The 72,089-nt window shown below is 38.8% G+C and overlaps 1 protein-coding gene across 5 annotated transcripts; it reads right to left on the bottom strand.

Moving 5' to 3' along the window:
* Positions 1–23,943: 23,943 nt before the first annotated feature.
* Positions 23,944–43,359, bottom strand: MANEA (mannosidase endo-alpha). 5 transcript variants are annotated; one of them, XR_014028569.1, is made up of 7 exons: positions 43,187–43,329; positions 42,563–42,704; positions 37,102–37,685; positions 35,371–35,480; positions 33,145–33,221; positions 27,715–32,703; positions 23,944–27,574 (listed from the first exon to the last, which is right to left on the bottom strand). XR_014028569.1 is itself a non-coding variant. In XM_081344605.1 (6 exons), the coding sequence occupies exons 3-6, from the start codon at positions 37,643–37,645 to the stop codon at positions 32,067–32,069; spliced, it is 1,368 nt and encodes a 455-aa protein (XP_081200731.1). In that variant the 5' UTR covers positions 37,646–37,685; positions 42,563–42,704; positions 43,187–43,329; the 3' UTR covers positions 23,944–32,066. The 5 variants fall into 5 exon arrangements, 3 of the variants coding, with proteins under 3 accessions (XP_081200731.1, XP_081200732.1, XP_081200733.1); XR_014028570.1 differs by having other exon boundaries at positions 27,722–32,703; XM_081344605.1 differs by having other exon boundaries at positions 23,944–32,703.
* Positions 43,360–72,089: the final 28,730 nt, after the last annotated feature.

The raw sequence follows: 72,089 nt of genomic DNA, 5'->3' as shown, positions 1-72,089 counted from the left end.
GTCCAAACGCTCAATACATATAGCCATGCCTTGAAATGCAGATAAGATGTCTGCCCTTATTTCTGTTAGTTTCTCTGTGATCTTTTCATCCATAACCTCAGCTAGTTTTTCTGTTAACTTCTCATCCAGCTTTTCATCCATTATCTCAGCTAATTGTTGCAATTGCTTTTCCATAACCTCTTGCATCACATTCTGCAAATCTTTAACTGTAAGGGCTGGTGCAGGTGCAGGTGCAGGGGGCAATAAAGCTTGCAACAAAGACTGCTGCACCGGAAAAGCCACCGCACTTCTAAGAACTTTAAAAGATGTAGCCGCCATTTTCACCCACTATTGTCTGCTACGCACTTTCACTTTCAAACTCGGCAAAATCCATTGAGTTAAAGATCAAAAGTCCACTTTCACCTGAATCTCCTGTATCGCTCTGCCTGCATCCTAGTTCTCCAAAGTTCTTTCTTGCTGGCAGGGATGGTTGCAGACGCCCTGTTCTGCTCCAAAAAGCCCGGAGCAGAAGCGCCTCGCAGTCCGGACCATACCCAGGCTTCGGGGGGGCTCAATCCTTCAGCCGTCAAAACTTTAAGTTCTGGCGGCCCTGGAGAGCTCTACCCCTACCTGGGCGCTCACCCCCTCCTCTTCTCCTGAGGAGGGGGCTTCCGAGCCACCGAAACAGCTGATCGGCACTGTTTTCGGCGGCTGTATGGAGCCGCGGGGCTGACAGCCTAAGAATGGCTGCCTTCGGCGACGCCTTGCCATCGGAAGTCCAATCTGGCTATTCTTTAAAAAGGCCCAGAAGCATGGATATTATAAAGATACAGGCAGCCAGGCCAACCTTCCTTCCTTCCTTCCTTCCTTCCTTCCTTCCTTCCTTCCTTCCTTGTACAAACCATACCTTACAGCTTATGAACTTTATGCGTTCTGTAAGCAACTCTATCCTACTCACATTTTTTTTAGATAAATGTTTGTGTTGTAGAAAATGGGAAAATTTCTCTTGAAAGACACATGAATAACATTGGCAGAAAGCAAACTGAGAATATATTGCTTGCTTGGCACAGTATCTCCACTGTGTAGGTTTCATACTGAGGGAGAAAAGATGAAAGGGAGAAAGTCCACAAAGGGTACCATTGATGCTGCTACTTACTACAGACTATTCTGCAATGTCATGATCAATAGAATGAGGCTCAAAGCTGAAATCCCCTAGAAACAAACCAGAAAATAAACTATGACTAATATATAAAGTCACATTTCCTTTTTTTTTTTACTTTGAAGCTTTAATATTATTTTTGGAGTGAAATTTCACCGTGTTATATGTCTTTGAAGGAAAGTAGCAGAAAGGAGAAAGATGATAAACTTTTATTACTAATAAGTTTTAAGGATAACTGAATTTTCAGGAGGTATATTTTGTCATTACCATTTCTGTATACAACTTTAATGGAAGAAATGTTTGTATTCCAGCTGCTGACACTATGAAAAAATACATATGCTGTTGGCTTCTTTATGGATTTTGGCTGCTTTTACCTTTTATGTTTAATGATCTCCACCTCTTTCACCTCCCAACTGTGAGGAGGGGCATAAAATTACATTTTAATACTGTTAATAGAAATTGACCTACCTTTCCTTCTCTCCTCTTTCTTTCTAATATATCTTCCTTTCCCTAGCATTTTTTTAAAAAACATTTCTCTCTTGTAAGAATGAGCAAGATGGATTAGCCCAAGGCCAATCTATTGCCCCCATTTTGTTTTCTTCTTATAGTAGTCACCTAAATATTTTTAGGGTTCTCATGTATGATGGAATATCCCTTTTTTGTCTTTCTTCACATAAAATTGGTTTTTTAAAATATGCTGTTTCTGGTCTAGAGGCAGCACAGAGTGTTTGTGCTGAATTTGCAAACAGATAGATGTGGCAGACTTATCCATGAATTTATCAATTCCTCTTTAAGGTTATCCAAATTGGTGATTATTACCATGGCTTGTGGTAAAGAATTACATAGGTTATTTCCTGTATAGAGAATTGTTTCCTTTTATCCATTTTAAAACTCTCCATGGTTTTCTGATGACTCCTGGCACTAATGCTTTTTAGAACATCGATTTTCTCCCTGAGATCACCAATCACACATTTCCAAATGAAAAGATCCCAAACATTTTGCTCAGTTGTATATCACATTCCAAATACATAAATTAAACTGAGTTATCATCCAATTTCAAGCGATTCCCCTGGAGCTCTTCACAATGTTTTTTTAACCACCCTAAATAGTTTAGCATCATTCAGAAGCATTCAGGTCAATGGTTAATCCCAAATCAAGATAATTTATAAACAGATTAAAAGACACTGATCTTAACACAAATCCTCGAAAGATTAATTTTCACCATTGCCTACTTACCCCTATTTTTTGCTCTCTGTTTTTAACCTGTTGGAAACCTAAGAAAGAATAGGCCTTCTCATCATATGACTGCTAAATTTATGCCAGATGCTTTGATGTGGAATTCTGACAAAGTCTTTTTAAAAATTCAAATATACAGGGTTGATAGAATCATCTCCATCCATGTATTTCTTCACACTCGTTTTAAAAGTTTGGTGAGGCCAGCTTTACTTATGCAGAACCTATGCTAATTTATTCTCTGCAAGGCTTGTGCATGTTTATTTTTCACCTTGATTATAATGTCTAACAATCTGCATGGAATAGACTGATCAAGAACTTCCTGGATTTCCTTGGAGTCCCTTTGGCACAAACCCTGATTTGTGGCTAAAGCATCCTTCTACCAGAATGAAAGAATTTATCCACTTTCTCTGCAAATTTTCCATCTCTTCCTTAAGCATCCTTTTTGCTTCTTTGACACCTAATTTCCCTATGTTTTCTCATGTCAATTGTCAGGGACACATGTATTTATTTCATATTCATTTTATATTGATATAACTCAAGATGATATAGAACATGATCCTACTTCCTATTTTCTTCACCATAGAATTGTGTGTCGAAGATTGGACTGAGAAAACAAAGGATTGGACCAAAGTCTCTCAGCTGGCTGTCATGCCTAAAGGAGCACCAGAACTGATGGTCTTCTCTTTCTTAGTCCAACACTTTAACTATTAAATCAAACTATTTTTTTAAAGAAGCTGGTATTGCTTTCATTAATGTTCTTTATCCAACATAATTTTTTTTGCATTTGTTATTATCTTACACTTTTTAAAGGCAGAATTTCTTTTCCTTTGTGTGCTCTTCTCTAGAATAGGCTTCCTTTCCTAAAGGAAACCTTTTTAATATTTACAGCTTTATGGGCATTACAAGTAGTCTTCACTTCACAACTGGTTGCTTAGCAACCATTCAAAGTTATGACAGTCCTCCCCAAACTTCCAACAACTACATTCAAGCAAAATGGGCTGGTTTAACAAATACCACATTCAGTTAAATACTGTAGCATTCGCTTAACAACCTAGGTGTTTGCCACAAAATAGGTTGTAGAATTGACTTACCACCATGACTTACTACCATAATTCCAGACTCAATTATGGTCATAAGTTGAGGAGTACCTATAATAGAAAATAGAAAGATATTTTCCAGATATTAGGAAGACATTTTGTTTTCTCAATTGCTCTTCATTCCTTTTTTCCCCCACCAGTCTCCTCCTTTCTTGGAAGTTTACCCTTCGTAACCAAATGTCAGAGTATGGGGTTCTCTTTGCATATATTCTAAACATAATGAATTGACCTCTTTCCTGCTAATTTCACAACATGTTTGTCTTTCATCAGATAAGATCACCATTTAGGATTAAATTTAGTGTTGCCTGCCATTTAATTGTTCTCCTTACCTCTCCCACTCACCTCCCACCTTAGTCAGATAAATGTAATTATGATGGTTAATTATTAATTCCTGCTGAAATCCTTGGAGTTGAATCAACTTGGGTATTTGATTTCGGAGGGAATTTAGCAAAGAAAGTTTCTCTTATGCCGATATGAATATTCTACTCAAGGTTAAGATGTGAATTTATAACAAAGATTATAAAACACAGGATTAAAAATTATAGGGCTTGAAATAGAACCCTCCAAATATAGTGTCTCAGCTGAGGGGAATTCAAAAGCTAATGGACATGGAGTATCTCTTGCACCACCCCACAAATGCATTTTAGGTCCTCCTTAATCACCAAACTTCTATTCTGGAAAATGACATTTAAAGAAAAATGTTTGGAGCCAACCCACCTGAAGGCAACCTGATTTTGCAATATAAAGGAAGAATAGAGCAGTGTATTTAAATAGATGTAGGGCAGTGTCATTAGCAATAGAATCACCTGGTGGTTTTATGCTTCCCCAGAGTGATTGATGCTGACAGAATACGGTAGTTCAATTGGGATGCCCGAGGCAAGATTTTCTCTAGGACTTCCTGCCAGATTCTGCCTTCATACCTTTGGAAGTGCACGGGTCTGATGTTGTCCTACTCTCTTCTACTAAAGGCAAGCTTGTGTTGTACAGTGACTCTTTGTTGTTGTGCTAAATTTAGAGCAATGTTTTGCAACCTTAGCAATTTTAAGATGTGTGGACTCCAACTCCAACATGCTGGCTGAGGAATTTTAGGAACTGGAATCCATACATCTTAAAGTTGCTGTGACTGAGAAACTCTAAAGTAGAGCTAAGGTTCGGTGTGAATTGGTTCCTGAGACAGCTTTGGAATACTAGATACCTTAAAAACTGTATTTGAAACAACCTCTAGCTCAGAAAAGACCCAAGTGGCGCAGTGGATTGTTTTGGAGTATATGTTCACACACACACACACACACACATATATATGAGAGAGAGAGAGAGAGAGAGAGAGAGAGAGAGAGAGAGAGAGAGAGAGAGAGAGATTGAGAGATTGAGAGAGAGAGAGAGAGAGAGAGAGAGAGAGAGAGAGAGAGAGAGAGAGAGAGATATTCTGTAGATATAGATGATAGAATAAAAATAAATGCTTATGAAAAGTAGATCTCAACTAGCCATATTATAGTTGAACTGAATGTCCTAAACAGCTTATTTGAATCTGTCCTAGAATACATTTACTACATGCCATGATTTTTTTTATCCAAAGAAGGCTAATTGCATTCATTGGAATTATTCCCAAACCCAACTGAATATAAGCATTGGAATACAGCTGCAATTTAAAGCAGCTATGTATACTGTTGGTGAGATTCTATGTAAGCCTAATTCTGATCCCAAACTTTTGAGAGGGATTTTTTTGCTTGCTTTTTAAAAAGCTCCGTTCAGTTGGTTTAAGGTTTACACTGCAGTTTGCACTACAAATTACAAGCTGAGGGGTCCTTGGTGCTCTCTGAGCTTGCTTGTTTCCTTGCAGATGTTTCATTAACCTAACTAGGTAACATCATCAGTGCATTGATGACGTTACCTAGTTAGGATATTGAAATGTCTGCAAGAAAACAAGCAAGCTCAGAGAGCACCAAGAACCCCTCGTTTCAACCCTGAGCTACAACTATTCTCCTTCATTGGTACATTACAAGCTGTAGTGACTGGGCAGAGCTCCCTTGATTACATGAAAGGAATTGAAAGTCGAGGCTAATCTAAACATGTGTACTGATGTGTGGAAATAACAAAACAGGCAAAATAATCATCTCAACATATTCATTTCTAAAGCACATTATTTTCTATAGCTCATTCTCACAATGAAGCATCAGTGACAGTCAGGTCATTTAAACTGATTCCATAGAGAAAACAAAAGGATCAGCTTTGTCAGTATGACATTGGATGACAGGACATTGTGCGTGTGTTTTAAACAATAGCATTCAGTAATGAACAAATCCTTTAAATATGCCAAATCCCAGCTGGAAAGTGCAGAATTATAAAATCGCAACACTAATTATTGTCAGCAGGCCCAACATCTGTAGTCTGCCATGCTGCAATAAAAAAACCCCTCATGAACAACAGATGCTCTGTGCATACAGCATGAGCAGGACCTTCATGAATTGTCATATTATAGTGTAAAGGCCATGGAAAGAATTTCAAAGAGGGACTTGATAGGGATATTACCTGACAGAGAGGAATAAGCCTCTCTGATGTATTAAAGCAGCCATGTTCTTTCTGAGGCTTTAAGACCACAGCTGGGTTTAAACTGCTAGGACAACCAATAAAGTAAAGCAGTTGCATTTACTTAAAAATATCCTAGGACACATTTCAAAACTGTGGTGTGAGTCATCCAAAGGAGGGAGTTTATTTTAAGGAGGAGTTCTTTATTCATGCTAACCTGCTTTAGGAAGTGCTTTCAAATGTTTTCCATAGCCCTACATAGCATACCAAAACCTTCCCATTGCTCAGTGAGTATTTTTTTAAAAAAATTCTGTGAAATGATTGACAACGTATTGAAATATGTTGAAAGGAGGTTATTAGGAGCCAATAAAATTTACATGTGAAGCTTTCTCTTGTTTTGCTTCAGTGAGTAACCATACTAGAAGTAGAAAAACTGTACTGGGAACATAAATGACCTCATATTAGCCAATGATTTTCAGCTGTGGCGAAAAATATAGATATGTACATATAGGCATATACAAGCATTGGAAGGAAATTCAGAAAATGTTTGTGAATTTAAGGGAAAAAAAGTTTGTGGTCTATCTTGTTTTCTAGATGAATTGTGTTTAAAGACCCATTTTAACGGATGAGCCAACAGAAGCTAGATTTTGCAAGTTACCATTTAGCACATGGAACTAGTATTTGAAGTATAATTCAAACAGAGGTTGCCACATTGTCTACTTAATTTAACAAATGGACCAAAGAGAGAATTTAGAGAGACTCTTTATAAGTGAGGCACCTACAGAAAGAGCATCAAGATGAATGTCTGTGCACGAAGCAGTTGAATATGGCACATCTGACCTTTTCATCTGCTGTACTTGGTATACAGAGACTATTTTTAGCTGATTTAAGACAAATTTGTATTCAGGTTATGTTGTGTCTGAAGCTTGGGATCCAAATTCCTGTTTATCTTCTCATTTGGGGAGATGAATGCTTCTTTAAAAATGCTTTTTATAATTTAAAGTCAGATTTCATGTTAAGTTTTTTTAAAAAAAGGTTGATTCTTCTGAGATAATCATATAAGACTTTAACTTGGATTGAAACCCTGAATAAAAAAAATCCACCAGATTTAAACCATCATTTGAATAGAATAGAACTGGAAGGGACCTTGGAGGTCTTCTAGTTCAGCCCCCTGCTCAAGCAGGAGAACCTATACCATCTCAGACAAGTGACTGTCTAGCCTCTTCTTAAAAATCTTCAGTGATGGAGCACCCACGATTTCTGGATATAAAAAGAGTTTGAAAATAATTTCCTCTGGCACCGAATGGGAGCCTCTTGTGTGACTTGACATTTGTGGACACAACTGGAGGAGAAGTAATTTTATACCTCCGAATATGTTTAGTGATTAAAATTGATCATTTATATACTGAAATAAAAATAACTTATAATGGAGCACGAGTCCTACGAAAACATCCTAAGAAAGATGCTTCTTCTCTCAGAGCCACTATTTGAAGGCTATTGTATTTAAATAGATAGGTAGATAGATAGATAGATAGATAGATAGATAGATAGATAGATAGATAGATAGATAGATAGACAGACAGACAGACAGACAGACAGACAGACAGACAGACAGACAGATAACCTTTATTGTCATTTTTTACTGTGGGCACAATGGCACACATTAAAAATGAAATTTTGTTGCTTGCTTTCAAAGTGTACACATACATAACACACATTTTAATGTACTATATACAACATATGTATAGACTTTCACCCTTACATATAAGTGACATATAAATATTAATCACTGTCCATCTTGAATACATAACAGAAGGAGGACGCTTGAGAGTTCACAAGGTTAATACTGTATGGAACAAAACTGTGACTGATGTTCTGCTTTAGATACCATGAAGCCTCCTTCCACAGGGTAACAAAGAAAACAGGTCATGGTTTAGATATACAGTTCATCAGAATTCCTGTATCTCTGTGTTATGCTGGCTTTTCCACATAGATTTGCCAGACTAGGCTACAAAGAGCAGAACTATCATAGAAATAAACTTCGTCATATGTTATTATGCAATAGATTCAGTGGTGGGATTCAGCCAGTTCGCGCCACTTCAGCAGAGCCGATAGCTAATTTTTTGTTGCCCAAGCCCAGAATGGACTTCCAGAAGTGGCATCCACACAGAGAACTGGTTGTTCACATATTTGAATCCCACACTGAATAGATTGATTTCTATATCTATTTTAGAGAAATCTAGAAAGACAAATATAATCTGCTAAAGTGAGACAATTAAACTGTACGCTACTGTTCCAGAAATGGAATTACCCCATATAGATCAGCTTTCTTTTTATCATTTACTGCTGAACATAATGATCAATAGAAATGAGAAATCTGCAGCTGATGGGAAAATAAATATTTGCAAGGTACACAGTGACCTTTGGTAGCCAAATTCCAGGTCAACTGAATACAAATGGGGCCTTAGACTGAACTGAATCTGATGATTAGTAGATAAATATCATCTGTCTTCAAAAAAACCTGCAAGTTGAAGTGTTCATTGAGCATACAAGAAGCAGAGGTTGTTATGGCCTTTCACAATATGTTAACTAGTAATAGATATGTCTTAAACAATATTTTAAGTGGAACAAAAGAAATTAAACAACATGTTAAGTTGTAACAAAAGCCATATCCTTCAAAAAAATCTTAGAGGACTAGCTCTGTTAATCTTTTGTAAGAAAAACGGTATACGTTTTAAAGGCAACACCTTACTCAGAGACATAGAATATAGGTAGCCCTCAGGTTACCACCCCAGTTGAGCCCAAAATTTATGTTGCTAAATGAAACATTTGTTAAGTGAGTTTGCCTCATTTTAGAACTTTTCTTGCCACAGTTGTTAAGTGAATTATTGCATTTGTTAAGTTAGAAATATGGTTGTTAAGGGACTCTGGATTTCCCATTGATTTTGACTGTCAGAAGGTCCTAAAAGCTGATCACATGACCCTAGGACACTGCAGCCATGAACCAGTTGCCAAGCATCTGAATGTTTATCATGTGACGATGGGGATGCTGCACCGGTTGTGAGTGTGAAAAATGGTCATAAGTCATTTTTTTCAGTGCCATTGTAACTTTGAATAGTCACTAAAGGAACTGTTGTGAGTCAAGGACTTTCTGTATCCTCCTAAATTACAAGCCCATAATTACTACAAGTTTCAGAGAAGGAATTGTGATGTAAAAATGCATGAAGTTTCATTTCTGCATTTCTTTTTTCTCTCACCAGACTTTTTATAATTCCTATTTCTTCTCTTCTCTTGCTACGAATTTACACTGAGAACCATTTTGGTATAGTTGAAGCACCAGGCTACGAATAAGGAGACTGTGAGTTCCACCTTAGGCACAAAGCCAACTGAATGACTTTGGACCAGTCACTGTATTTCAGCTCTAAAAAGAAAACAACTGCAACCATTTTTGAAATCCTGACAAGAAAACTGCATGGACTTGTCCAGGTAATCAACAGAAGTCCACAGGCACCCAATCAAATCACTCAGAATGATAATTTATATTAGAGGTCTCCAACCTTTTTGGGCTTGTGGCCTGGCGGGAAAGAGAGAAGCTTCAAAACTGGTGCATGCGTGCACGCAAACGGGGCCACGTGCAGTGGTGCAGCACTAGCAGCCCCGTTCATGCATGTGGCATGCGCTGGCACTGTGTGCATGCATGGTCACGCACCCCCCATGGTGGCTAGCGGCCTCATTCATGCATGCACAAACAGGCCACGCACACCCACCTGCCACTACCGGCTCCATTTGCACCTGCACGCATGCGCAAACAGGGCTGTGGACATAAGTGCGAGTGGGCCGGAATGCTCACGCACGCTTGCATGCATCGACCAGCCATTTATGCGGTCCGCTGGCCAAGAGCCTTGAGCCCGGTCCCAGGCCGCAGCCCATAGTTGGGGACCCCTGATTTATGCATTTGAGAAAGTGGACCAATGCAAGACAGCACCACTGCTATATAGGGTTACATTTGATGAACTGGGTATCATGGAAATTTGTTTTTTAAAATCTTTCATGGATCTTCAAGAAAGATCCCACTGAAATCTTCCCTTTGAAATCCAACATGGTAGCAGAAAAAAGGAGTTGAACTTAGAGTTGCAGGTGCCTCTGAAAAGCCTTCAGAGACCTCCAGAAGTTTATACCAAATGGTATACAGTTTGTTAATGTGACAAATAGTCAATGGTCAAAATATTTGATGAGCAAGAAAAAAACCAACTATTTTAACTATGATTAATTTTCATGACATTTACTATAAAATCTTAAGTTAAAGTTGACTAAAGTTGGTAGAATCCAAACACGCACAATTTCTGACAACTTAAGAGCCAGATTTGACTTTGCATGATATATAGGGGGCTACAACATACTTAGCTGAATTTGGAAGTGGACTTAGTCGAATGATTTTCTTAAACTTTTGCCAGATCCAAGGCAACCATTCTGCTATTGATCCCCAGGCTATTCCAGATAAAAAAAATGTAGAGGCAGGCAGGTCATTTTGAATTGAACGAGTGGGGCTGGCAATTACATAGAACCGATAGGACTGTAATTTGGGGCGCTGTCAGTTTAATTTCACCTTGCTGCCTGTCCAATCTTGAACATCTGCTTACCATTTATTAATTTAAAATAGTATCAGAACCTTTGGTCAAACAATTGTCCAAAGGCTTACATAGTAATACATACATAGTGTGTATAATGTTATAAAAAAAGTCTGTATATATAATGTGTCATAATTCTGAGCTGTTCCTGAAAGTTAGCTTGATTATAATGGGTACATGAAACCATATCCTTTAAAAAAAAAAGGCAAAGAACTTTTCTCCTCAAGTGAATGGTGCTGATTCACTTTCTTCAGTCACTCTGATTCTCTTTCAAGATGGCACGCTTTCTTCTTTTCATCTACCTTTTATGCTTTCTGGAGGTGTTTTGAGAACAACTTAATATTCTAAGAACAGAAGAGAACCAAATCATTGAGAAAGTTCATAGAGATTATCCTGAGTTCTAACAGAATAGTGATTATGCAAATAAAGCATCCATAATCAGAATATAATAGGAAAAAGAAGAAGACTAAGTCACGCATGGATAACTACATGGTTTTTCTGCAACTGATTGGTTCAGTTTCAGCTCCCATCTCACAGAACTAAATGGTACTTTAATAATACATTCAAGAAACCATAATGTTGTACGTGGTATGTTTGAAGAGTTTTCCCCCCTCTTTCCACATTTTAATAATCTGCAGTAGTGTACTCGTTTGTCTTTTTCCTGTGTTTGCTTAGACATGATGGTCTCTTATTATTTCATTATTGTATGACTTCTTTTCCTGAATCTGAATGTAATAATGTAATAAAATACATACGTTTTAGATCCCCTGGAGGTATTCTGCAGAACCACACGTCTTCTAAGGAAATTTTATTATAGGGTCCCCTTAATGAAGAAATGGCAGCAAAATTGTTTGCAAAGTAGTTTGTTTTTAAATAATAGAGAAACTACTGGGTTCTGAATCAATATAAATATTCCAAATTAAGGAGGAGGGGAGGTTTTTTTTTTAGAAAAGGATAAAAGCCTACATTTAATCTCAGGGGATAATCAAGCTGTCTGTCTGTCTGTCTGTCTATCATCTATCTATCTATCTATCTATCTATCTATCTATCTATCTATCTATCTATCTATCTATCTATCTATCATCTATCTATCTATCTATCTATCTATCATCTATCTATCTATCTATCTATCTATCTATCTATCTTCTCTCTTTATATATAGCTTTCTCACTCTGTATCTCAGCATAATAGGGAGGAAATCTGTAGCAAGTAGAAGAAGCTTACAATCAATATAAAAAGCTACCTTTGTTCTGTAGATTCCATCTGTTCTTGTACTAGAATGGCATCTTATGTTTATTTTTGAAAAGGAGTCCCCAACCTATGGTCCATGGACCGGCATCAGGCCACAGCATGCCAGAAACTGGGGCACACAAACAAGCAAAGCCCAATCTGTGGGATGCAGGCAGCACACAAAACCACACCCCCTCTGGTCCGCAGAAAAACCACTCTCCATGGAAATGGACCCTGATGCCCAAAAGGTTGGGGGGGCACTGTTTTAGAGTACAGTATCTGATTTCGGTGCAAAAACCTAGACAACCATTGGATGGCAACAATGAGAAATAAAGAATGGTAATTCTGCTGTCACTCAGAAGTCATCCAGATGTTTACAGTCTATATCCAGTAGCCTTTTTTGGGAGGGGGAGTCAGTATGGTCTATATCATACCTTTTATGAACAGCGGTCAACATCAGTCTTTTATAAATTGTGGAAATTGTTTTGGGGCTTTTGTGTTTAGCAGTAGCTAATGACATGGAAAATACAGTGTAAGTAGAAGGAACAAATAGAGTACCATATTCTAGAAAACAATCAGAAGTGATCCAAAACAGACCTCCAAGTCAACCATGAATTGATTACAGGAAAGAAAATAGAATGTTTATTGACCAAATAAACACTGGTTTATTTTTAGAATACATACACATTTATAGAATGATGTTGTGCTTAACTTTTAATATGGAGAAATTTGATCAGCTTCTGTTCACATCAGGGTTCACTGAAACATCCAGTGTGAAAACGGACACATAATTTTAATATGTAATTGTAAGCTGGCACTGAAAAAAGTACCTATGACCAATCCATGCCCTTATGACCATCGCAGCATCCCCATAGTGACATAATCAAAATTTGGGTGCTTGGGAATTGGCATGCATTTAGGACAGCCGCAGCCTCCCGGGGTCATGTGACCACCATTTTTGACCTTCCCAATTGGCTTCCAACAACCAAACTCAATGGGGTGGGGGAAGTGGTGTTGCTCAATGATTGCGTGGTCATTTAACAACTGCACTGATTTGCTTAACAACCATGGCAAATAAAGGTCATAACGTCATGTGCCACTCGCTTAGCAATCACCTTTCTTAGCAATGGAAATTCTGGTCCTAATTGTAGCCATAATTTGAGGACTACCAGGTAGTCAGAGATGCTTACAAGTTGCCATGCTTTTTGTTGAAATGACAAAACAAGGCAGGGACCATTGCAGCACACTTTCCGTCTCTCTTGGGTATACTTACAATGCCATGATGCACATATAAAATAAACACAGCTTGCCACACAAGGGCTCCATGCTTGTTTTGTCCTCTCCTTCCTTGGGTCCCTTGCAGATGCTTCTGCTTCTGCATTAGCCCTCTGTAGGACTTCCAGTGTCAACCGCCAATTGCGGCCCTATCTAGACTGGGATGCCCTGCATACGGTCACTCATGCGCTCGTGACCTCTCGTTTAGACTACTGCAACGCTCTCTACATGGGGCTGCCCTTGAGGACCACTCGGAGGCTCCAACTGGTACAGAATGCAGCCGTGAGAGTTGTGTTGGGAGTCTCCCGATACTCCCATGTTACACCTCTGCTCCGTGAGCTGCATTGGCTCCCAGTTGTCTTCCGAGTGAGATTCAAGGTTCTGGTAATGGTTTTCAAGGCCCTACATGGCATGGGTCCGGAGTACCTTAGGGATCACCTGCTGCCGGCATCAACTTCCCTCCGCCCTGTGCGTTCCCACAGAGAGGGCCTCCTCAGGGTTCCGCCGTTCAGAGAATGCCGTCTGGTGGCCCCCAGGGGGAGGTCCTTCTCTGTGGGCACCCCGGATTTATGGAATCGGTTGCTGGTTGAGCTCCGGATGGCGCCCGACCTTCGCTCCTTCCGACGCGATCTGAAGACTTATTTGTTCGAACAAGCCGGCCTGGCCTGATGGGGGATGGGTTGGGATTTTATTGTTGTTTTTAATATATTTATTTATTGTTTTAGCTTGGGCATTGTGTTTAATTCTTTTTTAACTTTTGTATCTTTGTACTTTTATATGTTTGCCCTGTTCACCACCCTGAGTCCTTCGGGAGAAGGGCGGTATACAAATAAAATTATTATTATTATTATTATTATTATTATTAATATTATTATTATTATTATTATTATTATTATTATTATTATTATTATTATTATTATTATTATTATTAACACTGCAACAAACTGAACTGAAACCATTTTCACTTCGTTTTCGGTTGCCACATATTTAGAAAAGAAGGAGGGAGGGGGGTATAATTCCAAGTTAGCCAAAACATTTCTCATGTATGGGAACCAAGGTCATTAATGGTAAGATTTTGGCAGGCTAGAGAACTGGGAGGAGTGCCTGCGTTTGCTAACAATTGGTGAATGTGATTTATGACACCTAATTGGGGTGGGAATTGCAATTTGTATCTTTGTAACCAAGCGGAGGGGGATTTAGTCTTGGGTTCACCTTTGTATGTGCCATTATTTTGTAGCCAAATAAAAATTTTCTTTGAGGAACAATTCCTTGCCTTGAAGTTCTTTTAATTGGTCTCATCTTCCAGAACCATGACATTCAGTCAGCATGTGCTCCCAGTTAATCTGGAAGACAGTGAGTTAGGGAAGGCCAATGATAGCAGTAACAACAGGATTTTATATATCCTCCCAATAGTGCTTTATACCACTCTTTAAGTGGTTTACAGAGTCAGCATATTGCCCTCCCCAACAATCTGGATCCTCATTTTACCGACTTCAGAAGGATGGAAGGCTGAGTCAACCTTGAGCCCCATCAGGATTGAACTCCAGGCAGAGTTTGGGCAGTATAACTACTGTAGTAAAACCACCATAGCTCACTGAAATCAACCTGTATCTATTATTATATACTTTCACATTCAGTAAATTGAATTGGATTTCTGAACACCATAGAAGGGTACTTGTTCCAGATTTAATCCTGAGGGACCTGCATGCCTGCAAAACTAGGAGCTTTATAAACTCTACATTTATCCAGAGAATCAGAGTGTTTGCTTTCTGAAATATCCCTGTTGGCAGGCTGGCTATGCCTGTATCAACAGATCTGGTCCAAGTTTTTGAAAAAAGAAAAAAAAAAGAACTCCCTGCCATAGCTATTTTATTAGTATCAAATCTTCCATTTGGACTTTCCCGGCTGAGACCTATTAATGCTCACAATAGGACAGTGTTTTAATTTCTCTCCTAATTTCCCCTGGAGTAAGTATGCCTTGATTTGTCTGCCTGTTAATTTTATTTTCTGAATCATCTCCTCCTGTATGAAGCAACCAGAGATTTAAGCTGCCACGCTGTGTTTCCATAGCAATGGCTTGAGTCTGCAGCGTGGCTCTGAAAGCCATCTTACTCAGCCACGCAGCACACATTTCCACATAGATATGTATCAAAACAAAAATGTATTCCACAACAAAGCTCTCCAGAAACGACTTGTGATGAATAGAACTGAGCTTGAAATACTGAATTCTAAAAAGGTAAAGGTAAAGGGTCCCCACACATGCGTGCTAGTCGTTTCCAACTCTAGGGGCCGGTGCTCATCTCCATTTCAAAGCCGAAGAGCCAGCGCTTGTCCGAGGATGTCTCTGTGGTCATGTGGCCAACATGACTAGATGCCAAAGGCGCACGGAACGCTGTTACCTTCCCACCGTAGTGGTCCCTATTTTTCTACTTGCATTTTTATGTGCTTTCAAACTGCTAGGTTGGCAGAAGCTGGGACAAGTAACAGGCACTCACTCTGTTACGTCGCACTTGGGATTTGACCCGCTAAACTGCCGACCTTCTGAACGACAAGCTCAGCGTCGTAACCCACTGAGCCACCACGTCCCTTCCCTAAAGGAAACAGATTCATTTTGAATTAGAGGGAGAAGGTAATTTGAAAGTTTGTCAGGTTTAGACCTGACCCACAGTTCATTTCTGCATTATGAGACTGACTTGAGCTTATAGCTGATATGTAGTATCATCAGTTGCCTGAATGGCTTATGGACTCTCTGAAACCCCCATTAGAAGCCAGGTTTGCATCATGACATCATCAAAGAAATTATAGGAATTATGCCTGTTGCATTATGATGTCATACCCAAGTCTAACTCTTTTGAAATGGAATCCCTGTGGGAATGCAAAATTTGGACTTGACATTCAGTAGCCTTGCAGCGCGCAGTGCTTAAGATTATAAGCCACCCAGAGTTATTCCGGGTGGCCAATAAATTTTTCAAACAAACAAACGTGCAAGCATATAAAACAGGAGTACATAAGTATGACCATACATAAGATGCTTATAGCCCATCCCCCAAAGTAGGTGACTGCATATATATAAATATATATTTTGGGAATTTGAGATGTTTGTAAAGAGCAAATACCCTCCCTCCCTCCCTCCCTCCCTCCCTCCCTCCCTCCCTCCCTCCCTCCCTTCCTTAGAATATGTACCTTTGTTGTCAGTGTGATGCCCCTGCACTTAGCATATTGCCTAGAACGGGCTAGATGTGTCAGTCCGCGGGCTAGATGCGTCATGCCAAAACCACGCCCACCCCATTGCCGGCAATGGGAAAAAAGTTGCAATACATCACGTGACATCGTGAGTTTGCTACCTGTGGCCTAGAATATCAAAGACTTTTTACAAATAGCAGCCATCTTCTCTGAATTTTTGAGCATAGGAAGATATATCAGCTCTCCATCTATTTGCATTTGCATTGTTTATATAATCATATTTTTTTAAAAAAAATATTAACAGACCACCTTTTATATTCTTTCATTTTCACCAAGAGACTTCTTAAGTCTACGTTGCTTCATGGTTTCAGCAGCATAAACTGCAACTGGTATTTTTCTGAGTAATTTTAATTTCAATTACTTCTAGTTCAGCATTTATCATTATATATTGTGCAAATGACTTTTCTTCATATATGGCCAAATCAACAGCAAGATAACTTTTCAGTGTTAATGCAGCCACATCATATCTATCAGTAATACTTTTACCTTATACTGCAATGATATTAGGAGCCCTTATCATTCTGTATGTTGGCATTGTCTTAGCTGTGAATGCTAGTTTAATTTTCTTACCAAAATATTAGAGTAGGTCACCATTTCTTTCTCAAGTGGATAAAATTTGGTCTTTTGTATATCTTAGATGTAATACACGTTCCTTGGGGAAATGTAAATGGATATCCCTTCATTGCTACAATGAAATAATTTATGGTATAATTACATTCAGTTATCACAGAGCTCCAAGAAGCTGGTTGTTGTCATTCCATCCTGAATCTTCAGCTGAAAATCTAGGAGACACCATTGGTATAGGAATTCTGTTCCAAAAGTTAAAATAGGTAAATCTGGATTAGATGGCTCTATTTTGCTTGCCATATAATTTTATGTAGGACTTGCATGCTTCAAAAATGACTTGGAAGAAGTGTTTCAGAATGTGTGTTAGCAGGAACAGATGTACTAGGTGGAAGAACAAACAGGAGGCAATTTAATTGTCTTATTACCTTGAACATAAGTCAGTTGATAGAGATAAGATCATATTAATGGGTCATAAATTAGACAGAGTCTCTTACCTATAGTTTGTAGCTGTTGGCTGAAAACAGCCAAGAAAAGCAGGACTATTGTTCAAGTATTTTAATAGTTCAGAGCCATGAAGTCCACAAGGGGAAATGTCCTGGAAATAAACTCTCTCTCATTTCGGCTACAACACATCTCATTAAAATAATCACACTTTTTTTTTCCAGATTTCTCCAGAAAAAAAGAATATAGGTTTGCTTGAATGGACAGAAGAGGTACTGGCCTTTTGCAAGATCTGAAGAACTTATTCTGAACATTTTTTTTAAAGCATGCACAGTTTTAATCTCATATGTAGAGAGGTTAAGGTGAGAGATGATGATGGTTTTTCCTTGTCAGAATGATTAAGCATGATTTGCAGTTAAAGCACAATTGATCACATTTGTCTAATATACCACACTATAAATCAAAAGCAAAGGAAAAACATAATTATTTACCTCTTGTGTAAATTAGATCACTGACAACTAATTTCCTTAACATTTTTTGATTAAAAGACAATAGTTTACATATATTCTTGTAGTAAAGTTGATTTTGTATTAAAAGGATGAAATCATGGTACAACTCCTTCATGGATTACTGCCTTGTTGTGGCGAATGGGCTTGCATAATTCAATGAAGCTATGAGCTATGCCATGCAGGGCCACCCAAGATGGACAGGTCATAGTAGAGAGTTCTGACAAAACATGATCCACTGAAGAAGGAAATGGCAACCCACTCCAGTATCTTTCCCACGAAAACCCCATGGACAGTACCAAAAGGCAAAAAGATATGATGCTGGAAGATGAGCCTCTCAGGTCAGAAGGTGTCCAATATGCTACTGGGGAAGAGCAGAGGGCTAGTACTAGTAATGCCAGAAAGAATGAAGCGACTGGGCCAAAGCCGAAAGGACACTCAGCTGTGGATGTGTCTGGTGGTGAAAGGAAAGTCTGATGCTGTAAAGATTTATTCTCCATAGGAACCTGGAATGTAAGATCCATGAATCAAGGAAAGCTGGATGTGGTCAAAGAAGAGATGACAAGACTGAACATCGACATCTTAGGAATCAGCGAACTAAAATAGATAGGAATGGGTGAATTTAATTCAGAGGACCATGAGGTATACTACTGTGGGCAAGAATCCCTCAGAAGAAATGGAGTAGCCTTCATAGTCAATAAAAGAGTAGGAAAAACAATACTGGGATAAAATCCCCAAAATGATCTCAGTTCGAATCCAAGGCAAACCATTCAAGTCTATGCCCCAACCAACAGTGCTGAAGAGATGAAATTGACCGGTTCTATGAAGCCCTACAGCACCTTATAGAACTAACACCAAAAAATGATGTCCTTATCATCATAGGGGATTGGAATGCTAAATTAGGAAGCCAAAAGATAACCAGAATAACAGGCAAGTTTGGCCTTGGAGTACAAAATGAAGCAGGGCACAGTCTGACAGAATTTTGTCAAGAGAATACGATGGTCATAGCAAACACTCTTTTTCAGCAACCCAAGAGACGGCTCTACACATGGACATAACTAGATGGTCAACACAGAAATCAGATTGACTATGTGCTCTGCAGCCAAAGATGGAGAAGCTCTATATAGTCAGTAAAAACAAGACCAGGAGCTCACTGTGGCTCAGACCATGAGCTTCTCGTTACAAAATTTAGGCTTAAACTGAAGAAAGTAGGGAAAAGCACTAGGCCACTCACGTATGAACTAAATCATATCCCTGATGAATATACAGTAGTGGTGACAAATAGATTTAAGGAATTAGATCTGATAGACAGAGTGCCTGAATAACTATGGACAGAGGTTCGCAACATTGTACAAGAGGTAGCAACCAAAACCATCCCAAAGAAAAAGAAATGCAAGAAAGCAAAATGGCTGTCTGAGGAAGCTTTGCAAATAGCTGAGGAAAGGAGGGAAGCGAAAGGCAAGGGAGAAAAAGAAAGATACACCGAATTAAATGCAGAATTCCAGAGAATAGCTAGAAGAGATAAGAATGCCTTCTTAAATGAACAGTGCAAAGAAATAAAAAAATAATAGAATAGGGAGGACCAGAGATCTCTTCAAGAAAACTGGAGAGATGAAGGGAATGTTTCATGCAAAAATGGGCATGATAAAGAACCAAAATGGCAGGGACCTAACAGAGGCAGAAGAGATTAAAAAGAGGTGGCAAAATTAAACAGAAGAACTATACAAGAACAAACTTAACATCCCTGATAACCATGATGAGAAGGTCACTGACCCCGAGCCAGACATCCTAGAATGTGAAGTGAAGTGGGCCTTAGGAAATCTGAGCAACAACAAAGCTAATGGAGGTGACAGTATTCCAGCTGAGCTATTCAAAATCTTAAAAGACGATGCAGTAAAAGTGCTACACTCAATTTGCCAGCAAATTTAGAAAACTCAGCAGTGGCCACAGGATTGGAAATGATCAGTTTACATTCCAATTCCAAAGAAAGGCAGTGCCAAAGAATGTTCAAACTATCGCACCATTGCACTCATTCCACATGCTAATAAAGTTATGCTTAAAATCCTACAAGCTAGACTCCAGCAGTACGTGGATCAAGAACTACCAGAAGTACAGGCAGGATTTCAAAGAGGCAGAGGAACTAGAGATCAAATTGCCAACATATGCTGGATCATGGAGAAAGCTAGGAAGTTCAAAAAAACCCCAAAACATCTACTTCTGCTTCATTGACTATGCTAAAGCCTTTGATTGTGTGGATCACAACAAACTGTGGCAAGTTCTTAAAGAGATGGGAGTACCAGACCATCTTATTTGTCTCTTGAGAAACCTATATGTGGGTCAAGAAGCAACAGTGAGAACTGGACATGGAACCACTGATTGGTTCAAAATTGGGAAAGGAGTCTGGCAAGGCTGTATACTGTCACCCTGATGAGAAAGGCAAGGCTAGATGAATCAAAAGTTGGAATTAAGATTGACGGGAGAAATATTAACAACCTAAGATATGCAGATGATACCACTCTAAAGGCAGAAAGTGAAGAGGAACTAAAGAGCCTCTTGTTGCGGGTGCAGAAGGAGAGTGCAAAAGTTGGGTTGAAACTTAACATTAAGAAAACCAAGATCATGGCATCTGACCCTCTCAATTCCTGGCAAATAGATGGGGAAGAAATGGAGGTAGTGACAGATTTTATTTTCCTGGGCTCCAAGATCACTGCAGATGGGGACTGTAGCCAAGAAATTAAAAGACATTTGCTCCTGGAGAGGAAAGCCACGGCAAATCTAGACAGCCAACAAAAGTGCATATAGTCAAGGCTATGGTCTTCCCAGTTGCAATGTATGGCTGTGAAAGTTGGACCATAAGAAAGGCTGATCACCAAAGAATTGAGGCCTTTGAACTATGGTTCTGGAGAAGACTCCTGCGAGTCCCTTGGACTGCAAGATTTTCAAACCAGTCAGTCCTAGAGGAGATCAACCCTGACTGCTCTTTAGAAGGCCAGATCCTGATGTTGAACCTCAAATACTTTGGCCACCTAATGAGAAGGACTCACTGGAGAAGAGCCTAATGCTGGAAAAGATTGAGGGCAATAGAAGAAGTGGATGACAGAGAATGAGGTGGTTGGCTGGAGTCACTGAAACAGTAGGCGTGAACTTAAATGGACTCCAGAAGATGGTAGAGGACAGGAAGGCCTGGAGGAACATTGTCCATAGGGTCGCGATGGGTCGGACATGACTTCACAACTAACAACATCATGGTACAAACAAGAGACTTGCTTCCTCCTGTTGACAGCTGTGGTAGTTTTGAGTAATGTATCAACCCAGTGACAAGTAGAATTCAGCTGAGGGACTACAAACTAGATCTTTTCTAGCCTAGTGCGGCATTCTAAATCCCTCTAAAAGCATATTTTGCGAATTAATCATAAAAAGAATTTTTTTAAAAAATAATTCAGTGAACTATTTTAAGGGTTTCCCTTGCCTGTTATTGGATGTTTCAAACCATAAACTGCTTACACCTGATCAATATAGTGGAATCAATACCTACAGCAAATTGTTGTCAGTACTATTGAATCTAAAAATTGCACTGTTCTCTTTAGCATGCTAAAGCAGGTTTCTTCTCTTACCTTTCAATTTCATTCAACTTTCAGATTTCAAACCTGAACCTTATCTCTTGGGAAATTATTTTGTATAAGAACAGTGTTATCTGTCTGGAAACTTTTTCTGACATTTCAGACATTTTCCTTTCAATTTATTAGACCAAAATATACTATTTACTATTGTGGAACAACTCATTGTCATGTTAATATGTTTTGCTATATGCCGAATAACACTATCCATACATAGTTAAACTCATATACGCTTATTGTGTTAACCTGCAACTTCTAGGTATTTTGTTGCTCTAGCCTTCATTATTTTCCACTAATGAACTCAGCTGCTGTAACAGTGAACTACTTCATTTAAATAATTCAACAACTTACATAAATAGTCAACAACTTTGCTCACATTCCATGGTGAATTCTGGGGAGTTTTTTTCCTAGTGTCCTCCTAATCCTCTTTCCGTTTCTTCAAATGATTTTTTATAAATACTATTTTAAGTACATGTAATTTATGCTATTCAGAATGAAATGCTATTTACCATTATTTTAATACAATTTATGCCTAGTTTATGCAATAAGCTACCCCATTTATTTATCTTGGAGAAAACTTGATGTTGTGGCACATAATCAATAGCTTACATTTTAAAAACATGCATAAATAGTAGGTATGTAGTGGCTGGAAAACTGCTTGAATTGGATTGAATTAGAGCAGGGGTGGGCAATGAACTTCTCCAAGGGGCCACATGAGAAACTGGGACTGTTGTGGAGGGCCACCACAGCCCCGACGTGGCTGCCGCTGCAGCACTTCTGTGGCCCACCCGCTGGCCCCCTCTATGACCCTCTCAGCCCCCTTCCCCCACTACAGGCTGGACAGGGACAGTCAAAGGACTGGACATTGCCCAGAGTCTTTAAAATGCCCAGGTGTGAATTAGAGGCTTCTCAGTTTGGCTGGATGTCTGATTCAAGGAAAGATTGAGGCCTTTGATTAGGCAGGGCAGAAGAAATTCAAACTTTTATTTTAAAAAAAATGATGCTAAACACAATAGGATAAAGTTGTAGAGATGAAGTAATGAGAAAAAGAAGGGTGCCCAGGTTTGAAGATACATACAGGAATTTGGAAGTATGGTGCTATCAATTTTGACTTTGTAAACAGAATGCAGTGATATTTACTGGTCCATTAGTTAAACGATAGATACTCAATCACTAATAAAATAAAATAAAAATTGCTCTATGTAAAATTCACCTTTAACTTCAGAAATGAGTTAACCTGCAACTCTGTCTACATTCCAAGATCACAATGCCCAAATCTGGAAACACAATGGCAACTAACCTGAATGAATGAACTAAAATGATGAATCAGGACCTACTGCAATATTTCTGCTTATTTCAAATGCTACATGCAGCGATGCTTGAGCTGAGGAATGGAACAGTCAGGGGATGTATAACAATTGTTTTCAACTCCTGACTTGGTGTCAAGTCTTCCAGGACAACATATAATGATGGCTTACCCAGCCTGTGGTGCTTCCTGTAATGTTTCTCTCCCCCCACCCACTTGATTTTATTGTTACAAGGCTCCACATGGAAGCAGTGGTGCTCAAGTAATCCTGCCTATATATATGAATAATTTGAATTCAAGAATCCTGAAGTGTTTCTTGATATCTGCATGCAGTTGTGTAGTATTACTTTTAGAAGAAGTGAAGACAACTTGAAAGCATTTTTGTAATAGAATCTTACGTATGTTAACTCGAAACTGATTTTTTTAATCTGATTTGTTCCTAAAATAAAGTGTGTTGGATATTAGTCTTTAATTGTGTTAATAATAATTAAAGTTTGGGTACAGTTGATTTTTAAGAGATACAGATATATAAAATGACATCTAATTGATCATACATATTTAGTTGAAATATTTGAGATTAAAATTCTATCAGCTTCAAAAATGTGTGGTTTTTTTTAAAAAAAATACAGCTTTTTGGAGAGAGAGAGAGAGAGAGAGAGAGAGAGAGAGAGAGAGAGAGAGAGAGAGAGAGAGAGAGAGAGAGAGAGAGAGAGAGAGAGAGAGAGAGAGAGAGAGAGAGAGAGAGATATGCTGGATTTTCCAAATAAGAAAAGAACCTGCACAGAAAATAGTTCAGCTGCAATGGTCAGAATTCCAGTTATTTTCCACTAATATAAGGAGTGATTAGTATGAAAATGATTCAAGTGCTGAGAAACAGCAACAAAGAAACAATCTGGAAATTGAACATTAGAGACAAGACATCGAAAATATTTAAAACTCTGATTACTTCCTAAAATACCTAAGAGTCAATTACCTAATATTTACTTTTGCCTGCATTTTGAACAGAAACCATTTAAAGCAGTTCTCCAATAAATATAATCATAATGCCCCTGCCCCCCACGCCCCCATTTTGGCTTAATATAACAAGAATACAAACAACAACAGAAATAATAGAAACAAGTTTTCTTTATTAAACGTAACTGTGGAAACTGTAGCTCAAGTGTTAATTATACTGCAAATTATTTAGCTGGATTTTATGATTTTTGATGTATGTTGTTTGAAAATTGTATTTCATGAACAGTACAGTATATTTCAGTTTTCTACATACTGAACGCAAATTAGGTACATCAAAACATTATGCAACGTGAGTGGTAGATACATGTAAAGGTGCAAAAAATGAGGTATTGTACAATAAATACATTATCATGCAATATGCCATTAAAATAAAGTCTCCAATATTTGTAAACTAATATTCTTTTAAATAATTTTTATTCTAGAATGGTTTCACATTTCCTCCCCCCCCCCATCCTGTAGGATTTCAGATGAGTCTGAACAGTGGTCATACCACATGTATTAAAAATATCCGGGAGACACTTATAAATCTAATGGTTTTGTTTCTATAAATTGATGTGATGATTACCTCAGCTCCACATGAAACTTCAAAATTTGCTAAGGGAAGTCTCATTTTCCTGAAACTGAACAGAATGTACATGCTGTGGAAGGGCAGCAGGGTGATTTAAGAGGAAGATTGTTGTTTATTTCATTAGCTCCTGAAGCAGCACTGTTATAGGAACCTATAAAGCTTCATAGCTAAATATTTTAGTAAATTATGTTTCTTTAAAGCTTTCTCAAAAGCTCACTAAACAAATAAGTCATTCCAGATGTACTGTAGGGCAAATATCCCTATAATATGCTCGCAAAATGTTAAACACATTGAAACACCAATACAGGTATTTCAAATACATTGAAACTGTTTCTATGTGCAAAACCATTACCCATTGGGTGTAATATTCATTCATGGGCCAGTGTTATGGGTTTATTTGTGCATCTTTTGCAAAGAACCCACAGCTCTGCAGTGCTTCAGTACTAGGCAGAGGATAACAGGACACCTTCAAATAATTTCTGTTGAATGGTTGTAAAAACATCCTGTTAAGGTTTATATTCTACTCCTAAATCCAACCACAGCTTCATAGTTTTTAGATCTTCCTGCGCAATTCCTTTAAAAGAGATGTTTCACAATGCAGATGAGCTTATACTACACAACTCTTGCTCCTCCTGTGTCTTTGAAGTGTCTCTTTCAAAGGATTTGCAAAGCCCTCCGGCTTCCTGCAGAAATTAGAAGTCCGCAACCTGAAATGGATTTTTCCGTTTTTTTCTACCACCTCTCTATTTCTATTTATTTCAAAAGTTTTTTTCCCACAGCCAAACAAACAAGTGACTTTTCACAAATCACGTTTTACTCTCCAATACACTATTCCTGCTTCTGATAGCAAACTTTTTCTTACAGCTTGGGACAAAACACTGGGGAATTTTTGTAGTATGCCAGAGTAAAAATGTTAATATTTTAAAACTAAAGCATTTATATACATTACATGTAATATATATTACAGTGAAATACATTATTTTCCAGTGGATTTTCAGAAATATATCCATGAATAATTTTTCAACTAACCTCTGGTGTTTTAGTTGAACAAGACATGGTAAAAGAATGCCAATATAAATATTGACTATTAAGCATGTCAATAAAGCAAGTCACACAGTTTATTTAATAACCAGTGACACAGCTTATCATGTTTTTCATAATCAGGCTTGGGCATCCAAATAAAAAAGCTAAGCCTGCCACACCAGTGATAAACAGAAGCAAGAGTCCAAGTGTCCTCTGACTTCTATATCAGGGGAATTACAACATTTGTAATTGTTGTAAAATAACCAAGCATATTTTTCCATTAAAAAAAATCAACGATTAGCAACATATAAGGTTAATATTTAGTAAAAAGAGGTAAATGAGCTTTAATAGGGAACCTACTTTTATTTATACACAAAGTGCTGCTTTTAAAGGCTAACGTATTCAAAGAATTAACCATGAGTCAAATTATTTATTTGATAAAGAGAGAAAATTCACGTTAAGCAGTTCATGAAAAAAAATTATGTGGTGGAATTTCATCACTGGAGACTGCTGGTTTTAAATCAAACCTGAATTACATTACTACACTAACTGTTCAAACTAAATATCTAGTTGTCCTGGATCTTTAGGTAGAACTTCAATTAAGTAACTAATGGTAATTTTGACTGATCTAGCTTTTGCCTGCAACCACCATAGTAAATTTCACAGACACAAATCAGCATATTGACTTCAGTGGGCTGTAGAAAGTTTGCTATCAGCTTTGTAAATGAATGACTCAAATGTAGATTCAAATCAAGCAATAAATATATACAAGTAGATAAAGAGTAATAAAGAGTGGCAGAATAAAGAACTATCAGCCAAGCATGCAATAATGCGTGTCTCATTTGGAATATTCAGGTTCTTTTCCATATGGCAGACTTCAGCCCAACTGACAAGAAAGTCAGTTCTTGATAGCTGACAGGTTCTGTTTCTGTTGCCATTAAATCCAAAAATTATTAATGTCATCCAGTTTTACTGCCATCTAGCATGGTATTTCACAAAATTTCAACTACTTAACGATTCCATGGAGGTTTAGTATTCAACAATTCCCCAAAAATAAACAACAACTACGTTTTAACTTCAACCTATGTGAAAATGTATGTTGTCCAAAGCTAATTTATCTTCTATTGCAGATATCACAGATATGTAACAAGAAAATTTTTGAAATCAGAGATCAATGCCTAACTAACTTATTTTGATGACTAAGTCTAATATGGACAAAAAGTATAGAGATTCTGAGTAAGAATGAATGTACAAATGTTGAAAGAAATATACCAAAATGGACTTTTCTTTTGGTCAATATCATGGATTCTGTGAAAGCTTAGACCTTTGGAGGTTAACCATCCCTATCAGGAGGCGCTATTTTTCCAGTTTTCTTGAAAATGACCTTTTCTGATTCATGACCATATGAAGAGAAATATTCAAAACTTTCTCCTTAACTATATATCTATAGGGACCCTAGTTCGGAAATACACTGTTATTGAAGATCAAAACAGATACGAAATAACAACCCTCACAAAATTATTCACACTGCATTGTTCATTTAAACCTGGTAAAAAAAGGATATGCATTTCCTTTCCTGGGATTATCGTTTTCCATTCTGAATACGTTGGGAGAAAAATTGCCTGGGTGCATCAACTCTTCATAGTATTTGGTTTTCTGAGCAAATTGCAGTAATAAAATAATTTCTTCCTTATAAACATAGCTCTTGAACAGGAATAAATTGCTTAAATTAATCAAAGGAATAGACTATGTGCCTATTGATGAGCTTTAGCAGATTTTTTGAGGTTACAAAAATCTCAATGTAATTAGTTAAGAGCAAGATTAACCAAATATATATTTATTTACAAACTGTTTTTTTACAGATTTCCATTTCATTTCTCCAAGAAGAAATGGCAAGTCACTTTAACTATATCTATAGTTATTTTGCTATAAATACAAGAAAAACAATCCACATATTTCACTAAAATGCTTTCAAAAAGCAATTTTAATAACACTAATACTCGTAAACATTTCATAAAATGGTCATCTGTTTATTAAGACATTTCAATTTGTTTTTTTTAAGGGAGCATCATCATCACTTTTATTAGTTCTATGACTCCTATAGAACCAAATAGAGCATATCATGGCAGAGTGAAGAGTAAATATACATTTACAGGAGTCTTCAAACTTGGCCCTTTTATGACTTGTGGACTTCAACTCCCAGAATTCCTCAGCCAGGCGCGCTAGCTGAGGAATTCTGGGAGTTGAAGTCCACAAGTCATAAAAGGGCCAAGTTTGAAGACCCCTGATTTACAACAACAATCTACAATCTATATACTTGATAAGTCAGTGTTACATTTGCTACCTGCTGTTCTTGACCTATTCTATGTGCCCAAACAATACATTAAGAGAAAGGAGTAAAGTCTAGCTGGATTCTCCAAATTATGCTTAGAACATTTATGTATTTTCTATTGATATTTGTGGGGTTCATTTTCTGTCAAACACTAGCTGATGAGCAGATTATGCTAATGAGACTGAACAAGTATACTTTATCCATGTGCAAAAGCCATGTTGTGCATGTATAATACCTAAGTAGGGCCTAAACCCATGAAAAATATGAATGAGGGCAGTTTGTATTGTTAAATGAAGGAATCTTATTAAAATTAGATCAGAACAGTCAATGTAATGGCTAAGCAGCTGCAATAACACTAAAAACTGAACATGAAAGTAATCCCTCCCTTGTAATATTACAAAACTGCTTTCTTTCAAGATTTCAAACATCGAAAGAAACAACGCTGCTATAAATTATCCTAGCTGACAGAACCATTGTGCACAACTCTTCAAACTCTAGATATCCAATGAAGTGGAGCAAGCAATATTCTATGTGAAGGAGTGGGGAGGAGGAGAAAAGCCCATTATTTAGCTGGCAGTATGTTTGAAATCTCAGCTGCAGCTGTCAACTCTGTTGAAAAACGGGCTGGCCTCTTGAGTGTCTAGAACAGACATGTCAAACTTGTGATGTCACATGACATTGCGTAACGTATTGGGACGGTTTTGCCATTGCCGGCAATGGGGTAGGCACGGCTTCCACGTGATGGGTCTGGCCTGGTCTAGAAGCTCCAACTATGCATGGGGTTTCCTCTTTTCTATCCATATACCTACTGTATGGCAGATCATAGTATTTCCAAGTGAGCAAATGGAAGTAAGAAGTAAATGACACAGAATCTTAATTAACCGACTTGATTATTCAAAGTGCCTAAGGAAATAGCTACATTGTTTTCAGAGCTTGATTGTTCCTAAATTCCTACCTATGAATTGAGTGTGACAAGTCAAGTAAAAATTCACAAGTCAAGTAAAAACTTCTGACAACGGCTTTCCCTTTCTCTGGCATTAAGAGTAGACCAATAAAGTAATTAAGAATCTGCTTCTCCTTTCATAACATCCTTAAGCTTCTTCATTCTGTCAATATGACATCTGGCCTTGTTTGAAGTGTTATTTATTTTAAAAATACTGTAAACACTCTACATGAAGTGTCACATTTTCTGAGACGTCTTTAAGATGTCAGTAATACAATTCCAGGCATGCTTACTCTGACCAGTCAACACACTGTTCAACATGTGATGACATAGTGATGTCATTAAAAGTGGATGGATGAAATATTTCAGCATATTTTTTTCACTCTGGGAAGTTCAGGGAATTAAAGGAAGTATATGTGTTCATTTCCATCCTTAAAATTGTACCTACGCCAAAGGGGCATATGAATCAGCCCTTTCGCAACTAAACTCACTATAATCTTGCTCCATAAAGCTCTCTGCCATTGGCAGACTCCCTATCCCTTCTTGCAAGGGACAATTCATAAAACATTTGTAGTAATTAATAAGCGATATAATAAATAAACAACCACTTAGTTTTCTGTTGGCAAAAAAATCAGCATTAATAAAGCTCATTCCTGGCATCTATGAAAATTGAGTTGTATAACAAATTTAAACCATAACATAGTGGCACAGTGGTTAGAATGCAGTACTACAGGCTAAGTCTGTGGACTGCTGGCTGTCAGTAGTTCGGCAGTTTGATTCTCACCGACTCATGGTTGAGTCGAGGACCCAAATTGTTGGGGGCAATATGCTGACACTGTAAACTGCTTAGAGGGCTGTAAAGCATAGTGAAGTGGTATATAAGTGTAAGTGCTATTGCTATTATTATCTATGGTTGTATAGTGTGGCTTGTATGCATTAGCTATAATCTATGATTAGGTAGGAAAGATAAAATTCAGCTCACAATTTGCTGAATTAAAAAAAATGCACTTTATAATATATCTACTGTTCTTTAGTGCAGGGTCCCAACCCCCGGTCCAGTTTGTGGCCTGTTGGCAACTGGTCCGCACAAGCGGGGCGCAAGCTTGGGATTAGGTTGAACATGCAAAATCATCCCCTCCCCCCCCCCCGATCCACAGAGCCAGAAAGATGGGTGACTGCTGTTTCAGTGCAGAGATATCCATTCTGTATCTATTACAGAGATATATACTAAAATGCAATGGGCCATTTACTTTTGTAGAAATAGTTATAAAACTGGCAAAGAGCAATGTCTTTTATCGCAGCTAATCGCTTCAAATTGCATGTCTTTTTAAAAAGTGCTCGCATTATTTCCAGTGGTACGTAACTAAAGCTAGATCTTTTGTGGGGGGGAGAATAATAACAAAATGTGATTACATTTCTATTATTAGTATGCCTAGAAAACCTGAACCTCATCAGACTCAGCTCCTTGAACATTTATCATTTGCTAAAAAGCAAAGAGAGAAGTAGTGAAAAAAATGGGCTGAGGACATGGCTTCCCTCTCACCTTCTTTTGCCCATTTGACAGCAGATGACAATATTATATTAGTGATGGGATTTCAAGAGATGCACCTGCATTATTCTTTAACTAAAACCACAGGGTATGGTTTAGTGTAGATGTTTCTTTGCAAAGTTCTCAGGCACCTGGAAAAACATATTTCTCAGCAGAAATAGCTTCCACTGCAGCAGACATTTTTGTGGCCAGGAAAATAAGGCAAATGAAAAAGGAGCAGCAGTTAGAATGCTGCAGTAAAAAAAATGTCTGGGGTCATTCTGAGCTTGTTCTGAGAACTAAGCTATTTTGTTAGACCATTTTCTTAAAAAAAAAAAACCAAAAACCCCATAACAAAACATTCTGATGGTTGAGATAGAACTAAACATGGCTTTTAAGCTCTTCCTATTAGGAATAGCTTTTTCCATTATTTATTTATTTATTTATTTATTTATGGGATTTATATCCCGCCCTATCTCCCGAAGGACTCAGGGCGGCTAACAACAAAACATATAATAAGTACAGAAATCAAGATAAAAATAAAATTGAAATCATCTGTGCAATAAATTAAAATTAAAGAATTAAAAAATAAATTAAAAATTCCAAATATAAATTAATTAAAATGCCTGTCAGTCCAGGTCAGCCTGGTGGAACAGGAGTGTTTTGAGGCCGCGGCGAAAGGATTGGAGGTTTTGGGCCATCCGAAGCTCAGGGGGGAGCTGATTCCATAGGGCTGGCGCTCCCACAGAGAAGGCCCTCCCCCTGGGGGTCGCCAGCCGACATTGCCTAGCTGACGGTACCCTGAGGAGGCCTTCTCTGTGTGAGCGTACTGGACGATGGGAATTTGTGTGGGAACGGCCAGAATTTGGTCTCCCAAGAATTAAAGTCCAGGTCAGACTATCCTATAAATAAATTAAATGACACTTTAGAATTTCCCAGTGTTTCAATTTTAGTTGGTAATTGCTTTAATTCCCCCTTTCCTCATTATTTCTTTTTTTGGGGGGGGGGATTTAAAGTTGTTCCCTAATTTTACTTGTAGTGATTCACATAAAAAGTGCGTGGCAATTTACCACTTTTTAGAAATAGCTAAACTGAAACTATTACTGCCTAGGAATATTATGAAAATTTCATATCCTTCACTAATTTTAATAAAGTAAAAGCAAATAAAAGGTTTTTCATTTCTGAAAAGCACACCAAATATAATAACAGGGAATTTATTACCAGTTCCAGCTATTCACATGGAGATTAAACAAGAACTGCACAGGATCCCAACATTGTGCTCTTACATAGCACTAATTAATTTTAAGTGGTTCTTGAACTAAAAAAAGTTACCAGAGAATTCCTTTCTTTACAGTATCACGCATCATATACAAATTAATCTTCAATAGACTTGGATAAATATCTTTGTACATGGTTGTTGCAAGCTTCTGATCCAAGGACCAGGTGTGAGTACCACCTTTGCTTGAAGTTATTTCTCAACTTTCAAATTGTATTTGAAATGGGTTCTAAACTTGCTTTGCTTTGAGAGAGCAAATCAGCTGCATGCAAGTATCTTAGGTAACTATTTTAATTGCAGCCAGTTCTGAATTTAGCTCTTTAACAGTCTATTTGTACCACCACTCAAATACTCTGGAAACAGTGCTTCTAATACAGAATAATATATACAGTATTAAGCATGGCCAACACAGTCTTCATATAGTAAAGTAACCGAAGGGATAATATTGCTTGTTGTTACCTTTGTTCCTTAAAGTGAAAACTTTCTAGTAGAAATAGTCTGACTGCTTCCTCATAACATCTTCTCAAACTAGCAGATAGATTCAACGTAGAATTCTCAACCACAATAGCAACTCAGGTGAGCCACTGTTCCTTTTCTTTGCTATATTTTTCAGACCACTTGTGAGTAAGTTCCAGATAGATGTTTGGTTTATGAGGCTGATAATCCAGATAAGTTGCCCCATCAGTCTTTTTAGGAATGGCCTTTTCAATTTGAGTCCCTTCGTGCCATTCATTGAAAGAGGTGATGGAAATGATTTCAGGTCGTACTAGAAGCGCAGCACTGAATGCTGTCTCGTAATATTTCCCGTTGACACGATTGCGGGTGTTGTGATTGTTCCATGGTCGGATGCTGGTATCTATGTACCCGGGGCCCACACTTGGAATAAACATTAAGTTTTTTATGTCACAGAAAGCTTTCAAACTGGGCCAATTATGATGGCTTGAACCATAAGAGAAGCCATTTGTGGCAAAATAGGTGTAAATCCCATCAAAGCCACTTCGATGAATTTCATGTTTATGTTTTTCTTCTACAAGAAGGGCAATGAATAAGCTGTCATAGGGTGTATTACGTATACTTTGAGATCCTGATACCGTGAGCAGATTTGCCCACATTTCTGGGATTGTGATGTAAGAATCATAAACATAGAACATGGGAAGAGTTCTACCTGTACTGACTTTATGTCTGTAAAAAGCTGGATGGCCTCCATATCTAAAAGCAAACAAGCAAAAAAAAAAGAAAGTGAATGTTCCATATATACTTCTAATAATTTTAAAAATTACTCTTCCTGCCTCTCAAGTATATTTCATTTCAAATGTCATTACTAGCATTACGTAGGTCTTTAAACACAATTAACTGCAACTCAGCAAAACAAATTTAATCAATGTAGCCTTATTAGGAAGATAAAATTACTAAATTGCTCTGCTTGCAATCCCCTATTTGTTTGCTGCATGACACAGTAACAAAAATGACAACAATGATAAAAAAATAGTGTGAATTTGAACAAAAAGAATGGGAGTTCAGGTTATATTAATGAGAACTGTGTTTACTGACAAGGAGTCAATGTTCAAATTGATAAACCACCATGAAACATATAGATGAGACAGAGTAAAATTATCATACTGATATTCAAATATTGCACCAAGTTCTTACTTGTCTATAATATACTTGACATTGCTGTACATGCTACGATCATCTCTGTCTTTATATGGCTCAATATGGAAAGTGACCTGAAACATAAAAAGGATTTTTTTTTGTTAAAAAAATGGAATGTCTCAAAAGAGCAAAGAATCTTGAAGTCAGTAGTCTGTATCCTCCCTTCTATTTCTGAAGAATAGAAATTTTATTTGATATTTGCATGTAGTAGAAAAAGAAGGGAAAAGAAGGGGGGAAAACTAAAGGGAGAGAAACTTTTAGTTCTTTACATGGGAACGGAGTTTGTCCTGTTCTCACCCAGCACAGATTGATTAGAAAATGGAAAGCACAGCCATTTGATACAAACACAGAATAAAATATCAATTAATTTTTTGCTTTATATTTTGCAGCCATTATTAACTAAACCAGGACAAAACAGCTGGCAGATGACACCCAACAGAAAGTTAATAGCTCTTTAGTATTAAAATTATGTTTTCCTCTGCTGAAAAATCACCTAAAGACAATGCTATAATGTTTTAAATTTGCCCACAGAAAGAGAAAATATAAGCGCATTGCCAACTCCAATCTGAACAACAAATTTAAATGTGCCAACAGTGAAAAGGGAAATGTGGCTGGAATTTCAAATGATCAAGAATCTCACTGTCATTGCCATTTATGATTCATTCTTCAGGCATAACTGCCCAATAGCTTCAAAGCCTTGTGCAAAACTGTTGCGGCACTGAGTCACCTAATATTAAATTCACTAGATGATTATTTTATCAGAGAAACAGCAATTCAAGAAGATAATGTGTCCAGGAAAAAAATGAATTGATTTGCAAGAAATGCTTAAATTATTACATGTTCAGTTTTAATTAGTGTTGGGATCAATTTTAGAGTTTGGGCAGTTCAAATTATTAAATTTTCCAGTTCAGCAATTTATACCTGAGTATGTAATTGGATTTACCTTATTAGCAAATAATTTCCCCCAACACATTTGCCCTGCCTCACTAATCAACCTTATCCTTGAAAGGAAGAGATACTTGGCAATAATGACAACTCACTACTAAAGAAGCTATGTTAACTATTTCTTCACACAATTTCTAGCCATCAAACATGTAATTTATCTTTTACTCAGAATCTGGGACAGAACAGTTTCGTCTCCAATTCTGGGTTGAGAAAAAAAAATTAAATAACATTTAAATAATATTTTAATAATCTAATTATGCTTAGATTTAAGGAATCTTAAGATTCCTCAAACAAATGCAAACATGTTTTAATTTTTGCATTTTTTTAAAGGCAGTCATTATTTTAGTTTTGCTTGAGGACAATTCTTTTATTTTCAAAAGAATTAGAAGGCACTGTTCCTAAGGCCAAATTTTGGGATGGAAAAAGTTTATGTATTTTAATTTTATTTTATAATATGGATTAGAAAATAGAAATCTGTCTCACACCAAGCCAGGTCATTGGCTTACCTAACACAATACACTCTGGGGTGAATGGTAGCAAATCTTCAGGATATACTGGGGATGTTTGATTCAAAATATGTATCACAAGCCCAATTTCAATAGGAAATTATAACATAATATTTTTAGAATATTTATAGAAAGTATAATAAACTATACTTTTATGTAACAAGGCACAAAAAATGTGTGTTCAGTTTGTAGCATACCACTGGAATCTTGTGTATATATTATTCGTTTATGAAAGTTACAGATTGCCCCAATCTGTACAAGAATAAAACAAAGATGCAGATATAAACCAAAAACAAATCTGGAGAAAAAGAGCAGTCATTTAAGTAATCAAACCAAAGGGTTATAAGTTGCACCTCAACTCAAAAACAAGTTAAGTGTACATCTGTATTTATCTGAGGATGTTTGCTTTAAATTAAAGGTGGGGGTTAATTCTGAGAAGAACACTTACAACTGCTTCAAGTAGCTTTCTAACTAGACTGGAACAAAACTAAAATTCATTTAATAGATAGGACTGTCTCACAATCAGTCTGAAAATATTTAATTTACGGAAGGTAACAACATCGCATTTGGCCAACAGTCCTTTGCTGAAGTAAATTATTGATATATGATAATAGTAATAAAAATATGACTACTGAGAACTAGTCCAATTGAGTTCAATAGAATTTACTCTGAGAGAAATGAATATATCAACACATTTTGTTTCTATAACAATGCTATTTTATTCAACTTATTAAAACTAGTTTCTACAAATCTGAAATTTCAAATACTATACCTTTAATTTATACTTGTGTGCAATATCCAAAATTATAGGCACAAGGCCATCAGTGGGCTCTCCATTTTCATCAGCCATAACAGGTGGGTACCAGGAAAGAGCCAATACCCCTAAAAAATAAAACATTTATTATTATTATTATTATTATTATTATTATTATTATTATTATTATTATTATTATTATTATTAAAATTTTATTCATTAAACATGAACCTCACTCAACTGAACATTTAAACTGACTGACACTAATGGTTGACACGGGTTGCTGCCAGCATCCTAGGTATCAACCAGGTATCTCCTTAAAATGTAAGATGTTCCAAGTAGCGCAGTTGTTGTTCTTCTTGTTGTTGTTACTATTATTAATTTGAATTGAAACCCTCTGAATATTTTTTAAATCTCACACAATGAATAGTTTGCACTTACGACTGGCCCCCAAAGTTTGCACCACTGCGGCATCCAATGGTTACGATTTATGATTTTTCCTATCGTCCTTCTGCAAGCCCTGTCAATGGGGAAGCTTCCACCGGAAGTCAGAAGTCACAGTCATGTGAAGCCCCCATTTTATGACCAACAGTGATTTGCTTCATAATGGTAATTGGGGGACTATTGGAACTGCTCTTGCTAACTATCAAATGATGTTTTACTTTATGACTGCATAATTTAGCAAAAAAAAAATCCGGACCCAATTAATGTTATTAAATGAGAATTACCAATACTAAAACAAGTGAAATACAATAATAAAGAGCAAAATAAATAAATAAATGAATACACAAAAAGATGGTAAGACCGAGACATTGGACAGTAAAGTAGTGAAGGGGTTTCACTCTATTTTGTTAAACCCTGAGTGAAGAACCAGGTCTTCAAGGCTGTTCAAAACACCAGCATTGAGTGGAGGACCTCTGGATCTTGGGCGAACATCACTCTAGAAGGAAGACACTGGTGCAGAAAGCATGCTTCCTGGGTCCTAACCGATGGCATTGTTTAACTGAAGGAGCCTGGAGCAGATCAATCCTGGTGAAACTAGCCAGGTAGATTCTATGGGAGGCAGGCAGTCCCTCAAGAAATCAAATTCTACACCAGGGGTTGCCAACCTCCAATCCATGGGCCGGGCCACGCAAACAAGCGAAGCCCCATCCACAGGATGTAGGCAGCACACAAAACAACACCCCACTGGCTCATGGAAAAAACTCTCTCCATGGAACTGGTTCCTGGTGCCCAAAAGTTGGGAGCCACTGCTCTACGCCAGGGGCCCCCAACCTTGGCAACTTTAAGACTTGTGGACTTAATTCCCAGAATTCCCCAGCCAGCTATGAAGTCCACAGGTCTTAAAGTTGCCAAGGTTGGGGACCCTTGCTCTACGCCATGTAGTGAAGTTACCAGCAACTTGAATGCAAGCTCACAATCCATAGCAGCTCACAAAGCAGAGGTGATACTGAGGTATTATTCACAAAGCTGAAGTGTTACTGAGGTATGTCCATTATTGCTCCCACCACTGCATAAAACAAGCAAGCAAGCTTTAGGGGAGTTTCTGAGAATGAAGAAGGGAAATGAAAAAAGCTGCAGAAGGTGACTAAATTGGTCAGAAGGTGACTAAACTCCCTGGAAGGATGAGGTGGAGACTGCAAGGCTGCGAGAGGAGGTTGAAAGCAAGCAAGCAAAAAGGAAGCAAAGACAGACATGAGGTTTTTTTTTGGGGGGGTGAGGGTAGGGGAAAAGAGATGGAATACTTACCAATGGATGCTAATCTCATTTGCTTCATGTGAGCTTCTATGACAGACGGATCTCTAGAGCTATAAGGTCCAAGTTCTGGGTAGAAGCTTGACCCAATGTCTTCTGGAGGATTGTGCCTGCCTTTTGGATAACCACTTGCAATTTTTGGATCCCAATGAGTCAGTAATGGGTGGTTCCAATGAATATATTTTCCATCAAATTGTGGAGTCCCATACCAGCTGTAGTAAAATACATGGAAGTTATAATTTGGAGGAGGTAGCTCTTCCATTTTTCTTATAGAAGTTGTAGATGTTTTGAGATTCACCGGTAGAGGGTGAACACTTTTGGTCCGCGTGAAGCTGTCTTCTTTTGATCCCTTATGCAGACTGAACTTCTTTTTTAAATGTGTGCTCTGTTGCTGAAAATCTGGTAACAGGCCAAGACCAAATGGATCTCCAAACCCAACTCTTTCTGGTCTCAGAGTTTTCAGTGCCATCATTATGGAGCAAATAAATAAAATAAAAAGCAGCAAAATGATGCATGTTCTCCTGCGAAATCTTGCCATGATATCATGGTAATTCAGGACACCGGTAGGAAGCGTCCAGCTGCTTGTAAACAAGAACAAAACATGACCATAGAGCTTTAAATTTTGCAACCAACTAAAACAAATTCACAGAAACATGGTAGAATTATTTAATATTTATATATGACCTAAAATTTCCTAAGCTCTGAATTACATCTTAACATAGGAAAAATTGAACTGATTTATTTTGAGCCTAAGGTCATCTAGATCAATACTATCAGTATTGATCACAGCACTCCAGTTCACTTTTTCATGTTATGATCCATTAATTCCATCAAAAAAAAAATCAGTCTTCCCCAACCCCATGATAGAAGAAAAAATAATACTTTTTGTTAGGAAGACATTAATATTACAGATGCAGCATATTGAGTTTAATTATCTAATTATTCCTTCCAACTCTGTTTTATAATTTGGGGATATTAAGAAATTGCTACGTGGGATATTTTTACTGTTGACTTTAAAACATAAACTAAAATAATAATTCCATTAGAAGTGGAAAGGCAAAGCAAAAAGAAGTTAAGGAGGAGCTGACCTAGGGAGATATTTGTTGTTTTGCCAAAAAAAAAAAGCATTAAGGATGGATAACAACAAGACAAGTGGTGCTTCTAGCTGTTGCTTGCAAAGAAGCTAATAATACAGAAAGAACACAATAGGGGCTTAGGGTTGCAAATAGAAAGATTGAGGTAGTGATGTTCAGACAACAGCAGAGGAGCAATGGAGTAAAGCTCTTCCTCACTTTATCAGTCTCCATCCCTGGTCAGTCAGTCAGTCTTTCCTTGTTTCTTGCAGCTGCTTGCAAAGCAGTTCTAACAACTGTTCAAATGAGCATGTGAAAGGAACTGGAAGCTGTCACCTGAAATTGGAATAGCTCAAAGCCCTTCTCAAGCCTGAATAATTGGGAAATGCTTCCCACTGTTGAGAGGTCTATGCACTATCTCATCTACTTAAAACAGTATCCCAGGGTACCTGAAAATGTCTCAAGACTGATCTGCTAGGATGGGGTAATGAGGAGATCAGAGGCAAGGAAGTGCAGAAGTACAAAATTCAGTGTTGTGCATTTTCAGTGCAAGCCCCGCTCCCTTTGTTTATGTGTCATGAAAGCCAGTGATCTTGTGGCACAATGCAACAATGTTTCTTTCATTAGGATGTTCTGCACATAAAGCGGCTGTTGTAATATTGAGACAAGGAACCCTTTATTTTTAAAAGATAAAACAGTCCCAACCTAGGACAATGTCTAACAGGTTGAAAGAAAAAGAAAAAGAGAATAAGAAAAGAACACAAAAGTGAAAACAGGCACGGTTCTTCATTGGCTAATGAAAGAAGAAAGCAGGGTTGTCTTCTGTTTGCCATGTTCTCAATTCCTGGCAAATAGATGGGGAAGAAATGGAGGTAGTGACAGATTTTATTTTCCTGGGCTCCAAGATCACCGCAGACGGGGACTGCAGCCAAGAAATTAAAAGACGCTTGCTCCTGGGGACGAAAGCCATGGCAAATCTAGACAGCACACTAAAAAGCAGAGACATCACCCTGCCAACAAAACTGTGTATAGTCAAGGCTATGGTCTTCCCAGTTGCAATGTATGGCTGTGAAAGCTGGATCATAAGAAAGGCTGAGCGCCAAAGAATTGAGGCCAATGAACTATGGTGCCGGAGAAGACTCCTTGGGCTGCAAGGCGATCAGTCCTAGAGGAGATCAACCCTGACTGCTCTTTAGAAAGCCAAATCCTGAAGTTGAAACTCAAATACTTTGGCCACCTAATGAGAAGGAAGGACTCACTGGAGAAGAGCCTAACGCTGGGAAAGATTGAAGGTAATAGAAAAAGGGGACGACAGAGAATGAGGTGGCTGAAGCAGTAGGCGTGAGCTTAAAGGGACCCCAGAAGATGGTAGAGGACAGGAAGGCCTGGAGGAACGTTGTCCATGGGGTCGCGAGGGGTTGGACACGACTTCTGTACTACACTTTTGGAACTTAATAAAGCACAAGTTATAGGCAGATTTGCTGACTTCTAGCCTTCCTGAAACTGAATGGTAGATCACTAGGGATTGATCATTAAATGTTTATGTTTTGAACATCCATCACCTGTCTCCAGTTATTTCTCTTCATCCCATAAGATCCAACAGAGTGGGCATGGTTTGGGTGCACTGTATGAAAACGTGCCATCTAAGAGGACCCAGAAGGTATATGTCTGGCCCTGCAAGCCTTTCATAAAGCTTTGAAAAACTGGCTTGTCCTCCAGGCCTTAGGCCAGGGTCTTAGATGAGCTCATTCTTTAAAGGTTAAGAGAATGATCGATCGTGGTTGGCTTAGGCATGTTATGTTTTGCATTTGATTTCTGGGGTTTTATTGTGGTTTTCATTTGTTTGCTTGTTTGTAACTCGTTAGGCATCCAGAGTTGGAATTACTGGTTGGGTAGCAATATAAACTGGGTGGATAGACAACTGTATGGAAATTCTTCATAGCAACCCTGTGTTTTTGACTGAGAGAGGGCCTGGCTCATGCCTTTCATGCTAAAGCAGGACTAGAGCTCACTCTCACTTGATTTCTAGGCCAACAGCTTAACCACTACATCAAACTGATTTTCAAGGGTAGTTTTATATATGTTGCAATAGTGCAAATGGGAGGTGATGAAGGCATGAAGGCTTACGAGCAGGCAGTCCTGATTAAGGGAAGTTAAGGAACTGGCACACAAACTGGATTTGGTCAAATGCCCTCATGGCTATGGCCATGTACTCTTCCAACAGGAGCTGAGACTCCAAGAGAAACCCCAAATTATGCACTAATTCTGTCCTGGAGAGTGATAATATATACAGACTTTTAAGGACAATTTCTTCAGTTGGTTTACTTCTGTAAATCAACATTGTTCAGAATTCTGATTTTTGTTTAAATGTAACACTATAATGATTGTTTACAGTATTAAAACTTATTCAACTGTAAAATAATTTGATCATTAAGCAACATAAATCAAAGTTTCAAATCTGTTGTTTCTTTTTTTTCCTTCCAAATTACTATTTCACTGAGATTCAATGTTTTATGTATTTTTATGATAGTTACATTATTTTAAAGGTGTAATAAATAGTGTGGAAAAATATAAAACATAATGGACTGAATGTTGAGAAAAAAGACAATAACGTATTCTCCACACAGAATAAGCAACATCAGTGATGTTAGATTTACATCTAAATATAATCTATTATCATGGAGAACATGAAATATTTGTCACAAAGGTACATACCCCACAAAGAAAGGCAGGACATAACTCATTTATCTTTGACAATTTTACCTCTGCTAAAAGCCAGGAGAAATTAGATTAGATAAAGAGAAGTTGAATGTTTTCTGTTTGTACCTTCTAAGCTAGTAAAAACACAGGAGGATGGAGAAATAAGAGTTGTTATGGATGCTCAAAGCATAAACATTTAATGATCAATCCCTAGTGGTCTACCATTCAGTTTCAGGAAGGCTAGAAGTCAGCAAATCTGCCTATAACTTGTGCTTTATTAAGTTCCAAAAGTATGTAGTACAGTAGTCACAGTGACAAAATTGAAGCTAATATTGGGCCTCATTAACAGAATATCAGGTTTTCTTCATTTAATGCATTTATTCTCCATGTTCATCCAAAGCAGGTTTACAATATGTTACAAGGATCGCAATATAAGGTCTTACTTTCGAGATGATTACAGATCTCCCAATTCCCAGGCAACATAGACAACAAAAATGTAACTAAGGAAGTGAATGCAATACGTATGTAGAACATTAAAAAATGATAAATTTGAATATGTAGAAAAACAAGATTAACTCTTGAGATCTTCCACTAACATTATAGCTTTCATCAGCAGAAAATGAAAGATAATTCTTCTGCTTCAAAGGATTGAGGGAAGCAATGTTATGCACAAGAAAAATACTGGAAGAGTAACTTTATGCAATAATACAAATTCAAACAGATATTTTAGATACATCAAATTTATGTATCGTATATATAAATGTTGGATCCTGCAACATTTTAGATATGATATAAAATGTTATTTTATCAGGTAAGCCTCGCTAGTGATATATTAAACTCATCTAAGATATTATACCTCAATGACCTTCTGCAACATGTATAATGTAATACCTAGCTAGCATAATGAACATCTCTAAAATTTATGAACAGAAGTAAAATCTCATATTGCTCTTAGCTGGCATGGCAACTGCAAGAAATAAAATGAATTAAACATTTCCTATCTTCCCACAGCCCCTGAGCTTGGCCTACCAATGTCTTAGCCAGGTGGGTATTCTGGAATAAGAACGGTGAAATCTTGATTGCTCCAGAATGAATACAAGATCCCAAGATTATAGTGCCTTGCAATTAGCTAATGGTTAAGGAATAAATTCTTTACCAAGAATGCCTACATTTTATTCATTGGTGTGATTAATTAAAATGATAATCTTCATTAGAATCGTATAGCATTTTGGATTCCAAGGCAAAATAGTGCTTTGAAGCTCAGAGGAGTATTCTCTACCACTTCTTAAAGCAGTTGTGTGTTGCGCTGAGGTCATGAGGCTGCAGCTGCCCCACAAATCCATGAAAATATGCCTGACATAAAGACTTGCAGATTGATGCTATTGTAAGCGAAGAACCTGTTAGGGTGGCAAAAAATAAAGAAGTACTACAATATAAAATGTGCTAGAGAAGGTGCGTATCAGACTGATTCTATATGAATGTCCCTGTCTTTTCTGAAGCACCTTTTTGTCTTGAAATCTAAAATGTTGCATAGCCCTAATCTCTACCACACTTTCCCCATGTTCACGTTCACCAGACACATATCAAGTCTTTAAAAGGCCAGGAGATCTTTTGATACAAGGCTAGACATAATCACGGTTGGGTGCCAACAATGAATCGCGCTCTCATGTTGGGAAATTGACCTTGGCTGATCTTGAAAAGCACTCCTTCAAGTTCAGCTGCCTTTGGAAATTAGTCTGATGCGTTGCTCCTTATTAGCCGGTGAAAGGGAGACCACTAAGAAATCCCAGGCTATAGGAGAGAACTGGAAGTCCAGAAGAATACCTAGGAAGAAGGTAAGGGCAAGAAAAGCCTTTCTTATGGAGAAATTCAGGAAGTCATCAAGAACAGAGCAGGATCTGAGAGACTTGATCTTCCCTCTCCAGATAACTCTGGCCCCGACACACACACACACACACACCACTGATATTCATGTAATCGCCCAAGCTGAGTAACCGATACCTGGCCTAATTATTTCTCGACACAGCCAACCCAAGGGCGCCTGTTTGCTGCTTTTAATAGCTCTGCACCTGACCGAGGAGCCCTTCACTCGAGATACCCGCAGGGGCTGCACAGGCGGAGGTTGGGGCGCCCCCTCCCCGCAACGGATGGGCAGAGGGGGAATCTATCCTCCCCCGAGGACTCGCCGCCCCCTCCGGGTTATCCCTAGGCAAACGGGCTAATGGGAAGACCGCAGGAGAGGAGGCGGCGGAGGCGGGATCCGCAGCAACAGGAACAAGCGCTACCCCTTTCGCCTTGCTACTCACCCGTCTGCAGAACCGGACTGAAAAGTTCAAGCAAGGATTCGAAAGAAGGGGAGGGGAGCGAATGAGGAGGAGGAGGAGGGGGGGGATTTAAAATGGACCGATCGTGGGGGAAAGACAGGCTCAGGATTACCAGCCTCCTTTCGGAATTGGCTCCCCCTAGCTTGAGGTTGTCCTCTCCATCGGAGCATGCGCAGTTCCCACGGTAGAAGACACGTTGCCCTTAACTCCAGGAAAGCAGTAAAGTTACTCTGATCACGCCTCTCTTTCTGTGGCACAACCGAACTAGCTTTAGGCTGTTTCTTCTCCGGAAGCGTTAGGACTCGGGTTGAGTTCTCAAGCGTGAGAATTCGATTTTCTCGCCAAGGGTCCGTTCGCGGGCATCTTGATAAGAGTGCTCAGAAGTCCACTGTGGCTTTTTACCTCCATGGAAACGCGAAGATGTCATCTTCGCTGCTCATTGTTATCCATTCTTGCAGAGAAAAAAACTCGCAAGCTGTGACATTCCGTACTTTTATTCCTGGGCCATGTGCGAGTCCACGTGTGTTGGACTTTGACTCCATTCTTAGCTTTTTAGCTGCAGTGGAGATGAGATCGTACATATCTGGCAAGTGTTGCTTTAGAGAAGGAGAAGTACTTTTTTTTTGTTTCAAGGCTGTCTGTTACAGAATACGTTATGGGTTTTTTCTGAAACAAATCACGATGAAGCACAGTAAATAACGAACCCGAAAAATAAACCTAATTATTATACTATTTGACAGAAAGAATGATACCAAGATATGTTTTTATAGACTGTACATCTGCCGTAACCTATTTGCTGAATTTGGCTATTGTATTTATCAAAATAGTAGTAAACATTAATACGTATTTCTTTACGTTGTTTCTGAGATTAATCAAGGGGCCAGTATATTGTAGCAAAAATGAATTTGAGAGATCTCCCCTGAATTAAAGTTTAAACCACAGATTAGGGCAAATGCACCCTCTTTTGCAATACAGTTGGTGCCTTGTGATGAAATAAGAATGGAGTAGATTGTGATGGGCTGAGACATGAGGATCTACAAATACAATACAATGGAGCATAAAATGAATAAAGCACCCAAAAAAGTTTGTGCGGTTCATGTTTCTAGTATCTCAGGCAAAAGAAAAAACAAAAAAAAAACACCCCACCGATGAAGTCAGGAAAGAATGCAGAGTTTGGCTTCTGCAATTACTGTAGTACAGTAGTTTTCTCTCTGACTCATCAGATGGGGAAGGAAAAGGGAGGAGGCTTAGAATGGAGGAGTTGGCAACATTCCAATTTGTTTTGCTCAATTTCCTCTCCCAGTTAGGGGCATCAAAAACACAATCGCTGCTTTTTTTCCCTACCATTCTTTCCCCCCTTTCTCCTTTCTTCTCTTTTCTGATCTCTGTTTCTATTTGTAGTTTATATTATAATAAATTTTAATAAACCAAGTTACTCAGATAAATCTTTCCCATCCACATGCTCACCCACAGCCCTTTGTGCTCATACCATCTCGCACCCTCACTTATACATATGCAATGCACTCTCAGGCACCATGCCTGACCCACCCACCCCATCCATTCTCCTCAACCTGCACTGCAACCTCAAACACACTCCCTGACTTCCCTATACCTCTCACACATCCTCAGGTACCTCCCAACCCCCACCACACCATCCCTGACCTGTGCTGCACTTCTCATGCACTCTTGGGCACTTTGCCTGACCCATATCATACCTCTCATGCATCCCTACACACTCTTTTCAACCTTCACAACACCTCTCATACAATCTCTCCCACCCTTACACACCCTCCTTGACCTACGCATGCCTTCCATGCAGCCCCATGTACCCCTTGCTCCCTCCCTCACCTGCCACAGCTTACCTAACTTCTGGCCTGGGGCCTGCAACTTCCTGCTGGCTTCCCCACTGACTCTGATTATGGGAACCCACAGGAAGTGGTCTCACCTAAAGACAGTGGCACTCTGTTAACAATGGCAACTAGGATTGCAGGATTTGCTGTTGCTAAGCAATATGGAAACTCTGACCCCAATTGCATAGTAAGTCAAGGACTACTTGCACAATTTCTAAAGCACTTCTCATTCATTGCTGAAACCTTAGACGGTTTTAATATTTGGGCCTCCAAAATGGGATTTTTTGGGGGGGATGGGTGGGTTTAAAAGAAACAATACTATATTATAACCTTGCGTTTGGCCGTTAAAAGTTTTGCCTCAGAATGGTTTCTGGATTTGTTTTAATGATTAACAAGTTCACTTTTTGTATAACTTCAGCAACAATCGTATTAAAGAAGAATATATATATCATTTGAAGGTGTGACTTTGAGAATTCTTACTTTTCCACCGTTAGCCAACTTTATTACATTCAGGTTCTGTCACCTCTTTTTACTATTTTTTACTTGTAAAATTATCTTTAAATTTGTTACATTACTTTGTGGTTTTTAACCTCTCGTACTGTACTTCCAGCAAGCTGTGTCTGTCTAGTGTCCAAATCTTGCCATGAAGAAACTTTACTTTTGTACAAAAATTTAACATCTATAAAACATTCACTGTGATTTATTTGATGTATCCATTTTATGTGCTGTTTCTATCATTGGTGCAATGCTACCATCTACTTTTAACACCTGAGTTGGCCAGCTGATAATAAATGATTCTACATTAAGTCTAGCACATTTTTCGGTAAAACCTTGAACTGTTATATCTCTGTCTGCTTTCCAGATCCACGATTTTATGGCTCAAATCAATTTCATTTTTATGTCAACTCACTTCCTCCCAGAGTATTATTCTCAGCATTATTACTTACTCAGCCATGGTTGCTGAATCATTTAGTTTATCTCCAATAGCTTTAAATTCTTGTTGAAGAATTTTCTTTTTCAGAATTAAGTGCTGCTGGCTATATTTTATTTCCTTCATTCAGAATAAACAATCTAATTCAGCTGCATTCACACGTTAAGTTGCTTTGATTGCTGTCCATTCTTCTGTCTTCTCAGTGGCCCCAGAAAGTAGAAACTGTGATAATGAGAGATCAGTTAATATCTTCAAATTGGCTTCCTGGGTCAGATCAGAACTTTCTATTGTAAAATGCAAATTTAGTTCAAGAAGCTTAATTTACTTAATTTATAAGGCTGCCTAGTTCAACATTTGTCTGAAATGGTATAGGGTTTCCTGCCTGAGCAGGGGGTTGGACTAGATGACCTCCAAGGTCCCTTCCAACTACTTCTTCTTCTTCTTCTTCTTCTTCTTCTTCTTCTTCTTCTTCTTCTTCTTCTTCTTCTTCTTCTTCTTCTTCTTATTATTATTATTATTATTATTATTATTATTATTATTATTATTATTATTATTATTATTATTATTATTATTGTGAGGTGATCTCACGATGAATCGTTAAAGGAGCTTCCAAGCAAAGGCATCACGCAGAGATGCAATCATATTAGCTTTATTCAATGATAGATCAAAGAGAAAGAAATACTTGGCATGAAAGCATTCATGCCTGCATGTGAGAGAGAAATAAAATAAAACAAAACAAGCTAGCATTACATGACTAAAACAGAAAGACTAAGAGAATAGAAACTAGAAGAGAAATGGAGACTAGAACTAGAAAAAAGAACAGCCCCTCGTGCAGAGGTATTTATGGGGGGTCTTGGTCCCTCCCTGACCATAAAACTCTCTCGCCAATGGGGCTGTCGGGTCTGAGACCCTTGGCTCATCAGTGGAAGCAAAGAAGCCTCTTTGCCTCCATCTGATGACCCTTTTGGGAAACTGCCAATGGCTGGCACTAATCATCTAACAATTCCCCTTCTTGCCAGCCAATGACAGGGACCAGTGAATGTATGTAAGGGGCGAGCAGGTGTCATAGACAGGCATAAAAACATTCAGAAGGCCAAACACAAACGCTTACACAGAAGGTTGTGCCGGTCAATGGGAACAGGCTTGGTAAACAGATCAGCTATCTGGTCAGCTGTATTACAGTGCTCAACATGTATAAAACCCTTTTTGGTAAGCTGCCTGACATTTTTATAGCGTATGTCTATGTGGCGAGATCTAGATCCTACTGCATAAGCCTCCAAGATTGCAATGGCGGCTGTGTTGTCCTCTAGAATTTGGATGGGCAGAGGGGGAGATGCCCAGATGCTTGTTATCAGCTCATTGAACCAAGTCAAATCATTGGCCGTGTCTGACAGGCTGGCATATTCAGCCTCGGCCATGGAGCAAGAAATAAATTTTTGCTGCCTAACATGCCAATGTATTGGGCAGCCATTTAGCAATATGAGGAAACCAGAAGTGCTCCGTCTAGTTTTGGTGTCAACAGCCCAGTCTGCGTCTGAGTAAGCGGAGAGCTGGGCCGTCTTCCCCTTCTCTGGTTCTAGCATAAGGAGAGCATCAGTTGTGCCCTTTAGGTATCTAAGCACCCTTTTAACAGCAGTCCAGTGGAATTCCTTTGGGTGTTCCACGTGCCTGGACAATAGATTCACAGCTAAAGCTATGTCAGGTCTGCTCCAATTGCTGATGTATAGCAAGGAGCCAATCACAGATCTGTAAAGCGTGTTATCTGTGAACTCAGGACCGTCCTTATGGGTGTGGTTGTAAAAGTCGCTTTGCATTGGGCTATGCGTAGGATTAGATTCTGTCATTTTGCATTTGGCCAGTAATTCCTCTATCTTTTCTTTTTGAGATAGAGCGAACCCCCCCTTAGTGGCCAAAATATGCACACCCAAGTACTTGTCAACCCGCCCCAAAGACTTCAGAGTAAATTTTTCTTCCAGGGCCTTGGCAAATTCATCACACCCTTTCTCGTTAGGCCCTACATATAATAGGTCGTCCACATAAACTAACACCCGTTCTGTGGTTCCCTTGGAATTGCGTGTGAAAACACATTGATCTGCATGAGATGCTGAGAAACCAACTCATTCTAAACTCTTTCTAAGACAGTCATACCATAATTTCCCTGACTGCTTGAGACCATATAACCCTTTGTGAAGCAACCATGTATTTCCCCCTTCTTGCTGGTAGCCAGGAGGAGCCCTCACGTAGATCTTCCGGTCCACGTTGGCGTGGAGTTAAGCCATCTGGATGTCGAATTGGAAGACTTCTTCTCCCAGAGCGGCTGCAGTCACGAGGGCGGCCTTGACGCTCTCTGCCCGGACGGTTGGAGAGTAAGTCTCCGAGTAGTCCTCCATGTAACGCTGAGCGAAGCCCTGGGCTACCAAACGGGCCTTATACAGGTAGAGGCCATTGGCAAGTGGTTTGGCCTTGTAAACCCACCTTGTGCCAATGACTTTCCTCTCCTTTGGTGGTTGTTGGGGGGTGAAGACTTTGAGTTTCTTTAAGCTCTGCATCTCCTTCTCCATCGCGAGCTGCCATTTCTCCTGCTCCTCGATGGGCAGCTCCTGGATGTCAGAGAAGGATTTTGGGGTGACCACAACGCTGTTGACAGACGCGATGTGGCCAATGTCAATTCTCTTTGGCGAGACCCCTTTGTTGGACCGCTTTGACCTCCTTACCTTCTGCCACTCACCGCTCTTTTCTTCCGCGGGTCTCTGAGGTGTCGCTGGGGGTGAAGACGGCGTGTCTTCCTCCATGGGACTGGACGCATCTTCGTCTTGTTCCTCACTTTCGTCGGTGGCAGGGTATGTGGTCGTCTCAGGTGATGTCGTGGTCGGTGTGCCTTTGCTGGGTCGGTTGGCATATGGGCTCAGATCATTTGAGTGGATCTGAGTCCAGTTGGAATCCTCTTCGAAAGAGGCAGATTGGGAAGTCACAGGCCTGCCCCCTTCTCCCAAGAAACGATAGGCCTTGGAGCCAGGAGCATAGCCCAAGAACCTTAGTCTCTGGGAAACAGATCTCCCCTTCTTCCGCAGCTGTTTGGGGATGTGCACCCATGCATAGGAAGGTGTAATTGGCGTAATGGACCGCCTCTCCCCAGTATGACTCTGCGACACCTGCGTCTGCAATCAGACTACGCATCATGGTTTGCAGGATTCCATTCCTTTTCTCAGCTACACCATTTTGCGAAGGGGTGAATGGTGCAGTTAGAAAATGACGGATGCCCTTACGCCTTACCCAGTCCTGGAACTTCTGAGACATGAACTCAGCCCCGCGATCGCTCTGCAATTGTGCGATCTTGGTCTTGTACTGGGTCTCTACGAAGTTGTACAGTGACTTTATGGCGTCAAAGGCTTCAGATTTTTCTGTGAGAGTATACACGTGGCCGTATCGTGAAAAATCATCAACGGCAGTGAGAAAATACTTTTTCTTTCCTAGGGATGGTGTGAAAGGCCCAACTAGGTCAACATGTACTAGTTGGTATGGGTATTGAGTCTTACGTAATGACACCTTTGAGGTCGGGGCAGCCTTCCTCTTTGTTTTCTTGCAAATGGCACAGTCCAGAAATACGTCACAGTCCTTGAGCTGGACTCCCTCAGCAAATTCTCCCATCTTTTTAACTACAGGGAAGCTTGCATGTCCTAGCCTTCTGTGCATGAGGTGGACGCACTTATTGTGAATCGGCTTCCCCATTGACACCCTCTTGGCTCTAGTTGCTTTGAGTGGTGCTGTAGGTGCCTGCTGAGATTCAGGCTCCTTGCCCACACTGCCCTTGGAAAGCCTTGGGGCAGGCTGTGGTGGTTTGGGAGAAAAATATGGTAAGCCGTTTATGATTGTAATATTTCCAATGACCCTCTGGTCCCTGGTGACATGACCTCCCCCCTTGCGAAATAAAACTTCCACTTTGTCATCGGCACACAATTTGGTAATGCTTAATAGGTTGTTGGCTATGGAAGGAGCAAGCAAAACACCTTCCACTTTTCCAAGACCAGGTACAGAAACAAACCCCTCACCAACAACTGAAGCAGTATCTCCATTTGCCACTTTGACAGATGAGTTAATTTTCTTTAACCTTTTAAAACCTTGACTCATATTAGTAATGTGAGAAGAAGCTCCAGAGTCCAGTAACCATAAGTCAGTGGAGCTATCAGACTTTGTTGTGGGGGTGAGGGAACAAGTATGCAGAAAATTTCCCTTGCCCCTGCCACGCCCCCTTCCTTGCCCCTTGCCTCTTACTTGATTGGGACCACGTTTAGGGGCTTGATGTTGATGGGGGCAGTCTTTCTTGAGATGCTCCTCAGAGCCACAGATGAAACACTTAAGCAGAGCATTAATTTGCTCTGAGTTGTGGCGCCCCTTTCTGGCTTGCTGAGTGGTGACTCTGGCGTATTCTCCGGCATCTCGTCTCCTTCTATCCTCTTCGATCAGTCTTCTGTGAGGTAGGACAGATTTATGTTTTCCCTCTTGACCGCTTCGAGTGAAACAATGAAATTGCTCCAACTCCTGTCTAGGGAAGCAAAAATGATCGCAGCCATGCTCACATCATTTACAGGAAAGTCTCTGGATATCAATTCTGACCTGAGTGCCTTTAATTTTGCAAGATGTTCAGGCATGCTGGCACCAAACCTCAGTCTGGTTGTATAAAGCTCAGTTGTAAGTCTGGTGATGGAACCAATGGTATCGCTGTTGAATAAATTGTATAATAGGCGCCACACTTCATCAGCTCTGAGCCCCGCTGGTATGCTGGAGAACAGGTTATTATCCAGAGAACTGAGCAGGGTTGAGTAAGCCTGCAAATGTCGCCACTCTTCTTGACGTCTCCATGGGGGAGGGTGTGGTTTCTGAACCATTTGTAGAGTCCCATTCTTTAAGAGATATAGCTGTATATCTTTACTCCAACTGTTATAATTTTCCCCTCCCAGTTGTAGCTTTTTAAAATCGTTTGGAAGATTTGCTGCTGGAATATAGTCCTTTTCAGACCCACTTTCAAAAATTTCTGAAATGTCCATTGACATAAATGGGAAAGGGAAAGGGGTTCCCACAGTGAAAGGGGTCCCTCTAGTGGTCGAGGAGGGAATCCTTTCTTGACTATTTAGTAACTCCACATGGGCGTGCCCGGAAACCATGTGATCCGGGGGAGGGCGTTGTTCAGGATTTCTCCCTTCTTCCCATGAGGCATTGGGGGGAGCGGAGCCCAGATTTGCCAGCTCGCAGATTGCAGCCACATGGATTTTCATCATTGCCTGGTTTGCCCTGAGGAGCCCATTGCTGGTCCTGAAGACCTGAAGAGAAGGTGGGAGGCCGCGGGGGTTGATTGTTGGGAGGCTGCAGGCTGGATTTCCCCCGGCAGTTGGGCCTTGGGGAGAGGATGGGAGGCCTTGGGGGGGGTGTGGGCACCCCCGACGTCTGCTTGGCCCCCAGGGCCGTAGTCAGGACTTGGATGGCCGTTTTAATTGCATTTGTATTTGTATTAGTATCGGCTGGGCAGATCTCATCGCCATCATAGGACTTTAGGTTTTGTGGTGGGGAGAGCTCAGGAATTTGCATGCTGCTGTGGCCGGATGCCAGGAATTGCATGTCATTTCTGCTGTATGCCAGGGACTGCTTGCTATTCTGGTTGGATGCCAGGGACTGCTGGCTTTCCAGGCTTAAAAAAGTCTTGTCTTTGTTAGACCGTGTGGGGTTACAGGGGGCCGCCATCTTGTTTCCTGTTCCAGACCATGTGGGCGGAGCCATCTTGTTTCCGCTTGCCCCAGGAAGCTGTAGCTCACAGCTGGGCGGGGGGTTCGCGCCAAAAGCCCTGGGGTCCCGGGGTCACTAAGGGTGGCGGGCGCCATATTTGGAGGCCTCGTGGCCGCTAGGGAAAGACTCACCGCGTGTTCGGAGGCTTCCTGCGCGGTTTCCTGGGCTGCCTCCCCCCTCCCCTGCATTGCAAAGATCTCTTTAAGCAGCTCTTCACATTCCTGTGCAGTCAGCTTACTCACGCGGCGTTTGGTTTCAGCCAGGTCTGTCTCTGCAGCATCTGAGCAGTCTTGGGCAGTCTGCAAACCTTCTATGCTCTCCTCTGTGGCGTTCAGTTGTAAAGAGGCATGTGAAGGGGTCCTAGACGCTCTGCTGGATCCTCTGACGGGATGAAGGCCATTTGTGCTTTCATCTGCAGCTGAGGTTGCATCAGGGACTGAAGTCTTGAATGTAGGCAGGGATGCCGTCTTTAATCGATGACTTCTGGTCACAATCTGGGATCTCCGGCCATCCATTTCAGTTTCAAATCTAGGCATCTTACTGCTATCTGCAAGCTTGGAAGCTTTACCTTAAACCATCCTCTGCTACCAACTTGTGAGGTGATCTCACGATGAATCGTTAAAGGAGCTTCCAAGCAAAGGCATCACGCAGAGATGCAATCATATTAGCTTTATTCAATGATAGATCAAAGAGAAAGAAATACTTGGCATGAAAGCATTCATGCCTGCATGTGAGAGAGAAATAAAATAAAACAAAACAAGCTAGCATTACATGACTAAAACAGAAAGACTAAGAGAATAGAAACTAGAAGAGAAATGGAGACTAGAACTAGAAAAAAGAACAGCCCCTCGTGCAGAGGTATTTATGGGGGGTCTTGGTCCCTCCCTGACCATAAAACTCTCTCGCCAATGGGGCTGTCGGGTCTGAGACCCTTGGCTCATCAGTGGAAGCAAAGAAGCCTCTTTGCCTCCATCTGATGACCCTTTTGGGAAACTGCCAAAGGCTGGCACTAATCATCTAACAATTATTATTATTATTATTATTATTATTATTATTATTATTATTATTATTATTATTATTATTATTATTATTATTATCTGTAACATGACTGGACAATGCGCAAATTTAAAAGCTGATAGAACAAAAGAGATGGTAAATGACATAGAAAAATCAAACTTATTTCCATGAGCAGCATTCAAATAGGATCCATCATTCATATTACCCAAGAACCAGGTTTTAAGAACTTTTTAAAAATAGGATCAGGTTGGGAACCATGGACTTCTTAAAGAGAGTGCTGCTCCAGATGGTAGGAGTGATGACAGAGAAGGCATGCTTCCAAGTTCCATCAGATCACATTAGATTATCAATGGGACTTGAACATACTGATCCTGTACAGTAAAGACTGAATAGAACGGAGAGATACTGTGGGAGATAGATCAAGTAGGTAGATCTTATATCATGAAGGTTATAACCAGCACCTTGACTTATACCTGTAAAGCTACTGGTAACCAATGCAGTTCCCAAAGCAGAGTGTTATGTAGGCATCTGAAAGCTTGTCAATAATTGTTTGACCTGCCACATACTGAATTAATTTCAGCGTTGAACATATTTCAGGTAAAAGCATTTAAGTAGTCCAATAGAAAGAGAGGTAACTTTTTCAAACCATTGTGTAATTCAGCATGTGTCTGTTCTTTTAATCTTATAACATACTCTAGATTTGTAGTCATAAGAGCACTCAATATTCATTTCTCTTGTCCCTCTGCTAACTTCAGAATCAATAATATATAATTCAGAATAGCACCAGTCCATATTGCCTGCAATCCAAGTGCATTTTAAGTAATTAATTGGAGTTTCTTCCTGTAAAACATAGAAGCATTCAACATTTGCAATAAAATACTGTATTTTTATTGCAATGGCAATTTTACCTCTATATAGATGCCAGTAAAAATCTATTTACAGTCTTCTTCCAGAGTTTCCAATTTTTTTGCTTAATAACTAATTTAGTATTTAATATTTGTTTATAAATACTTATCATAGATTCCTAGTTTGTAAAGAATGTATTACGGTAAATCCTGTGGTATTGAAAAGGGTTCTGATATTTATACTCATAATCTAATCCAATGTATTAGTATACAGTCTCTTGTCTATTTAGTTTCTCCTATTTTCAGGTTTGAGTTAACCAATGGTAATTTATCACTAGGATCATACTGGGGCTCATTTGCTATTGTACATCATTCCTCCATAGCAGCTAATTCCATTTTTTATGAAGTAATTGAATTTTAATATTCTCTAACTTAATGAAACCAAGCTTCAGTAGTTATGCCTTCATTAAGGTAAGAAACCTTTGCCATAACTGCTCTGACAGTTAAAGCTTTCTGATAGAAGATTGAAGGGAATTTTGCCAAATTAATTCTGAATCAGTGAAGTAAATTTCTGAAAATATGTTTTATGGCTCTATTTCTGAAGCATTCATTTTATCTTACATTCTTAGTTTAAGTGAGCCACTTATATCCAAATGTGTTACTATTGAATTAGTTTAATCATCAGATATAGGCCTTGAGATATTCTCAGTCCAAGAGAAATTGTCTCTGCAGCATCCCAGAACAGCAGAAAAAGGAAATGGAGCATCTATACAACATTTTCCAATAAAATGGATATCTATGCAACTTTATCAAAAAGTGCCTGACCACTCAACCCAATACAGCATAACCAACACAAACCAACACAATCAGTCAGCTGATTCAGTGAACCAGCTGAATCCCACCACTGACTAAACCCTTTCAAAACATCCTAAACAAGCTGAAAGACCCAGCAACCCCAGAAGGAAAAAAACAGGAGTCCCCTACAACATACAGTGTTAGAACTACAGCAATCACTATGTAGGACAAACAGGCAGAAGACTGGCAGAACGCATCCATGAACACCAAGTAGGAGTCAGAAGACATGATGAAAATTCTTTAATTTCACAACATATTGACAGATTTAACCATAGTTTCAATTGGGAAAATGTGACAATCCTAGGCTTCTAGAAATTCCCTGGCCAAATCCAAAAAGGCCAGGGAATTTCTAGAAGCCTGGCAGAGTGACAAATTAGCCATCAATAGACACAGAAACAATATCTATAGACTATGCAAAAGAGATGATCAACCAGCCCAAAAGGGAACAAAAAAGAGCACCTCTTCACCAGCAATCAGCAGCCAGATCAGCATAAATTAACTCCAAGGTTAACACCAGACCAAATATCAAGTAAACAATACCCCAGTCAAGAAATTGGCAAAGAGGCAACAGCAAACAGTTCAACCAAAGAATCTCCAAGACCACCCCCACCAATATTGACAGGGCAAGCCACCAGACTATAAACTGACAGCAAACTGCACTTCTAACTAGCACTGATGTTACCTAGTTTGGGTGATGAAACGTCTGCAAGAAAACAGGCAAGCTCAGCATCAAGGATCCCTCAATAAATACTGTCTAAAATTTTATTTCTACCTGTAATGGTATATCATCTTCTCATTATGTACTATCTTTACGCACATTCTGCATCATGATCTTTTTATTAGTAGTATTAAGGTGATTGAGGGTTTATTCCATCTTCAATTTATTTATATAGGTAAAGGTAAAGGTTCCCCCGCACATGCGTGCTAGTCGTTTCCGACTCTAGGGGCCGGTGCTCATCTCCGTTTCAAAGCCGAAGAGCCAGCGCTTGTCCGAGGACATCTCCGTGGTCATGTAGCCGGCATGACTAGACGCCAAAGGTGCACGGAACACTGTTACCTTCCCACCATAGTGGTCCCTATTTTTCTACTTGCATTTTTACGTGCTTTCGAACTGCTAGGTTGGCAGAAGCTGGGAGGAGCAACAGGCGCTCACTCTGTTACGCGGCACTCGGGATTCGACCTGCCAAACTGCCGACCTCCAGATTGACAAGCTCAGCATCCTAACCCACTGAGCCACTGCGTCCCTTCTTATTTATATACGGTAACTTAACTATAAAAGTTGCTTTTTGTTTCTACTGAGATAGATTTTAATCCTGAATACTGCAGTAGGAATGAATGGTATGTGCAGGTTTCCTAACAGTTATTTCTCACCTGACTTGTAAAACAATTCATTTATATTTAATACTGTGTCAAGGAGAAAAAAATGTTGTTAAAATCTTCATTTCATTTTCGGGATAAATGTTGATGAAAAATTAGCAACATAAATCCAACACTTTATAAGTGGGCATTTACTTTTACAATATAAATACAAAGATATTCTAGAGAGCTGCTGGGACTTGTTGAATAGATTTTGAGGTGGGTAACAAGAAAAAAAAGAAGCCTCCAGTCCATTGTCCATTATCAGAAACAGAACTAACATTCCATTGTGTTGCATTTAACATGCTTAACTCTATATCATACAGTAAACTATACAACTTGAAAAATAACCAAATTCTATTTCTTAATATAAAATTATTATTGCTGTATGCCACCCAGAGTCACTGTTTATGAGTTGAGTGGCCATATAAATCTAAATAAATAAATAAGTACTCTACATTAATTAATTAATTTTTTAAACTTATTGTAATTGTATTTTTAATCAGAGATATACGGGTTTTAGATTTTAATCAAGGAAAATTTAATCTATTTTAATTGCTATTAATTTTTCTATTGTAATGTTGTTTTAATTGCCTTGTGAACTGCCCTGGGTCCTACGGGAGAAGGGTGGTATATAAGTTTAATAAATATAAATATAAATAAATATATACATCTACTGTGGGAATGACTCATTAATTTTATCATACAGTCCAGTGGTCCCCAACCTTTCAAGCTCCGTGTACCAGCAGTGGCAGCAGCAGAACAGGACGGGAGGGTGGGGTGGGGTGGGGGCAGACGGGATGGTTTTGTGTGTGTGCCTTCCACTTGTGCTTCACCCACTCGTGCACTCACCTGCATGTGTGGCCTGGTTTTCCAAAGGCCTCTGACCAGTACCGGGCTGCAGTCTGATATTGGGCCATGGTATGGGATTTGGAGACCCCAATATAGTCCATTGAAAAGGCAAATGTATCTAATGCCATCATTTTACATGCAGAACACATGTGGGTTAAGGTAGAACTTGCTGGATTTGCCTTATACCAGATCCATCCAGACAAATAAAGGAATGTTATATATTATGAACTAAAAGACAATACAGAAAGCCACATCTCAAAGTGCTTTTTTAAACAGGTATTTTTTATGAATTTGAAGAATTTGAAAGTATTAGCCCATCTCACTAACCTGTTCCCGCTACATTTTTTTTCTAAATCAGGGATTTCATACATTGCCCTGGCTAAAACTATCAATAGATCTTGTAGAACCAACCTTCGTGACTAATTATTAATTTCACTCCAGTGAATCATGCATTTCAGAAAGAAATGCTACGTTTTTTTCAATTGGTATTAAACCTGCTGTACATCAATTTAATTTTATAACTCTGAAATCTGAAGAGGCAAAACAACACCTCTCGCTCCATTTTACTACATGGTATTACATATTTATTAGTCAGATATTTTAATCCTCTAAATTAAAAAGCTTCCCAGATTTAATATTTTTACAAAATAACTCCCAGAAGCTTCCACCGATGACTCATCTACACAACTGAGATATCAAATGAAGAGAAAAAATGCAGTCAGTATCACCCCAAGCATCCTGATGAGTCACTCCGAGTTGTACACAGAATTCCAAATGTAGCCATATATTAAAAATACATAAACGTGAGCACCATACTTGAATTCTGATGTGTCCAATTGTTGATTTTTTCCTAGCAAGCATATAATCTTCCAAAAACAATTGAGGCAGAGTGAGTTCTAAATTCCTTTCAGAAACAAAACCAGTTGTTCCATCATTGCCATATCATAGACCAAATCAAACAGCACTAACTATTTGTTGGAATTGAATTAAGACTTGGATTGTTGTGCATACTGTTTCACTGTTTATGTAAATCAGCAATGTGCCTAAAGAAGTGAGAATCCAGGCTGCAATTTTATGCTGAAGTCACTTAGTTTAAGGAATAAAGCCACAACAACTCTCTCTCTCTCTCTCTCTCTCTCTCTATCTCTATCTATCTATCTATCTATCTATCTATCTATCTATCTATCTATCTATATATATATATATATATATATATATATATATATATATATAGAGAGAGAGAGAGAGAGAGAGAGAGAGAGATTTTGACTTCATTATACAATTTGACATTATGTTGTTCCAAAATGTTTTTTTTTTAAATGACCCTTTAATCCCTTTATTGGGGGTGGATTGAGAAGACTGAATGGAACTGAGCATTTACTGGCCAGATGCCCTTCCTGATGCCCACATGGAGGAGATATTTTCTCTTTGTGCCCTGATAGAGAAACATCTGCCACTGCCTAGGACTGAACACTCAACTTCCTGAGCAGGAGGTGAGCACCTTCATCTCTAGGCCATTGTTCCAAAGTATATAGGTTGAATAAGTATGGATTTAAACCGCTTCATGTAATTTCCTCCCACAAACAAATTATCTTTAATATATTATTGTGGCTAGTCATAGGATACTAAAGTAAATGAAAAGTCTGGAATTGAAAGTCAGGGGGAGGGCGTTCTCTGTGGGTGCGCCTGATTTGTGGAACCGTTTACCAGTTGAGCTCCGGATGGCTCCCGACCTTCGCTCCTTCCGACGTGATCTAAAAACCTATTTGTTTGAACAAGCCGGCCTGGTCTGATGGGTTTGGGTTTTAATTACTGTTTTTAAGTAATTTATTTACTGTATTTGGGCACTATGGTTTAATCTGTTCTTAATTTTTGTATTTTGGTATTTTGGTATTTATTGCCCTGTTCACCACCCTGAGTCCTTCGGGAGAAGGGCGGTATACAAATTAAATAAAATAAATAAATAAATAAATAAATAAATATTTTGATATCTGTCAGTTTTCATTTTTCCAGTCTTGCGTTCAACCCTTCCTATTTTCACATAAGTGTGTGTCTTAAAAAGTAGTGGGTGGGGGGCTTGCAGGAAAACTCATTTGCATTTTTCTCCTAATGAGTAGGTTATAAATAAGCATTTTTGCAAAATTATTTTCCTTTAAGAAAGGCACTTTATGCATTTAGGTGCATTTTCTTGAATCAAGTAGATTTCTCCTCCATCCTTAATGAGAAACAAAGGCATGCTATGAAGGATGAGCTTTTCTTACAGTATCTTTCAGCATTTGTACCAATATATTCCACAGAAAATAAAAAAGAGAAATCCTCCTCCATTTGCTAGTGACAGATGCATTTTTTTATGATTCAGGTAGGATTCTATGAGTTCAATATTTTGGAAGGGATGTGCGTGTCCAAATTTGTCATTGGAGAAAACATTAAGTACTGTAGCAGTTTGCATTTAATCAAATGTTTATAGATTTGTTTTTCACATACTCCCCCCCCAATAGTAATATTCTGTCTCTCTCTTTCTCTCTCTCCCTCTCACCCACCACCACCTTAAATATTAGCCATCTTACCTGAGTTGAAAAAATGACATTGTATTTTGTATTAACTGTGGGATCTAAATGATCTTCAGAGGCAGATCTATGACTAGGATTTCTGTGTTGGATAAAACAGAACAGAACAGAACAGAATAGAATTAGAGAGTTGGAAGGGACCTTGTAGGTCATCTAGTCCAACCCCCTGCCCAAGGACGAATCCCTACAGCATTTCTGACAGATGGCAGTCCAGTCTCTTCTTGAAAGCCTCCAGTGATGAAGCACCAACAACATCTGCAGGTAATCTGTTCCATTGGTTGATTGTTCTCACTGTCAGGGAAATTTCTCCTTATTTCCAGCTTGAATTTCTCCTTGATCAATTTCCATCCATTATTCCTTGTCTGGCCTTCAGGTGCTTTGGAAAATAGGTTGACCCCCTCCTCTCTGTGACAGCCCCTCAAATATTGGAACACTGCTTTCATGTCTCTAAGTGATTGGAGCTAATACACCAACCTCTAAAGGGCATTGAATCAAAGATGCCAGCAGAACATCCAAAGATAATGATAAATCATCTTCTATTTTCTGTATATTTATTTTTTTATTGTGCTTTGCAGTCTCTTCACATAATTGCAACTCATGTAAGAGGTAATTCTTAGAATCAAATGTCATTCTTGATATCCCTAATACTACTACCAGCCTTCAACTTACACATTACTCCTAGAACTTATATTGCAAAATGATGCAAATTTTGTACAGACTTCTGCATTCTCTCCTCCTTCCTCTTTCTTACTCTTCCCTTTTTGGCTTATTTTCTCAAAATGGAGATTCTTTTTTCATGACATCCTTTCATTCTATCCAGAGTTGCCATCCGAGGAATGGTTTGCGCCATTTACAACATATTGCAATCATTGTAAAATGAGGACCCAGATTGTTGGGGGCAATTAAGCTGACTTTGTAATAATGCCGCTTGGGGGGTGTATGAAAGCCCTAATAAGCAGGCATATACATAGAATGAAGGCTACTGCTAAGCTTGTAAGCCGCCCTGAGTCTTCGGAGAAGGGCGGGATATAAATGGAATTAAAATAAATAAAATAAAATAAATTGGTGCTTGCAAGGATATTCCGTAAAATTAAAGGAGAATATCTGTAGCTCAGGCTTGAACATGAGGGGTCCTTGGTGCTCTCTGAACTTGCTTGTTTTCTTGCAGACGTTTCATTACCCAAACTAGGCAACATCATCAGTGCTAGCAGTGCTGGCTATTCAGTGACAGTCAGCCTGCTTATGCAGATCATTCTTAGCGATCAGAAAGATCCTCAAGGTGAAAGTTGGAATGAAAGAACAGAGACCTGACCTTGGGAATTGGAAAATAATAAAGAGGGTGGGTTGCATAAGAGATTACTGAAATCCAAATAGCTGACAATAGGCAGAACTGGACAATTGTGAACACAAATGGTAAACTGGTAATTGCAGCTTCTGATTCCTTTGGTAGCTGGAGCAGGAATAACTTGAAGAGCTTCTTTTACTCCAACATCATTGATTTGACTGCAACTTCACAAGTGTAAGAACAACCTGTTTAGATATCTGGTTTGATACAAATTGTCAGAATCCATTTATATCATATTCATAAATGTATGTTCAAAACATTATTCCATGGATTCTGCCATCTCCCGAAGAGAAGAGAATGGATGTGTATTGAAATTAGGCATTTCAAAGGAAAGGAGAAGCCTTTTGAACTGGGGAAACAAAAGGGAGGGCTAGCATCTGGCTTGTGTCACGGAAGAGAGCAATAAACATGAAAGGTCCTAAGTTCCTTCTTCCCACGAGAGGGACGATACAAGATAAAGGATGGGGGACTGACCAAATGGGGCTAAGGGGGGTTAAACCGGGAACTCTATATAAGGGTTTAGTTCGTGGAAATATTAAGTCCTGTCTCGTATTCCTACAACCAAGCATGTCATAGTAAAGATTCTTTTTGGAATAGATTTGACTCCAAGAATTTTGTCTTCCTAAGACGTGGTTTGGGGTGGGTCCTGACACAAATGTTTATCTTTGTCTTATTCGCAGTTTACAACATGCTCTTAAGGCACAGAGATTTCAGGGGGAAAAAATGGAGTAGGAAAAGATCAATAAGTCCACACAATGAATGAATGAATGAATGAATGAATGAATGAATGAATGAATGAATGAATGAATACTCAACTTTATTTAACAGTATGGATTTGGTTATTAAGATTTTTTTTTATAAAGAAGCACTGTAAAATACTTTCAGTGTCTGGTTCATGAAATATGAAAACTGAAGTAACAGACGATTGTTATGTTCTTTTTGTGTGTGTGAAGAAGGAAGATGAAGTGTGACAATAGAATATTAACTTCTAAATTGAAGTAGTAGACCCTGAAGTAAATAGGACTGTCCATTCTAATTAAGAGTCTGAAATATTTTGTAAGGTGGTAAAAATAAGCTTCTTATACACGTACTGGATTTCATACAAACATTTGATTGATAGGATTTGATTAAACTTTATAGAAAAGCAGCCTCATGTCAAAATGATTGTCTCCGATAGGCATATGTAACTGACTTATAAGTTGTACTAATAATGCACTAAATTATTTCAATATATTCCATTATTATTATGTTGATAAAGGTTGACCATCAAAACATCAGTAAACAGATTTGGAGGAAGAATAGCTAGTTAATAAAGTTTGACAGATGAGCAAAAGTGCAACCAGAATGTCAAATAAAGTTTTGTATTTGATGAGGTCAAATTGGATCATTCTACCTAAAAGAAATGATCACCACTGACTGTATAATTTTTATTAGAAATAATATTAATTCATAGTGTTTCCTTAGATATCTGTAATTAAAGAGAAGAAAGATTGGTATTGGGGCATTCATTCAGGATTTACTTAAGGTATTTTACATTCTTTAACAATACACACACACACACACACACACACACACACACACACACACACTGCAACAGAGAAGATCGGTTTTCAGGAGTTATATAATGCTGATAGATCAGTGGTGGGATTCAAATATGTGAACAACCGGTTATCTATGTGGATACCGCTTCCAGACGTCCATTCTGGGCCTGAGCAACAAAAAATTAGCTCCGGTTCTCCCGAAGTGCGAACCAGCTGGATCCCACCACTGCCATAGATCGACTGAAGCCTGAGTTATGAATCAAAATGGGATAACTGGAATAAGTGTTACTTATCTGCAGATAGGTCTGAATTTACTCTTTGAAATGTTCCTTCATGAAGTCCCACACTTTGTGTATTTGTTACAGTGTGTTGCAAATTATGACAATTCATTATTTCATCTCATTGCAGATTTTATTGATTTCAGTTATCACTAATGGGAGAGGCCCCCAAAAATGATGAAGTTTTAGTTTCCTACAGGAGAATGCCTGAATCTATTATTAACATTCTGAACTATTTCTGAACAGGGCTAGGGTTCAGTTTTATCTGTCTCTAAAAGCTTTAAAGTCAAGCTTACATGTCCTGATTTACTTCTTTCAGAATGCAAGTTCCCATTTCATCCACCACACTAGACTATTTATAGGAGCAAGTTGTGGTTACAACAGATGCTTTGTTTTGATGAAGCTTCAAATAAAGCACTCAACATGAGCAAAATCTGAAAAGCAAGGTGTGCCCTTTCATACTTCAAAGCAGCAGAATAACCCTTCATTTTGCAAGCAGAAAGCGACTCCTGCATATGAACAACCCCAGTAAAATAATAATAATAATGCAGCAGCTTTTGGAGCAGCTTATGGGAGCCTGATCAGCCTTGTCTCAATGTTCTGCTAATCAAGATTGATGGGTAGCCCATAATGCTGTGGGACGACCTCTACAGTGGGTCTCTTGGACTTCTGAATGGATGTTTCTCTTCTGGTTCTTCCATGCACTTAAGTCCAGATATGCAGTGATACACCAGCTTTGTCTGGTGCGCCAGTTGCGTCCCTATCTGGACCGAGATGCCCTACACACAGTCACCCATGCGCTCGTGACCTCCCGGCTAGACTACTGCAACGCTCTCTACATGGGGCTGCCCTTGAGGACCACATGGAGGCTTCAACTGGTGCTGAATGCAGCCGCGCGAGTTGTTATGGGAGTTTCCTGATACTCCCATGTAACACCTCTTCTCTGTGAGCTGCATTGGCTTCCAGTTGCCCTCCGGGTGAGATTCAAGGTGCTGGTAATGACCTATAAAGCTCTAAATGGCTTGGGTCCGGATTATCTAAGGGAACACCTGCTGCCGGCATCAACTTCCCATCATCCTGTGCGCTCCCACAGGGAGGGCCTTCTCAGGGCGCCGCCGGTTAAGGAGTGCCGGCGGGTGATCCCCAGAGGGAGGGCATTCTCTGTGGGCGCGCCTGCCCTTTGGAATGATTTACCTGTGGAACTTCGGACCGCCCCCGATCTGCGTTCATTTCGCCGGGACCTGAAAACCTGGTTTTTCGATCTATCAGGCCTGGACTGAAGGGGTTTTAGCTTTTTATATATTGTTTTAATTGTTGGGCTTAATTAATTTAATCTATTTTAATTTTATATTATCTTTATATTGTATTTTATGCTGCCCTGTAAACCGCCCTGAGTCCTTCGGGAATAGGGCGGTATAAAAATCTAATTAAATAAATAAATAAATAAAATACACAAGAAAGTCCAGGTATGCAATGATACACAAGAAACTTCAGTTGCCCCCTGAAAAAAGCACCTTTGGGATATGCAATGAGTATGTTCTTCATCTCAGTTAGTCATCAACAAAGCATTAATGCAGTTGGCTTTCACCAGTTTTGAAAGAGGCAAAAAGGAGGTAAAAAAAAATCTCCTTTTTTTCACCTGTTGGCACAAGTCTCTGATTTGTCATGGAATTACTTCTTTCCCACTTTTGCCATTTTTTCCCCTTGAGGCAGTGAGATCATCAGGCATCAATAGCTGTACGCATTGGGGCTTATACCACTTCCTTTTCTTGAAAAGCTTCATTTGAAGTAGCAGAGCAGTTTGTGAAAGGAGCAGATTAGAGTATAATACTGGTATTACAGAACACTGTATTCTCATGCATCTGAGCTGGGAATCCAGTAATTTCAGCCTGAACTTTTCTGTCACTTCATAGCATATTATGGCATTGGGCTGCTAAGGTCTTTGATCTTTGTGGCTACATTTGATAGATTCCATATAAGAGAACTTGAGTTCTGTGAACAGCAACACTCTAGCACAGAAAAGATTTTGGTAATTTTCAAAAGCCTGATCTAACCTTCTTTTTCTGTTTTTATTACTGTTGTGGCTTTTACTGAGGAACTCTCCAGTCTGAATAGGAAACATTTTCTTTTATATATTTTAGAGCTGTTTTTCTTCAAAGTAGAGCCCTGGAGGGGTCAGAAATGGGCAAAAGGTCAGTGGTCAAAAATTGTGGCCAGTTGTTGCTCAAAGCACCTAGAGAATGAGTATAAGAAGTCTGCTTTAGAGTATCTTTTGTATGTAGTCTTTATTTTTGTTTGTTTTTCATGTATGGGGGTGGCCCAACTAAAAACTGGCCCAGGACAACATACCATTAAAACCAGTACAAAACCTAAATAAAAAAAGGAGACAAGCTGTAAGACAGACAAAAGAAACAATACAGGTAGTTCTCACTTCACCAGCTGCAATTGGGACCAAGAGCTCCCCAGTGACGTGTTTGTAAAGTGAAAAATCAAGTGGCCATTACCAGCTTAGAGCTGTCAGGCTGCAGCTGTTAAATGAAACTAGAAAGAAGTGATTTCAAATAACCCGAGAGCTGGACTGGACTTCTTCCTAACTATTGCAGCAAAACCTAAGGGACTCATCTGTGGACTCCTGATCTGATGCTATGTACTGTTCCTTGCCAGGATTATTTATTTATTTAAATATTTACCGTATTTAGGAACCACTTATCTTTTTTCACAGAGCAACTCTGGGTAGTTCCAGATGACGGTGATGCAGTGGTTAGAATGCAGTATTGCAGTATTGCAGGCAAACTCTGCTGACTGCCAGTAGTTCAGTCCTGATCGGCGCAGCCTTCCATCCTTCCAAGGTTGGTAAAATGAGGAGCCAAATTGTTGGGGGCAATAGGCTGACTCTGCAAAACTGCTTAGAGGGGGCTGTAAAGCACTGTGAAGTGGAATATAAGTCTAAGTGCTATTGCTATTGTTATATACAGTGCTTTTTTTAAAAAAAGAAAAAGGTGCCGGAACCAAAAAAGGTGCCAGAACTCCGTTCTGAGCGTTCTATGACAAAAAAAAGCCCTGGTTATATAACATGGAAGCATATATTATATTGTGAGGCATCCCTATGAGGAATGGGAAGCTTCTGACGTATAAGTCTAATCAAACCTGCCACGCAAGGAAGGCCTTCACTTTCCTCAGTCACAACTCTCACTATTAGAGAGGACGGTAAGGTTTGCAGATAGTCCAGACAGATGACCTAAAAGAGCAGCTCCATTCTTTGCACTAGCAAGCTAAACGTTTCCTCTTTGCAAAGAGCATGGAACAGTTGATGTTGGTACCCCACCAGTCATTGCTTATAAAGGACCATTTTACTGGGATGCCTTTCCTTCTTTCCATAAAAGCTGTTTAATAAAAAAGATACTTTCAAAGCGACTTCATCATTTTGAGGGTTTTCAGGGAAAGAAAATTCTGGGGGGATGCACCATTGTGATTAATGTAATCAAACTGTGGTAGGGAGCTGGTTAAGGGAACCCTCACAAAAGAAGTACCATATTGAGTTAGGCTACGTTTTTTATCAGAAGAAAAATGGATTTAGTTGCTTTTTATTATCCATTGTAGTCTGTCATGTTATTTATTTTTTTTTGCAGGACACTCCTCTAAGCAAACCACTCAGCTACAACCACCTATAGTTTAAATTTCTGAAAATGTCTATCTGGAGCATAAAGATTGTTGGAAAAACAGATTGAATTTGAGGCTGCTGCTTTGCTTTGCAGTATATTAGCTTCCTTGTTTTTTTTTTAATCTAAAAAAATTAAAATTAATCAGATGTGGTGGGAGCCCAATGTTCATCAAACTAGGTGGATTTATTCATGTTGAATACAGGTATTTCTCCTCAAATTAGTTGTTTAACACCAATTCAAAGTTATGAGGGACTTTAAAAATGCTACTTACAGCCTGTTCTTGAAGTTATGATTGCTGCCCCCCCCACATACACAGACACACACACAGACACACAGACACACAGAGTTCATATACAGTATTTACATTATAGACACTTGGCAACTGGCTCATATTTATGACTGGTTGCAGCATTCCCTGGTGACATGAAATTTGCCACTTTTTTGCCATTTTCTAGCAGAAGACAGCATTGGAAATGATAGATTTGCTTAATGACCAGGATTGACTCACTTTATGACAGTCATAAAAATGGTTGTAAAACTGAGTCCAAGTGGTGCCTTGACTTATGATCACAATGACTTACAACCAAAATTCCAGGCTCCATTGTGGTCACAAGTCAAGAACTAGCTGTATTCCAGGAGCACTCCAAAAACCTAAGGATCTACCGCTTTCATGCATACACACCGAAATACTAAGAAAACATTAAGCGAAAACAGATTCCAATTTATAGGAAACAATCTATTACGAATTCTTGGACTTAATTTAACCACTATTTTGTATTGTAAATAGAGTTATAGCAAACAATATATGGGAAGGATTATGCCAGGGCTGAAGATAAACCTTAGAAGTTTATCTCAGAAGCAGGCCCCAATGAATAAAATGAAATGCATATGTTGGTAATAAAGCTTAATGCTGTCTACTCACAATGATTTCATATTGATTTCAGAGAAAGCTGGAAACCATCATCTGAGAGATTTCCTATACTTTCAATAAATTAAAGCTACATGATACCCTGGGGGAAGCCATGTTGTCTGACCCTAAAACACTAAAATAGGCCTAGAGAAACTGCCTAAGCACATGGAACTCTCTGATCTCTAAACAGTGGATGGTATTATCTTTGTAATCATTTCTTTGAATTAAGGAATGGTCCCATGCAAATTTATATGGAAGAAAGCCTTGTTGAGTTCATTGGGGGTTCCTCTGAGAAAATAGACACCAGGTTTTTACAAATCATATATTATTATAGTTAAGGAATGCCGGCGGGTTATTCCCAGGGGAAGGGCGTTCTCTGTGGGCACGCCGGCCCTATGGAACCAACTTCCCATGGAACTCAGGACTGCCCCCGACCTTCGCTCATTTCGCCGGGACTTGAAAACCTGGTTTTTCGAGCTGTTTGGCCCAGACTGAGGGGTTTTAACTAATTTAATTTAATTGGGTTTTAGTTTGGTTTCAGGGATTGTGATTTAATTATAGTTTTTAACTGCTTTTAATTTTTGTATGCTATGTATTTTAATTCTCCCTGTAAACCGCCCTGAGTCCTACGGGAATAGGGCGGTATATAAATTTAAATAATAAATAATAATAAATAAATAAATAGTCAGTGCTTTTTTTGTAAAAGAAACTCACACATGTCATACAACCCACCTTGCCTACCCTACAAGGTTCCATCCAAAAAAGGTGCCGGAACTCCGTTCTGAGCGTTCTATGAGAAAAAAAAGCCCTGATTATAGTTTCCCTGTGTCTGTGTGTGTTTATGTCCATGTGTATGTGTATACATGCACATATGCTTGTATAACATTTAATGGATTTCTTCTTAGTAACAATACCTGATGGAAATTTTGTATAAGATCGGGTTTATTTTTATCATGTCCATGCACTCTGGCAATCTTCTCAAATGTGTGTCTTAAATAGTTTGGCTTACTTTTCCCATCAGACCCTAGTTAGCGATGATGAGAGTTATTGCATGAGACACCAGTTCAAGGAGAATTGCACTTTGATTTCTTTCATTTATCATTTAAATATTTTTTGACATTGGGTAGCCATCATTTAATAGGGGAAAAAAATTTCTCTCATAAATAATGCATGTTGTTCTCCCCCCCCCCCTCAATTGACATCAGACTGGAAAACTGTGTCTCTTTAAAAGATATTATTGCTAAACTTTTTTTTTGCTGGTTGTCAGTGCATGTTCTAAAAAGAGAGTGAGGGGGAAAGGAATTTGTTTTAAAAGCCCATTCCAAACAATTAAACAGTAGCTTTTTGTACTATGAGTATTAAACAACTATAACTTTTGTTCTCCCCTCACATTCTGCTTGAGGCTCTTTAGAAGAAGTAAAGTAATTGGGCTGAGACAGTATCACCAAACTCAAGAAATTTAAGGGGCAATGATAGCCTGAAAATCCTCATTAAAATAAGGCAGCAAATAGTCAACTCCTCTTCCTCTTCTTTAAACCAGGGATAAAAAAATATTGCTAGATTGCGATTCTCAAAATCCCACATTATCGACAATACTGGTTATACTAGAAGTCAACAAATCCAAACAGGCCTACGTTACCTTGATTCAGAATTCATTTGGCGATTCAGTTCATTTGGTGACTTTTCAAAGTTACAACAGCACTGAAAAAAAGACATGACAATTTTTCATACTTACAACTGTTACAGCATCCCCACACTCACGTGATCAAAATTCAGCCGCTTAACAACTGACTCACATCTTATGATGATTGCAGTGTCCCAGGATCATGCGATCACCTTTTGCAACCTTCTGTCAAGCAAAGTCAATGGGGGATCCAGATTGACTTAACAACCAGGTTGCTAACTTAGCAACTGCAGTGATCCACTTAACAACTGTGGCAAGAAATGTTGTAAAATGGGGCAAAACTCACTAAACAACTGTTTTGCTTAGTGGGGCTCAATTGTGTTCATAAGATGAAGACTACCTGCAGGATTTTGAGTTGCTCTACTTAGGGAATTGTCTGAGAACAGTAGAGTAGATATGGGTGAAGCCTGGTGGCTTTCTACATTTAATGAAACTCTAGAATGTGCTAGTAAAACTTACATGGATAGTATATCTGTTTTGTGTTTATTATTATTGTATTTATTTATGAATCATATTTATAAGGTTGCCCACCTCCAGATGAATCTGGACAGCAATTGACAGTAATGGGGTTTCTTTGAATTTCTATGTGTGCTGTTAGGTAGCAGTCTGTGCATTTGGATTTGAAGGGCCATGGTGTCTGAGAGTTCATTTAGCACTTCTCCATGACTCCTTGAATCAAATACTTTAATCAAGTGATTGAAATATTTATAGTTGGCAAGAGATACAGCCTTGATGGTGTTTTGTCAGAAATACAAATGTGCTCTCAAGTCTCAAAATTTTAATGTGTAACTTTACCACGTATGTTAAGGAATGACCTTAGTGTGTTTATTCCAGAAATTATTTGATATGAAGAATGATAAAAAAATCCACTCTGAATTGGAGGTGTTATTGTCTTATGCAAAGTGAACCATGTGCTTATTAGAAACATTATAATTATCATGTGATATAGCAGATTGACAACTCACAACCATCCTACACTTCTAAATTTCAAGCATAATGTTAAGGATGCCATAAAAGATATTTCAGTCCCTAAAAGCTTGGTGAAATCTTCATGACATATAAAAATAGATTTGCCCATGGGACTCAACAAGCTAAAAGCAGCCCACTAGCAATAAATCAGGTACTTAAATATCTTTATAAATTTCCTGTTTTTTTCTGTCTGAGTGAAAAGCTGATGTGTTACCAAGTAAGTGGTGACAGCTCACATTCCATGGCAAATGATCTCTACTTGGTTTAGCTGAGTATGTGCACAAACCTGATTTAAGGAATTTATTTATTTATGTATGCATTTATTTATGTCCCACCTTTTTTATTTTTAGAAATAATTGAAGATGGTGAAAATATCCTACACACATTCCTCCTCCTATTTTCCCCACAACAATCCTGTGAGGTGAATTGGACTGAGAGAATGACCTACTGATTGCTGCAAACATAAGCCATATCTCCTAATGTTGAGAAATCTAAATCAAATGGGAACACAAGGATTTACAGTACTCATTGCCTCTGAGTGCTCCCATTATCCCCATCTCATGTTGTAGGGGAGAAATGGAGAGAAAAGGTGCTTATTGTCAAGTTTTATTAGGCATTAGTAAAATCTTGTGATGAAAGCAGGACATTTAGAAATATCCTAACCACTACAGAAACACTCAATCTGTAGCTATTTTAAATTCAGATTAAATTCTGGTAGCAACTCAAGAGCATATTGAATCCTTGACAGAAAATTTGCATATTGAATTATGCAGTTCTTGAAGAATATTTTCTCTTACATGGTTAATACAATACTGAAGTACTTGAGTTTAGAATACTAGCAAAGGAACCCGTCTTCTTGCCAAAAAGCAATCTACTTTTGTCACCAAGGAAGCTATTTTTCTCACTGGTCGATTTTCCTACACCTTTTGCTCAAATAAATCAACCCTGCATTTTATTAGCCAATTGATCAAACCGTAACTGTGGCTCCCTCCCCACTTTTTTCCTGTGCTCCCTTATTTTATAGATTGGTGATGTGTTTCTCTTCTTTTTAACATCTAAATGTGAACAATTACAGGCAGAAAAGTTCTGTGCAGAGTGATAGATTTAAACTTTCATAGTTCCACTAATAGATTTTTTTTTGCAGCCTCATGCAATGATGATTAGCCTACGAAACTGAGAGTTCACAAGATAAAGCTGAAATTATGAAAATTTGGGATACTAATCATTGAAATCAATAGGAAAGGTTTCTAAGCAGCCTAATCCAGAAATAATTTCCTCAAGGGCTAGCCCTCCATTTGATATCTGCCCCAGACAGCAGCAGTGAAAATGGCTCAGTGGCCACATATGGGAGAGTTGTATGCACCTTGTATCTGATACAGCACATCAAAAGCTAACTAATTCTTTTCAAGTACTGTGGGGGATATACCTCATAAACAAAATTGATTAAATTGCCTGGTACACCTGAAAAATACAAAGAAAGAGCATCTGTCCAGGAAGGCAGATAAAATTCATAGACCTATGATTTCTTTGTAAGATCTGGCTAGGGGGTGTTAGATATTTTTATCTTTGCTAGGGGGAAGAGGAGGATTGTACCTTCAAGGCCATCTCTAACTAAAGAAGATAAGACCTTGGCGGGTTTTCTAACGGAAGGGAAACTGATTCTTTAAATTAATTGGAGAATATGATTAATAACAAAATTAGAAAGGTGGAGAATTTAATATATTGTGCAAGGGGCGGAGATTTCAGATTCCAGCTTCCTTCGAGCAAGCATTTGCCGGTGTATTAGGCTAATAAAGGACTTTTAAGGTAAACAATGCCTCAGAGTCACTTGAAAAGCCCATATGTCAGAAACTTGACATCATTATTTTCATAAATGGTGGCAGTCATATCTAGTTCTCCTTTCTCCTCTTATTTTCCCTGCAACAATAGCCCATCTGAAGTGAGTTAGGTTGAGAGAGGGTGACTGGCCCAAAGTCACCCAGCTACCTTTTATGCCTAAGGTGAGAGTAGAGTTCACAGTCTCCTGGTTTTTAGCCTTGTGCTTTAACCACTGGACCGAACCCGCCCCAAAATTGCCAGTTGAAACAATAATGTAAGCAGTTGATTGAGAAAGGTGTCCTTAACTAAATGAATATCCTCAAATGAATGCAAATGAGTGCATTGCTCACAGAATTCTTGTCCCATGTCAATAAGACATGCCTCTTGTTCTCCATATTCTGAACTTTGAAAAGAGTAAAAATGGAGTTCTATTTATGTGACTAAGATATTGTCATTATTAAAAGCGATTTTTAAAAAGCTTATACTGTATGGAATAATGAGAGGAAATCAAAATATGGTTTCTTTGGTTTTATTTTAATATGATTTAAAAAGTGGTTAAACCAAACCATGCCTTAACATTACCCATAAAAAAACCAGGTCAGTATTTCTTCTTTACTCTGATGAATA

This window comes from Vipera berus, assembly GCF_964194415.1.
Source record: "Vipera berus genome assembly, chromosome: 1".
NCBI classification, from domain to species: domain Eukaryota; kingdom Metazoa; phylum Chordata; class Lepidosauria; order Squamata; family Viperidae; genus Vipera; species Vipera berus.
This window is presented reverse-complemented; position numbering and strand designations above follow the sequence as displayed.

What these genes read in the sequence shown, in the direction of transcription:
- MANEA (XM_081344607.1), bottom strand. Translation starts at nt 37,645, where the DNA reads ATGGCAAGATTTCGCAGGAGAACATGCATCATTTTGCTGCTTTTTATT. An exon ending in AATGAGATTAGCATCCATTG is followed by an intron (nt 35,481 to 37,101) that starts GTAAGTATTCCA and finishes TTTATTTTTTAG; the next exon opens with GGGTATTGGCTCTTTCCTGG. An exon ending in GTCAAGTATATTATAGACAA is followed by an intron (nt 32,704 to 33,144) that starts GTAAGAACTTGG and finishes GTTTGCTTTTAG; the next exon opens with ATATGGAGGCCATCCAGCTT.